Source organism: Arachis stenosperma, chromosome 3 (assembly GCF_014773155.1).
Source record: "Arachis stenosperma cultivar V10309 chromosome 3, arast.V10309.gnm1.PFL2, whole genome shotgun sequence".
NCBI classification, from domain to species: Eukaryota; Viridiplantae; Streptophyta; class Magnoliopsida; order Fabales; family Fabaceae; genus Arachis; species Arachis stenosperma.
Window position 1 is genome coordinate 5,488,596 of NC_080379.1, and position 65,215 is coordinate 5,553,810.

The 65,215-nt window shown below is 32.7% G+C and overlaps 6 protein-coding genes and 1 non-coding gene across 9 annotated transcripts; 4 read left to right on the plus strand and 3 right to left on the minus strand.

Annotated features, from left to right (window-relative positions):
• Positions 1–10,921: 10,921 nt before the first annotated feature.
• On the minus strand, positions 10,922–12,981 carry LOC130969144 (V-type proton ATPase 16 kDa proteolipid subunit). Its single transcript, XM_057894748.1, has 3 exons — positions 12,736–12,981; positions 11,963–12,248; positions 10,922–11,367 (listed from the first exon to the last, which is right to left on the minus strand). The coding sequence occupies exons 1-3, from the start codon at positions 12,809–12,811 to the stop codon at positions 11,235–11,237; spliced, it is 495 nt and encodes a 164-aa protein (XP_057750731.1). The 5' UTR covers positions 12,812–12,981; the 3' UTR covers positions 10,922–11,234.
• A 219-nt stretch (positions 12,982–13,200) lies between these two features.
• Positions 13,201–18,189, plus strand: LOC130965370 (NADP-dependent D-sorbitol-6-phosphate dehydrogenase-like). The gene is made up of 6 exons (XM_057890138.1): positions 13,201–13,333; positions 16,325–16,419; positions 16,513–16,630; positions 17,190–17,322; positions 17,417–17,636; positions 17,959–18,189. The coding sequence occupies exons 1-6, from the start codon at positions 13,201–13,203 to the stop codon at positions 18,187–18,189; spliced, it is 930 nt and encodes a 309-aa protein (XP_057746121.1).
• A 752-nt stretch (positions 18,190–18,941) lies between these two features.
• Positions 18,942–21,821, plus strand: LOC130970437 (NADP-dependent D-sorbitol-6-phosphate dehydrogenase-like). The gene is made up of 6 exons (XM_057896521.1): positions 18,942–19,138; positions 19,428–19,522; positions 19,635–19,752; positions 20,326–20,458; positions 20,575–20,794; positions 21,028–21,821. The coding sequence occupies exons 1-6, from the start codon at positions 19,006–19,008 to the stop codon at positions 21,256–21,258; spliced, it is 930 nt and encodes a 309-aa protein (XP_057752504.1). The 5' UTR covers positions 18,942–19,005; the 3' UTR covers positions 21,259–21,821.
• On the minus strand, positions 21,613–24,043 carry LOC130970436 (polyprenol reductase 2-like). 2 transcript variants are annotated; one of them, XM_057896520.1, is made up of 6 exons: positions 23,798–24,043; positions 23,287–23,624; positions 22,288–22,522; positions 22,098–22,193; positions 21,924–21,995; positions 21,613–21,820 (listed from the first exon to the last, which is right to left on the minus strand). In XM_057896520.1, exons 1-6 carry the CDS (start codon positions 23,963–23,965, stop codon positions 21,716–21,718), a joined length of 1,014 nt encoding a protein of 337 aa, XP_057752503.1. In that variant the 5' UTR covers positions 23,966–24,043; the 3' UTR covers positions 21,613–21,715. The 2 variants fall into 2 exon arrangements, with proteins under 2 accessions (XP_057752503.1, XP_057752502.1); XM_057896519.1 differs by having other exon boundaries at positions 21,639–21,798.
• Positions 24,044–48,584: 24,541 nt separating this feature from the next.
• Positions 48,585–52,638, plus strand: LOC130968643 (bZIP transcription factor 29-like). Of its 2 annotated transcripts, XM_057894031.1 has the most exons (5): positions 48,585–48,849; positions 48,934–50,258; positions 50,563–50,695; positions 50,795–50,879; positions 52,011–52,638. In XM_057894031.1, the coding sequence occupies exons 2-5, from the start codon at positions 48,967–48,969 to the stop codon at positions 52,235–52,237; spliced, it is 1,737 nt and encodes a 578-aa protein (XP_057750014.1). In that variant the 5' UTR covers positions 48,585–48,849; positions 48,934–48,966; the 3' UTR covers positions 52,238–52,638. The 2 variants fall into 2 exon arrangements, with proteins under 2 accessions (XP_057750014.1, XP_057750013.1); XM_057894030.1 differs by having other exon boundaries at positions 48,585–50,258.
• Positions 52,639–55,961: 3,323 nt separating this feature from the next.
• TRNAL-CAA (transfer RNA leucine (anticodon CAA)) lies at positions 55,962–56,045 on the plus strand. The gene has a single exon. It is a non-coding gene; the product is annotated as a tRNA-Leu (tRNA).
• Positions 56,046–56,793: 748 nt separating this feature from the next.
• Positions 56,794–59,101, minus strand: LOC130968691 (amidophosphoribosyltransferase, chloroplastic-like). Its single transcript, XM_057894090.1, has one exon. The coding sequence runs from the start codon at positions 59,044–59,046 to the stop codon at positions 57,292–57,294; it is 1,755 nt and encodes a 584-aa protein (XP_057750073.1). The 5' UTR covers positions 59,047–59,101; the 3' UTR covers positions 56,794–57,291.
• Positions 59,102–65,215: the final 6,114 nt, after the last annotated feature.

The following is a 65,215-nucleotide window of genomic DNA, read 5'->3' on the forward strand; positions in this document are numbered from 1 at the left end:
TTTTTCATTGTGCAAAACCAGTCGATGAAATCATCAGGTTGCAGTCTCCCTTCAAACTCAGGAATATCAATTTTGATTCCTAAGTCTTTAGCTTTGTGAGTCGTGTTGTGTCGTGCTCTTCATGTGGACAAATCTTCAGACAAAGAAGAATAATGAAATGAATTTGTATTATCCTCTTCACTAGAAGAAGAGTTATCACTCTTCTACTTGCCATGATTATTTTGAGCAGTTTCATATTTTGCAAGTTGCTTTTGTAACTCCTTATCTTGAATCTTCTTTTACTATTATGCAATGAGGTTGATGTTTGAGTATCGATGTTATGATGACGATGATGCACCAATGATGATAATGATAGAAATGCGCTAAGATAATCACCAACAGAAAAGATACCAAAAGAAGAGAAAAACGATATTATTACTTGAAGTTCCGCAGTTGAGAATTTGCACTGACGATGACTCGTATCAACAGCGAGAGCAACCGCACTAAAAACTCGTACTCATGAACGAAATAAGAATTTTATTGGAATAAGGCGAGGACCGACCTTGCTTTGATACTAAACTGATACTAGAACGTCATTTAGGTCACCAATTTTGACAAGGTTAACAACCCCATTATGGTAAAAATATCCAAAAGCCTACCTTAGTTGGCTAAGTCAAGGATGCATCTCTTACTCTTAAAGAGTCTAGAAAAAAATAAGCACACAACTTATTTAATATATAACTCAATCAATTTAATTCTATAAGCAAAAGGGATACATCCGTACATATGCATATTTATACTAGTAGGGAAGGAAGAACATTCATGACTTAGGCAATATAGGACTAACTCATAATATGATATAATAATATATAAGGAATGTTAGGAGGCCAGCAATTTTGGTGTTTTGTAACCATCAATTGGCCATCAATAGTATTTTTAATGGTATGAGATTACGGTGGGAGATCACTCACTTTATTTTGATGGTTAAGTGCTAGCCAAAAAATAGAAAAATTGGCCCCCTAAACTTTTCCATAATATATGTTAAACTAGACTACTTTAATTAACGATACAAACGTAAAAATATATGCTCCCGCATCATTAGAATAGTGAATTAATATATTATATATCTTTTTTAATAAGAAGGATATAGATATACTTAACAAAAATATAATTTATTTTTTTATTTTTAATTATTATTGTCAAAATTTTATAATTATATTTTTTATTATTTTATTTTTTATTTTAAATTTTGGGTGAAAAAATACAGATAACTTAAATTTTTATTTTTTGTTCTATCTTAAATTTAGTTTATTATTAAATCCTAAAATCGCTAAATTTTTTATTTTTATCATTTTGTGTTATATTTTTAATATTTTATCTTATCCTAATCTCAAAATAAAACGCTGTCTTAAAATTTATAAAACGCAACTTACAATTTAAAGGAGCTAAGTCTTTCATGAACACGTTATATCAATAATGCACACAGAAAAGGTGAAAAATTAAATAGGAAAGACAAATAAAGAGACAAAGAGAGATTCGAAAAATAAGAAAAACTTATCAGTTATCACTATAAAAATAAATGGAAGATATTCTGATTTGTAACAAGCGAAATGACCAAATTCATAAATGTATACTATCATATCGTTTGCTTTAAAATAATGTTGCATTTTGGTAGCCATTTTTCCTTTCTATGTTCTATATCATATTTGGCTTGACTTTGAACAATTCAATTTATTTCATATAACTATGTCTAAATTTTAAATTAAAATGAAGTCCTACGCAAACCACACACATCACAGTTTCATTGTTTGAGAAGCTTGCAGCCACCACACAAATTGAGTCGTTTAATTTACACCTCCAGTATTTTATAAGTTGGACCACAATAACGAGTTGTATAATTAATTTATATAGAAGGCAAAAGAATGTTTCAAGCAAATATATAAAACAGTGGTATTTGGATAACTGTATATAAAATAGTTTGAGGCATACTAGTCATCTTCAACTAACGCAACTAGCTAGGGCTTCCGATAAGGGTTGGTAGTTGGTCCTTGTGTGGGGAGGCTGGTTGAAGTATCACTCGTCTCGATCAATGTGGAAATAGTTTCTTCTTCAATAAATAAGATCACAAATATTACGTAATTAGTAAATATTATTAAATATTTTGGACTAATATTAGTCAATAATAATTTATATTTATATTTATATTTATTAATTTATACATATAAATTAATAAAAATTATTTATTAAAAATAATTTAATATTTTATTAGCCAAATAATGACAAAAATGACTAAAAATTACTTACCTACTAAAATTTTTGAAATAAGATATACTACGTTGGATCATCAATAATACAAAATGTGACTACAAATAAAAATTATTTCAATACTTAAATTAGTTTTCGAGTTTTTTTTTTTTTAAATAATATTTAAGTGGTTGAGTCTTTATTTTTTATTTCTAGTCGAATATTTCATCACCTATTGATCGCAAAAAAAATATTTACGTGAAATTCAAGGTATACCTCTCTTTTGAATTCTGAAGTTGAAGTTATAGGTGTATAAAGATTAAGTTATCCTTGTATTACAAAGAGTAAAACTCCACTCCGATTCTTAATCATTTTGTGAATTTTTATTCTGCCCCTCATCAATTGAAAAATGATATTATGGTCTTTAATAACTGTTTTCGTCTGACTTTTTACTCCTTCTGTTAATATTTCCGTCTATAGTTAACGAATATTGTTTACGTGTACCGTTAACTCAACACGTGTCAAACAACCTTTTAAAAGACAAATCTCTCCCTGATCATTCAACAAAAACGTTGCATTTCGTCATTCTCTTTAATAATTTTTCCGAAGTTAATTTCGCTAACGGTTTAGATAATTTCACTCTCAACAGAGGAAGTAGGGGCGGAGACGAATCACCACAGTGATTGAACGCGAAACCTCTGGTATAGTTCTAGCGGATTGGAATGGTAAGAAATTGTAGTGATGAGCTCGCTATGATTGTGCTTGATTTGTCGGAGTTGTTAGAGTTTAGTAATGATAGGACTGAAAATTGTGATAATAATATTAATGCTATGGTTGAGGGTATTAAGAAGTGTGGGGTTGGTGATGGTGATGCGAAACCGGAAAGTGAAATGGATCAATTAGATGTTGTGGAGACAACAGAGTTTGGATTTGGGGGAAGAAGATTCAATACGCATGATAAGTAATAGTGATGTAAAATTGGAGGGTAGATTGTGTGGTGAGGGTGAGGGATTGGATCAATTTGATAATTTTGATGTGCAATTAAAGTTGGAAGACAAGGAAAAATGAGCGAATGAGAGAGTTAAGGAGGGAGCGTTGTCCGATTTTGAGCATTCAGAGGGTGAGGATTTAATAATGTATAACTATGAAAGTAACATCAGTGATGACAATAAGAATCAATTTTTTTTATGGTAAAAAGTGCAATATCACAAGGAATTGGAAGCACGGAACAAGAATATATTGCTTATAAACTCCTACGTGGCCTTTAACTCAAGATTTGGATGATTTTCTGTTAGATAATAATGGGTTTGTTTGAAGTTTTGAGATGTCTGATTTTTTCTGCGAGAAGCAAAAATTAGAACAATGAAGTTAAACAACGAAATGAAAAAAAAAAGTAAAACATTTTTGACATTTTCAAAACGCAACATTTTGCTAAGTCATCCGAAGATGATTTGTCTTTTTAAATGATTACTTGACACGTATTAAGTTAATGTTATACGTAAGTAATATCCGTTAACTATAAACGAAGATATTATTAAAAAAGGCAAAAGGTCTAACAAAAACAGTAATTAAAGACTGCAATATTATTTTTCAATTGGTGAAAAGCAGAATAAAAATTTACAAAAGAGTCCCGTTAGGGAGACAATGGACTATTTGTACAATGTGTACAATGGGTTATTAAGTTACAAAATGAACATGTCCTATACTATCTGGAATAACCATTCGAGTACTAGGGATAATAAACATCTTCCCAAAAGTTTAAATTGATTTTAGAGTTCACCAAACATCGAACTCTTGACCTTTCGGATCTAGCACTCTAATACCATGTCATGATACTATTCATCCCATGGAAAAAGGTAACACTAATGGTTATATCTCTAATACTCCATAAACCTCCATTGTATACATTGTACAGATATTCCATTGACTCCTCATACTTTTCCTTTGCAAAATAGTTAATGATCGAGAGGGAGTTTTACTCTATTATAAATGGTGGATTATCAAAATATATGTAAATAATCATTTATGATAAAAGATAATTCTTATTAATATAACGGAGTTATAACGATAATATATACTGTATTAATATCCGTTTTATACATCTATTCTACTTGACTTATAAATATGACTGAATAAAAGGTTCGTTTAGTTTTAAATTTTGATTTGATTAGGCTATTTAAGTATATGTTTACCCAAAAAAAATTATATAGTACAAAAGGCTGGCACTAAGTACACACCTAGACTTATTAAAAGCACTTTTTTCATTCTAAATTGATAAAATAAAAGAAAAGAAAAGAAGTATGTCTTTGCTAAAACCTTTTGGCATAAGCAATTTTGTTTTGCAACGAGTTAAAGGTTATACGAATGCGATCTCGGGTAAGCTTATCTCTACTTGGCATCACTTTTTTCTTTCTTTAAAGAAAAGAAAGTGAACTACACTATCTTTTCTCGCACATATTTTAACTTATGTTATATTTTCTTTTTATTTTTTTTTCTAAAACAAAATTTTCAAACAATATATAATTTACTAAGAAAATACGTGATACTTATTATTACATCATATCTATTTTTAACAAAAATGTTACTATATATTAAATAAGTTTCTATAAAAGTCATAAATTTTATGATATTTTAATTTGATTTTTATTTAAAAGAAAATTACTAAACAATAAGTATATTTTTTTGTCATAAATATAATACTACCATTTAATATATTCATTAACCCTAGACGTATAATAATTGAAATAAATGTAAAAAATTATTAGAACTAAAGTTAAAATAAATTACATTGAAAATAATTTTAATTTCTCTCGAAAACATGAGAAATAAAACACTTTTTTTAATGTGAAACACTTACATCATGTAACTGGATTTAATTTGTTTCATCATATGGTCCAACAAATCAAATAAAAGCAATGATGACAAAGGAGATACGCTGAGCTAACTAGCTATAGTGATCCACAATATCAAAAGAGCAATGACCTACTTCATTGGTGTGGACCAGCTAAAAAAAAAAAGATAATATTAAAAAAACAAAAAAAACTCAAAGTTGCTTTATTTAATATTTATTAATTATAATAATAATTAATAAATATTAAATAAAATAAATTTAAACTGTTTTTATTTATATTTTTTAAAACATTATTAAAAAAAAATACAACATGTATTGTGGGGGACATAAATAGACATCATAAGCTTATCTTGTATTGGAATAATATAAGCCGCATGACCTAATTCTTAACCAAAAAACAATGAAATCATATGACCTAATTTTTTCTGGTCATCTTCACATACGGACAACAAACACCAGAGCCGGTGAAATATAAATTAAGATGGCATAAATTTCTGTGAATTTGGAACATGATGAAGGTACGGCGCTATTGCATTATAAATAATAATATTGCTATTGGCATGGCTAAACTCGTGAGAATTTTATAATGTTAATTATTGAATCTGACGAAGAAATGAAAACTATGGAAACAAGCATAGTTGGTTGCATTGTCGAACGTAGATTATTTAACATGAGAAAACTTGTAAAAAATAAAAGAAAAAAAAGTGAGAAATTTATTAGAATTACCTTAAAGTAAAAATTTATATATAATTATCTTGATCTAAAATTGATAATTAAAAATTATTAAATAATTTAATATATTTAATTAAATTATTATTTAATAGTTCTCAACTATTAACTTTACATGAAAATAACTGTATGTAAAAATATTTACTTTATATTGATCTTTTATGAAAGTTTTTTTAGCACTGATTTTTTTTTTAATTCAAATACGAAATCAACTTATTAGAATAAATAAATATGTATCCGTCCATCCATTACAGTCGTGAGTTATAGTGAATTTGTAATTTCTTTTAAAGAATTATTATAATTTTATTATATTTTATGAAAATAAAATCTCTAATTTTTTATAAATATGAGATATTTTTTACTTTTTAAACTGAATTAATTTATTTAATTTTAAAATACTATTAGAATTTTCTGATCTAATATTATTGAGACATTCATTTGTAAATGTTTAGACAATAAATAATTATTTTTGACATAAAGAGGTGTTATAATTCCACATAGGTGGGAATCCAATGATTTAATATATGTTTCTTTTGAAACGAGCAAATTGTCCAATAAATTATTAGCCACAAGAAAAACAGCAATATTTGCTTACATCAAAGAAGTTAACTAGTTGGATAGGAGTAAATAATTATTTTTTACCATAAATAATTTAGATGCTGATAAAATTAATCATAAAAAATTAAAATTAAAATTATATTTATAAAAGATCAATTTTATTTTTATTTGAAGAGGACGAAAACGTGGCTCGAATCACCGCCATCGTTGATGACATTGAACCATAGTAACGACACACACACGAACCACCGCTGACATTGAACTATAGCAGTGACAGCTCGAATCACTACTGTACACACACAAGACTACTGCCGCGGACATTGAATTAATTTGGCCAATGCGTAAGAAAAACGATATCGTCAATTTGATGAAGTGTGCTGCTCGTAATGTTAAAGATGCTCCAGCTCAATTTGAAGACCTAACAAAACCAAAGCACCAATTTCTATTTTCTTATGAGCAATTTCAACCTCTATTTTTTTTTTTTTTTTTTGCTCTAGTGTTTTAAAATTTAACATAAAGATGATGAAGAAGGAGAAATAGAGAGAAGATGGAGGAAAAAGAAAAGAAAAAGAGGGAGGAGAGATGGTACCAGCGAGGCTAAGAACTGTCGTCGGCCACTGGCGCGGCAAAGAAGACAAAGAAAGAGACAAGGGGATGACAGAGGAGGAAGAATGGAAAAAAGAAGAAAAAGGGAAAGAGGAGAAAAAAGAAAAATAATTGAAATCTTGAAGATAATAAGATAGGGGTAATTTGGATATTTTAATTTATTTTTTTATTAAAGTTAATAAAAAATTAACTGATTGAATATTTCTTGTCAAATAAATTTTATCTTTCATGAATACAACTTTAATTTTAATCTTTTATGATCTGTTTTGTCAGTTCTTAAATCATTCACGATAAAAAATGGCTATTTACTCAGTTAAATAATTTGGATTGATGGAATGAATAGCTTACTCGTTTATTTAAATAAATACCGAGAGTTTAGTACAATTTCGATTTATGTATGCAGCAATCTATTAATTAATGACAAACTTTTAAATAAAATTTAATTTAAAATAAATTATTTTTAATATGTGAAATGACGAGATACTATAGAATTTAAAGAATAAATGACCATTTGTACCCATGAGAGATGAAAACGCTGACATTTGTACCCATGAAAGCTCGAAACTAATCTTGTACCCATGATAGATGCTGTCCGTGTGACAAAAGTGCCCTGACTTGGATCTGAGCTTGGTTCGTGGGTTTCCGAACCTACGTAGCACTCCCAACCTTCCCCCCCCCCAAATCTGAGCCAACCATTCATCTTCATCTTCATCTTCTTCACCATCACCATCACCATCACCATAACCTCCATCACCATCACCTCAGCACCGCCAAAGCCACCTCCCTTCACCACAACCTCCGGCGACAAAAACACATGACATACACACTAACAGAGGAAATAAGAGAGCAAGGAGGAAGAGAGCAGAGAAACGAGAGATTCAGAGAGTGAGGAGAGAGCACGAGAAGAGATCCGAGAGAGGGGGTATCGCGCCATCACCAGCCACCGTCGCGCACCACCACCGTCACGAGCCAGAGACGCCGCAAGGGGGAAGAGGAGCCGTCGTGCTCCGCCACTGTCCAGCCACCATCGAGCTAGGGCCGCCATCGCGCCTCACTATGCGTCACTGTCGAGCTTCGAAAAGGGAGAGAAAGTGCGCGAAGATGAGAGAGAGAGGGAAAGCCGATCTGTCACCACCGCCACACCTAGTCGCCGTCATCATCACGGGAGCTCGTTGCCGTCACTAGCGGGAGTCGCCGCCGTTGTCGCCGAAACCACTGTCTCCGTTTGTTGCTCAGCCTTGTCTCTGTTTCTGATTCCTCTCTTGTGTGCTGAAATCGCTGCTGCTGTGGTCGTGGCCTTGGGGTTGTTTGTGTTTAAACGAAACTAATACTGCTGCCGCTCCATTCCTCTGTTCTTTTCAAGTTTTAGTAAGTTATCCTTGTTCCAAAACCCTCATTGTTACCGTTCTATTTTCATGGTTGATTGAGAATTTTGAGACATTATTGCATTAGGGTTATGTCAATACCTTTGCAAGTTGTTCGATGGCATTGTTGTTGCGGGAAGCTGTTGGTGTGGCTAATGCCGCTACTGCTGCTGATTCGATTTAAAGTCGTTGTCGCCGGAGGTTGTGGTGAAGGGAGGTGGCTGTGGCAGTGCTGAGGTGATGGTGATGGAGGTTATGGAGGTTATGGTGATGGTGATGGTGAAGAAGATGAAGATGAAGATGAAGATGATAATGGTGAATGGTTGGCTCAAATTGGGGGGGGGGGGGAGGTTGGGAGTGCCACGTAAGTTCGGAAACCCACGAACCAAGCTCAGATCCAAGCCAGGGCACTTTTGTCACACGGACAGCATCTATCATGGGTACAAGATTAGTTTCGAGCTTTCATGGGTACAAATGTCAGTGTTTTCATCTCTCATGGGTATAAATGGTCATTTATTCGAATTTAAAAAAAAAAGATAAAATTTCACATGCTACTACCTTAATGAAGTTAATAATTAAGAATTATTAAATAATAATTTAGTCAAACTTATTAAATTATCTAACTATTTTCAAATATCAATTTAATATCAAGACATTGTGAATTTTCACCCAAAAAACCCTAGTTATTTAGGGTTGAGAAATTTGGAATGAATTCAATGTGTATCAGTAAGTGTACGAATATCGATTTCACATGTGGGTTCAGAAAATAACATTAATTAAGAAGAAAACTAAAAAAAATAACAAATTGAACTTGAAAGAGGCAATGAATATAATAGCCGTTGGTATAATGCGCGCGCCATAAATACTTAAATAGTTACCATTTCCCAAACATGAAAAAAAGGGGGGAAAAGTTACAGTTTTCTATTATAAATTCCAACGTGGTTGTACTTGTAAATACATTTTCTAATCGCCACAGCTTTTGTATAATTGTCTTACACATTTACACTTGTGAGATCCTCTTTAATATCGTATATTATATTGTATTATATTATATATTAAAATTAATCAGAGTTTCAAAGTTTACATACAGTGGACGGGTTCTAATTACTCATTTTCGATCTTCAGACCAGAAACAGACAGAAGTTCTTCATTATCATTTAAAAAAAAAGGATTAAAGTATCAAATTGTTTTCACGTGTTAATTAATCTGCCACCATATTTTTTTATCCAGTTTGGTACATTGGTTTATAGAAGGTATATACTTCTGTATTCTGGTTGCTAGAAGGTATATACTTCTATATTTTTTTTAAATTCAGTTTCTGTTCAAGTTTATTTTTATTTGTGTCTCATAAGTCACCTATATGCTTCTTTTTTATTTTTGCCATGAGTTTGTTTAAAATTATACAACTTAACTAAAGTAGGTTTGATTCTAAAATGGTGCAAAAGACCAAAACTAAAAGAAATTACATCTCAGACCCCCTCTACAATAATCAGAAGAATTGGGGTGGTCACTGTTCTGGCCCTTTCCAAAGCCCAGATAGTTGATTTAAAATCTCAAAAGTAAGTTTGATAAAATGTCTCTTTCTATGGATCGGCCCATTTAATAAGATTGACAAATACAAGTCAAGGAGTGTAAACTAGTCCCAACCTGCACTTCGAACATTCTTTCTTTAATAGTTTAATGTGCTTACAGATGTCCTGCTCAACGTTAAGGATTACATGTCCAAAAAAAAAACGTTAAGGATTGAGATTGTTGACCAAAAAGGAAAAACGATTTTTCAACTCATATTTTCCGGTCTGGAAACTCAGTTCTATAAGTGGGCTAGGACAAAAAGGAACGTTTAACATGATGGCATCAAACTTCTCTAAATTGAGTCAAACTAAAAAATATATATAATTATCACCAAATATATATATATATATGATCACCTTTAAATCAAAGTAATAAATTTACATAAGGTAAAAATTACAAATTCAACATTAACTCCTTACTTTCTTATTTTACCAATATCCTTATTTTAGATGTTTTTTCTACATCGTTACATGGCTAATGGCTTACATCCTTTGCTTGGAGAAGAAAGAGGAAAGCGGGGGCGGCTGAAGTGTATGAGAACCGTTTGAAGTATAGACAGGACTTAATCATGAACATCAGCTTATGTGGTGTGTGGCGCATCACTGCATCATGTTTTGCAAGGTGCCACAGACAGTAACTTGATGTGCTGCCAAAGTTTCTTAGACATAGCATCTCAGTTTTTCTTTGTTTATGGTTTCTTAGTTTTTCTTAGGCAGGTGGGATTAGACTGGAAACTAAAAGAAAGTACACCATCTTGGAGAGAGAGAGAGAGAGAGAGAAGAGTGGGACTATGTTACTGCAACTAAATGTTCTATCGATGAGAGACAACGGCAGCACAATCCTATCACACCAATCTCAGAATGTTCGTCTCTTGGTGAAAAGGTTGATTATACACCTATATAATAAAAGAAGTGAAAGTAGCGCTTCATAAGAAACGATCCGTTAATGTTGTAAGTTACCTTCGCAACCAAATCACTCATATGCACCGGTTTCAGCAGCCAAAAGAGAAGCAAAAGGATTGAAAAATTTAGAACTCAAGATTATATGGCACAATACAATGTCACAAGGAGGGGGAAAAAAAAAAGAAAAAAGAAAAAACATGAAGCTTGAGAAGCTTTATTGAGCGAAGCTACTTATACAAACAAACACCAACAAACGGCAGGTGGAGCAATTGCTTTCACCAAAGTCTTTGTTTTCCTTTTTAGCCTACAAATGCTGTCCGAGCATCACTAACCTCCGACTAAAAAAATTTGCCCCCTCTCTCCCTCTTAATAAGAGGGTTAAAACATGATGTGGGGTGGCAACGAATATTCTATGGCATAGCTCCTTTCTTACTCAGCTCTAGATTGGCCGGCACGAGATGACAGGATAATACCAACAATGAGACCGTATAGAGCAAGAGCTTCAGCAAAGATGAGGATGAGAATCATTCCAACGAAAAGTTTTGGCTGCTGTGCATTGGCTCTGCAGACGGAGATTAATTAGTCAAATAAGAAATTTAATTGGAATTGCTGGGAAACATATCAACCACCACATCAAATTGAAAGCATAACTGAGGTTAGTGCCGGCAAAGCACATGTTCAATCAAGGGCCATACTCTGTTCGATGGTTAAGATGGCCAGGGACATAGCATCACTGACTTCATAAGAGAACAGTCTAAAGTGTAAATATACATACCTAGGGTCAGATATCTTAAGGTGCATTGATAGTGTTTGATTAGGTGCTTACCAATAAGCCAAAAACTAAACTATAGTTTTTAGTAAGGGTCCAACTCCATTTCTTTATAGTTTCTCATAACCACATCTAGCATAAGGGTTTGTGCCCATTACAGACGCCATATACTCGGATGTTAGGCTTATGGAATCCTATGACTGACGAATTGACGATGGTAAAATAAAACCAACAATTGGAACAAATTACTAATATATTGAGCGTGAATGCAAGACTCTACGGAATCAGGAAGCAGAGCTAAACTAAAATACACACAAGGCATTCTAAAATGATGTTTGAAATGAACAGGTAATCATAGATGAGATAGTAAGTTAGAAAAAGAATATACCTGACACCAGCATCACCAACAATGCCAATAGCCATGCCGGCAGAAAGCCCGGCGAGGCCACAGGCAAGACCAGAGGAGAGATGTGCATAACCATCAAAGAGATAATAGGATTTGGCCTTAGGGTTAATTCCTGTACTGATAATAACAGCAATAATAAGGCCATAAATACCCAAAACTCCAGCCATAACAACAGGTACAATAGACTTCATCACCAGCTCAGGTCTCATCACGCCCATCGAGGCCACGCCGACGCCACTCTTTGCCGTGCCATAGGCAGCTCCCATACCTTCCATCAGTTCAAATCAAACTCTTAATTATTAATAACCAAACCCTCCAGATCAAGAACGACTAACAACAAAATCTCAAAATCTTGTCTATTTATTTATTTTTCCAAAATAAAACCAATTCAGCAATTCAATAAAATTTTAAAGCTTATATTTATATTACAAGGGAAAAAGTATAACAAAAAAAAATCTAAGATTCACAAAAGCTCATTAAATCCAAGAAAATCTACTCCATAAGCAATTGGAAGCACAAATGAATCAACAAACATCGTACATATAAGCTGAAAAAAAGAATCCAGCGACAGTTTAATTGATTTTCCAAAGAGATCGAAAATCAAGCTCAAACAACTAGCTTATTAGCACTAGATTGAAAATTAAATTTGCAGAGAAAGAGAAACAGAACACGATGCAACTATGTAAAGATCAGGAAAAGAGAAATCTAGATCGAATTGCGATGAATGATTGTTATGGAATGAAGAAAAAACGTACAGGAGAAAACAAGTGCAGCTGCGGCTCCAAGGAAGCCAAAAAACGGTGCCGTCTCATCGCCGCTGAACGGAGCCATTGATTACACTTTCTCTTTGTCTTTCGATTTCGGATCTGATGTTCTTGTGATCTGAACGAAGGTGTGATCACACAGAGAAACTCACGGCTTCCAGGCTCCGATCTGAAGAGGAACGTGGGATCATTTCATCCATTGCTTTATAATTAGTTTCATTATTACACGTCAATTATTCACAACATTGGGCCTGTAATGGGCCTGTAATGGGCTTGTTTGTTTGCTTAATAGGCTTAGCAATTTTAACACGTGCAAAATTAAATAAAAGGGAATGATTGCGAGACTCGTGACACTGTGTCACTGTCACTCACAGTTAGAGGCATATAGACTAGAGCTGAACCGAGCTTAGAGGTGTTGTGATTCACTGATTTGTGAAGCTTGAAGCAAAGAAGAAAATGGCGACAACACTCAACAGTGGCTTCACAATGCCTATCATTGGACTTGGTGTTTGGCGCATGGAATCTCAACAAGTCAAGGATCTCATCCTTAATGCCATCAAAATTGGTTATCGCCACTTTGATTGTGCTGGTATTTTTTTTTTAATTATTATAATAAAAAATAATTTAGAATCTTAATTCATTTTTTTTAAGTCATAATTTTTAAATAAAAAATATTTTTTTATTTTTTATGTTTTTAAAATAATAATATATATTTACATTTTTTTATCTTTTTAAATTTATTATAATTTTTTCTTTTTTTTTTATTAATGATTCAGTATTATAGATAGCAAAAGATATCTATATATAGATCTACAATAGCTAGTTCTATAGTCACCAAAAAAAACAATAGCTAGTTCTATTAATTAATATTCGTCGATGAGATTGACTATTTTTGTCAACTTCTAAAAAAAATATACTAACAAACAATGATTAACTTAATGTGAATCTGACATTTATTTGAGAGTTTATCACAATGATATTTGTTATTAAGATTATCAGTTTTCTTTTACAAAAAGTATACGACAAACAATTGTTAATTAGTTGTAGATCTGAACTTTATTTAAAAATTTGTTGATACATATATAAATCAAAATTCGAATTCCTAATATTTAATGAGTTAACCACTAGACTAATTTAAATTATTTAATTTTTATCTTTCTATTCAATATGATTACCGCCATAATTAGTCTTTTAATGACACCTATTTTTGTTCAGCAGGACCAGAGAAAAAAAAAATCTAGATTTGGACTATTTTGAGCAACTTTTTTCATAAGATTATTATTTTGTCATTATAATTATTTAAATCTATAGGTGTTATATTAAAAAATAATTATGGGTGTTACATAAAATTAACTTGAGATAAAAAAAAATTAAAAATATTTTTTTATTAAGATGATTTGATTAAAAAAACATAAATAATAAATAATTAAATTATTTCATATATAAACTAAAAACACCTTAAACAAACTATTTTTACTAAAGATATTATTCGATAATATAATTTTATATAATTTCTTTTCAAAATTTAATTTTTATTTTAAAAAGTTACATATATAATTAGTTTAATTAAATTATTTTATGTATTTATGAAACTAAAGAACTTTTATTATACACATATAATATTACAATTTTTCGTAGAGCCAAGTACATTATTTGTAAAAATAAATAAGAATTTATTTAAATTTTGTTTTTTATGTAATTATATTAATATAAGTTTATAGTGAATATATATTGGTAAAAGCATACATAAAAAAAATAAAGTGGTGTACAAATTAAAATAAATTTCATTGAGTTCATTCTGAATTTAAACCAGGTGTAAGAAAAAAAAATTGACAGTCTAAATGAAAACTCACGAGATATTCCTCCATCCCCATTCCAAGTTCCAAATACAATGACAAGTGTCAGTAAATAACTACTGCTCGTCTTAACATTTCCTGAAAAAGCTGATAAATACTTCCAAATACAATGAGAAGTGTCCATGAATAAAATTAGAGGTTAATAATTAAATTAGTTTTTGAAAAATAATTTATTTTTGAAAGATTTTTTTTAATTAAATTAAATTTTTAAAAATTACGAATTAATTATATTTGTCTTTTAGTCATTTTATTAATAATTTTTTTAAAAAATTGATACTGTAAAATATTAATTAATAATATATATAATACCTAATACGTTTAATTAGATATTGACTAAATATATTTATGAAAATTTATTAATTTAGCTATTTTTTTCAATTACAAAAATCTGATTTCTAATATGACCCACTAACTGAATTGATAAATTTTCTTAAACATATTTTGTTAACGTCCAATTGAACATATTATGTGTCATGTATGCTATCAGTTAACATTTTACATAATCAATCATTGACAAAAATTATGAGTAGAATAACATGTATGCTTAATTCGTAATGTTTGAAGGACCAATTTGATTGAAAAAATATTTTAAAGACAAATTTAAAGAATATCTTATATTTGAAGAACTAATTTGACTATTAACCCATAAAATTAGCTACAATAAATTCACATATATAGATACTTTTTGTCATCTATACGGTAGCATTTGCTTTATTTTATTAATTTATTGAATCTTGTCATCATTAATCTTTTAGTGTTTTTCTTCTCTGATAAATATTTTAAATCGAAGAAATAGTTAAATTTGTCTATGAAAAAGTATCTTTTTTAAATTAGTTTTGAAAGATATTTTTAATTAAATTTGTCGTTAAAAAATTTTAAGTTAATCAAATTAGTTCTTTCGTCACTTTCTTTGTTGATAACGTTAAAATTTATTGATATTACACATTAAGTATGTAATATTACAACACACACCTAAAAATCTCGATTAACTGTTAATATAATAAATTTTTAAAATAATATCAAATCAAAATCTAATTGCTGGGGACTTTGAAGTATTAGAATCCCTTAATTTAGAATTAATTTGATCTAATTTCATAAACTTATCATATTAGTCACCAATTAGGACTACTAAATGTGTGTTGTTGTGTATTAACAAATTTTGATATCGTTAGCAATGAAAGACAATGAAACTAACATGATTAACTTAAAATCTTTGAAGGATGAATTATATTTTAAAAAAATTTCGGAGACCAATTTAAAAACGAATAATATTTTAGTAACTAATTTGACTATTTACTCATTTTAAATTAGAATAAAATATACTTTTTATATCTAATATTTTTAATTTATTTAACTTTATTTTTAATATTTTTTATTAGTGCCAAAATTACTTAGTACATGTTTAATTTTGTCCCTAATACTTTAAATATAATTAACGTCTACAAAAAAAATTGATATAAATAAAAAATGTTAAAAATAAAATTAAATATTGTTTAAAAATCATTAATTTTAAAATTAAAAAGTATATTTTATTCTTAAAATGATGAATAAGGAAGTTTAGTTTTGGCGTTTTGGGCTAAATGAAAAATTAAAGCTCACTATCTTCGCTAATTTGGAGTAGTGTTTGTGTAATTTTTGTCGATGATGAGTTTGCTTCTTCTTTTTTTTTTAACTCTCTAATGTGATGTGATTGTTTACTACATTTGAATGCAATGGATTTGCAGCTAAATATAAGAACGAAGAAGAGGTTGGAGAGGCGCTTAAAGAGGCCTTCAGTAGTGGTCTTGTTAAAAGGGAGGACCTTTTCATTACCACCAAGGTCACTTTCACAGTTTCACCTTCTCAACAAATCAATATTTTTTGTTTATTGTATAGTGACCGTACTGCCCTTGGGAATTCAATTTGATTTCAGCTTTGGAATTCTGATCATGGACACGTTGTTGAGGCTTGCAAGGACAGTCTCAGAAAACTTCAATTGGATTATCTGGATTTATATCTAGTTCACTTCCCTGTTCCTACAAGGCACACTGGTAGAAAGTTTTTTGATATTTATTCTTTTTTTTTTCTTTCTATATATAATTAAAGTGATAATGCTAAAAAGATAAAAAATAAAATAAGTCAAATTTGTCTTATTAAATATTTATTAATTTTAATAATAATTAATAAATATCAAATAAGACTAATTTTAATTATTTTTTATGAATTTTTATTGTTACTAAATGTTTTTGTAGTTAGAATTGACTCTCAATTTTGCCTTGATAAACAACACAGAGGACAAAGTCATCTGCCCATTAATTTGAAATTACTAATTTACCCCACACCATTATGATCAAAACGTAATAAAATCCATGCATGTATGGGCTGACTGTGTGTCCATTTTTTTTCTATTAATGTATCCATGAAGATAATAATGTTGTTTGACATTGTAAAAAGCCAATGCAGTCCTTGAAATTATTAATTAAGAATCGTTAAATAATTTAATATATTTAACTACATTGTTATTTAATAATTTTAATTAACAATTTTACGTAAAAATAATTATACAGTGAGTTTTCATCGTTACTAACGTGATATTGAACATGCATGCAGCTATTGGTAAAACTGCAAGTGTTTTGGGTGAGGATGGAGTATTGGACATAGATACCACTATATCCCTGGAAACTACGTGGCGCGCCATGGAAGATCTTGTTTCAATGGGCTTGGTTCGTAGCATTGGAATCAGGTACAATTATTACAATCTTCACTGTTGTTGGTTGCTGATTAATTCTTGGACAAATTCTAGCAAAATAGAATGTGATAGAGAGTTTTTCTTACAGCAACTATGGTGTGATTATGGTAAGAGATTGTTTAGCATATTCCAAGATAAAGCCTGCTGTGAATCAAATTGAAACCCACCCATACTTCCAGCGAGATTCGCTCGTCAAGTTTTGCCAGAAGCATGGGGTTTGTGTCACAGCTCATACTCCTCTTGGAGGTGCTGCGGCCAATACTGAATTGTTTGGTACAGTTTCATGTTTAGATGACCAACTTCTAAAGGTAACTTAATCAATTTTCTAGTTTCCAAACACTAAAAGCTACGCATTAAATCTTTGTTTAATCTAAATAAAAATCAACCACTACAATCAAGTATTAATATAAAATATATATTATAAAATACATATTAAAAATAAATTAAACAATATATATTTATACATAAATATAAAATCATTAATTTTAATAACTAATTTTAATTTACACTAGCATTTTTGTTAGTCTATACAGTAAAACTTGCCTAATGAAACCAAACTTAGTTGTTGTTGTTGTTATAGTTGAAAGCATTTTAGACACTGAACTAATGACTTAACTTTGGAACTTTCAGGGCCTGGCTGGAAAATATAAAAGAACTGCTGCACAAATTGCTCTTCGTTGGGGGATTCAAAGGAAAACTGTGGTCATTCCTAAATCATCAAAATGGGAAAGATTGAAAGAGAATTTTCAGGTGTTCGATTTTGAGCTATCTAAAGAAGACATGGAGCTCATTGGAAATTTGGACAAGAAATATAGAACTAACCAACCAGCCAAGTTTTGGGGCATCGATATTTACGGTTGAGACTGCGATTCCTCCTGTATTATGTATACATCATGGTTCTTGAACCTTGAGATTTGAATTATCATTCAGCTCTAGCGAGAGCTAATCTTTGTCTCATTAGATTTGCCTATCTGAACTATGCTTGGTGATGATTGAAAAATAATATGGGACAATAGATGCCCTAAATAAGAATCCGGAATATTTTAGTTGCTTAACTTGTTTATTCATAAGTTTATTTTTACCCTTTCCTTTTCTCCTTCTTTATGAGAATGTTATTTCTGAAAAACTTTTATAAATGAATTTTGTGATTAGAAATCCTAGTAGTATTAAATACTAGCCTTTTCCTATAAACAAAATAAGTTAGGGTTGATGATGAATATCAGTATTGTTGTTAATGAAGTGATTCGTATCGGCCAAAAATGTATATTAGATTTTGAACTTCGTTAGATTCGTATTGGCCAGAATTTATTTTGCCTCACCAAACACTTGTACATTTATTGAGAACTGAGAACTAGCATTTTCAAGCATAACCCTCCAATACCCGACCTTTGATCATAATTAAAAATAAATAAAATAAAATTAATAATAATAATTTAAGAGCATATAAAGTGTAACAACGTTATAATTAGTTCATTATTACACGTCAATTATTCACAACATTGGGCCTTTAATGGTCCTGTAATGGGCCTGTTTGCTTGCTTAATGGGCTTGGCATGTTTCGAACGTGGTGGCCCAAAATCAAATAAAAGGGAATGATAGCGAAGTTGGTGGCACTCTGTCACTCAGGGAAGCTGAACTGAGCATAGAGGTGTTGTGAAGCTTGAAGCAAAGAAGAAAATGGCGGTAACACTCAACAGCGGCTTCAAGATGCCTATCATTGGACTTGGTGTGTGGCGCATGGAATCTCAACAAGTCAAGGATCTCATCCATAATTCCATTAAAATTGGTTATCGCCACTTTGATTGTGCTGGTATTTTCTTTTTTCAATTACTATTCTTTTCCCAATTTATTGAATCTTATCATCATCATCATCATCATCAATATTTTAGGGTTTTTATTCTCTTATGGATATTTTAAGTTGCGAATCAGGAAGTTTAGCTTTGGGTTGATTGAAGAGTCAAAACTTACTATCTTTGCTAATTTGGAGTGTTTGGGTAATTTTTGTTGATGAGTTTGCTATTTTTTTTTTAACCTTTTGATGTGATGATGATAAGTAGGTATATGATTGTTGACTAGATTTGAATGCAATGGATTTGCAGCTGATTACAAGAACGAAGCAGAGGTTGGAGTGGCGCTTAAAGAGGCCTTTACTAGTGGTCTTGTTAAGAGGGAGGACCTTTTCATTACCACCAAGGTCACTTTCACCTTCTTAACAAATCAATATGCCTTTTTTTTTAACTAGTAATGGTGGTTTCTGAGAATTGCATAGTGACTGTATTTCCCTTGGGAATTCAATTTGACTTCAGCTTTGGAATTCTGATCATGGGCATGTTATTGAGGCCTGCAAGGACAGTCTCAAGAAGCTTCAATTGGATTATCTGGATTTGTATCTGGTTCACTTCCCTGTTGCTACAAGGCACACTGGTATACCAGTTTTTTGTATTTATCCCTCTTTTTTTGGCCTATAAATAGTTAGAGTGGACTCCCTAAACTCATCCCTATTAATTTGAAATTACAAATTTTTCCCGCACCATTCAGGAAAAGGTAATAAAATCCATTGCTTGTATGGGAGGGTTGTATGTCCCTTTTTTTTCCTTTATTTATTTTAATGGCGACAGGCAAATTTATCTGATAAGGAAGTGGCTTATCTGGTATGTCTCTATAAATGTATATTAGAAGTGTGAAATGAAGAATGGAATCAGTGTTATTCAGCTGCAGAGTGCAGTATATACACATGTACATGAACTCATGAAGCAACACCCTCAGTAACCGAATGGTGCTAAGTCAGTAGAAACAGAAAAATGAAAACTAATTTCCTAATTAACTTGACACTACTAACTAACTGAACATCACTCTACACGTGATTAATTAACTTAATAGCTATTTACAACTCTAATAATATATTCATTCAGATTATGTTGTTTGAGATTGTAAGAAGCAAATGCAAGCATATTTGTGCCATCTCATTCATGTGTGTGATATTTAACATGCATGCAGGTGTTGGTACAACTGATAGTGCTTTGGGTGAGGATGGGGTGTTGGACATAGATACCACTATATCCCTGGAAACTACCTGGCGTGCTATGGAAGATCTTGTTTCGATGGGCTTGGTTCGTAGCATTGGAATCAGGTTTCACTGTTGTTGGTTGCCTGGTTAATTTTTTGATATTTCTACTAGCAATTTACTTGAGAAATTGATCATTCTATTCATGCAAAATAGAACATGATGAAGAGTTTTTCTTGCAGCAATTATGATATCTTCTTAACTAGAGATTGTTTAGCATATTCCAAGATAAAGCCTGCTGTGAATCAGATTGAAACCCACCCATACTTCCAGCGTGATTCGCTCGTCAAGTTTTGCCAGAAGCACGGGGTTTGTGTCACAGCCCATACTCCTCTTGGAGGTGCTGCGGCTAATACAGAATGGTTTGGTACAGTTTCATGTTTAGATGACCAAGTTCTAAAGGTAAGTTATCAATTCTAGTTTCCAAACACCAAAAGCCTGGCATCATTTATTCAAAACCACTCGTTGGATCTCTACGAAGCAAACTTGACCGATTTATTTACAATAGGACATGAAAGCATTGTTTAATCTATTTAGCAAAACTCACCTTATGAGACAAGAATTAGTTGTTTTGTTATTATAGTTGAAAGGATTTTTGGATACTGAATTAACGAATTAACCTGTGTGACTTTCAGGGTCTGGCTGAAAAATACAAAAAGTCTACTGCACAAATTGCTCTTCGTTGGGGCATTCAAAGAAACACTGTTGTCATTCCTAAATCATCGAAATTGGAAAGATTGAAAGAGAATTTCCAGGTGTTTGATTTTGAGCTATCTAAAGAGGACATGGAGCTCATCGGAAGTATGGACAAGAAATATAGAACTAACCAACCAGCCAGGTTTTGGGGAATCGATCTTTTTGCTTGAGTCTATGGTTCCCTTTTTCAGGATCTTTCTTTCTTTTTTGTTGGCATGTATGATCTTTAAAATACCCAAATACATCACGGTTCTTGAATCTCTAGATTTGAATTATCATTAAACTTTGTGAAAGCCAATCTTTTTAAGCCCCATTAGATTTGCTTATCTGAACTATGCTTGGTGATGACTAAAAAATCATCTGAGGCAATAGGTGCCCTAAATAAGAATCCAGAAAATTTTAGTTGCTCAACTTGTTTATCCATTTGTTTACTTTACACCTTTCTGGAAATGTTATATTTGAAAAAAATTTATAAACGAATTTCGATTGTAGAAATCCCAATAATATTAAATACAAGCCTTCGTCTATAAACAAAATAAGTTCATACGCACAGGCACATCTATGAGAAGTAACGAGTTGCTTTACATCAATCTAACATGAAAAGCATTGTCTATTTGTCTCATAATCTCAGAGAATATATGGTATAACAGCAAACCGACTACTTGGATAATCTTCAAATTTCTGATGATACCACCTATGTGTTTCCACTGCTGCAAATGACAGATTTGCCAGCTGAACCAAGTGAAAGAAACATGGCAAAGAAAAAAAATCAACTAAACATTTTTTCCCCTTTCAAGAATTAGAAAATCTTGCTAATCTACAATTTATATATTACCACAAAAACAAATAGTAGCCATATGGTTAGATCGGATCCTCCAGTGGCAACCACAAAACTGCCGTATATAACCTTCATTATTGTCAAACATTAGCCATATTCAACATGGGTCACATAATAGCATAAGGAAAACAGATATGGGAGAGAAAGGAGGGTGGGAGGGGGGAGTGTTACCATTTCAGAGAGATAATGTGGAGAGGAAACAATTTCAAACCAATCACCGTGAGGAATTGCATATTCCTCTGCTTGTCTTGAATCTCGAAGCGAACCCTAACAAAATTATTAAATTCAGACAAAGACATGACAAAAAATTGAAAGGCTGTTAAGATTTCAATGTCAAAAGTTTCAAGTGGATGCTACATACAAGAATCTTATGGCATCTTTGTTGATGAATCCAACCCCAGAAAAAAGCAGCGGCGCCAATCCAATGCCTCCATCCAAGTCTGACGAGAGGATTTACAACTTGCCAAAGTTCTACCTCCACTGGTGGCATATGATCCTTGCCTACGACGATGAACTTGGTGACTAGATTTACCAGGAAGTAAAACACATCTAAGGCGCAATCAGCACATAGCGACAGTGGTGCTGCTAGGTAGAAGCTAGCTTCGTAAAACAAACAAACCAATCATTCCATTTTAGTGTTTGCTTGTGTCCAACCAGTGAGTGATAAATAACAAGCATAGTAAAAAGAAATGCAGAATTCATTATTCATCTAAGAAACAGATTATAAGGCTCTTCATCCTTGAAACTAGATTAAGATTTCAAATCAACGTGCAGCACTTCAAATCTACCTAGGAGTAGTTACATATATATGGAATTAGCCATTCACAACTGCAGGGTTCTTCTTGCTTTTCCCATACTTCTCTTAGACTTTCTCTTCTGTTTTGGTTTTTCTTTTAGTTCAGTGCACAAGGTTTCCAGTCCAAACCTTCCAAAAAAATGTCTCTATGGAGCATAAATCTGAATTCCATGTTGTCTCATTCATAAACTAGTAAACTACAAAGCTTTTTGTCAACTAGAACATTGCCAGACCCATCCCCAAAAAGTTTAAGGCAATTTATACACTATGATATAGCAAACGCATAGCAGCAGAACAACAATTGAATCTTATGTATTAAAATGACAATATCTGTCATAAATAAATGAATTTCATAGCCTGTAGAAAAGAAATCAAATCAAAGTAATTCAATAAGAACAAAGATTATCAGAGTAATGCACTATGATTTCAGATTAATAACAAGCAAATAGGCCTTTCACACACACATCACCACATTAGGAATATATAATAGTCAAAATTATTCTAATAAAAAAGAGAAAGGGAGTTCAAGGGAGGTAAATTAGAAAGATTATGAAATAAACTTACAACATTCCAGTGAGATAACCAAGGATGTGCATGCGGGCAGAGGGGCTATATTTAAATACATATATGGTTTCAAATAGGCGTCTCAACACTTGAGCTTCCATTAACAAAAGAAGAAAAACAGCTTGCCAAACAGCATGCCTCTGAAACATTGTAGTTGAATCAGTTCTCAGAGCTGAGCCTCCGATCAAGTAGCTTGTAATGGTAGAGTATGCAGATGATTCCCTAACCGGTGGCACCACTGTGTATGCATAACACCAAGTTGCAACAAGCAAGAACGTTGTCCATATTGATGCAACAATATAGAAGTGCAAGAAGAATCTCTGAGGGAGTGTGAATTTCTGCAAAGTCAAATCAAATATATTGCAAAGTTTCAAACTTTCAAGCACCCCATTATTCGATGGATCATATATTCACATCCATTTCAGTAAAAGGCAAGAAATTTATACAATGGCAATGATAAAAGTTACAAAAATGAAAAGGGTATATAGGGGAAGGAAAGTGATATATTTACCTGGGAAGATGAGTGCATGATTTTTCCCCTTCTAGCAAAACCCAACAATATTGTATGGAAGAAGTTGAGTTTGGGAATTGGGATTGAAGCGATGAGAATGGGAAGTGTACCAGCGATCCATGCTAGTCTCAGCAATTGAGCAAGGACCGTATGCATCTCCAACTCCATTACTATAAGATGATGATGATGATGGAACCTTCAACAGAGAAACATAGTTATTTTTGTGAGTACTAGGTAGGTGACGGTTTGAAATGTTTGGAGGATTACATAAAGTGAAAGCGTAAAGTACAGGTTAAAGAAGATACGAGGAGTAAGCGGTGGGAACTACCGAACTAACAACTTCTTTTTTTTTTTTTTTTTGTCAGGGACCCGGACAAATAACCTAGTCCAGACCCAAAAACCGAAACTCCAAGCCCCAACCCGACCCGGATTTCAAAGTGGCGTGCCAAAAGGCAAAAACCAAGTTTAATAGGTTTAAAATGATAAAATTGGTTATTAATTGTAATTGATTATAAAATTATTAAATCGGTTTTAAAAATAAAATCGATTTTTGTATGTAAATTTTGGTTTTTATATAAAAACTGATTATTTATACAAAAATTTGTTATTTTTTTAAAATTGATTTATTTTAAAACTCATTTTTTTTTAAAAAATTGGATAAAAAAAACTAATTTTATACAAAGTCAATTTTAATTTAAAAACTAAATTTTAACACTTTCAAAAATTAATTTTAATTTATATAATATTATTTTATTGATTAATTAAAAGTCTAATTATATTATGGGTATTATAGAATTAATAGGTGTGATTTTAATATTTTTATACGATATTATTTTATAGATTTACATATTTAGCTTTTGTTTTAGGTAACTGATTTTAGAATTTGGTTTTGTTAACTAAAATTTAAATAAATATGGTTATGGTTTTTAAAATTATTTTAAAAAAGTTAAGTATTTAGAATAGAATTTAATTTTAATATATTGATAATGTAAAATATTTTATACAATCGTATAATTATAATTTTTTTTGTAATTATTTACGTAATTAATATAAAAAATATATTTTTGTTAATATAACATTATGTAATTAAATTCACGTAGAAAATAATTTTACACACACAATACATTAAAATTAACTTACACAACTCCGCACCCAGTTTTTCTGGGATTTCCAACTGAGGCTCCATCTGAGTTTATCTTAATCCATCCCGAAGGAGGCGGCGTCCAACTAATGTGTTCTTTCCTTCTTCTGTTGTTTGTAGAATTCATCACCTTTTTTTAAAAAAACTTCATCTATATCCTTTCTTTTTTTTTTTGACCGAAATAAATTAAACAAAAAAAACAAAACAAATAAAATAAAGAATTGTTTAAATAGAGAGACAGTTTCATTTAAGATTACTCTTAAACTCTTTCCAAAGTAAAAGAAGTTTCATATGTAAAAATTGTAACTTCATTGTCATTTTTATAATAGTATCTATAACGAAAATCATCACGTCAATTTCAATGCATGATGGTCTTTTTCTATTGGAGAAAAAAAAACTTTGTTTGATTGCGTCATTTTCAAATCCACCAACACACCGTGATAATAGTTATAAATTTTTACACGGTTAACTATATTTTAGATTTAAAATGTCCAACCCTAGAGTAAGGACCTTTATATACAAGTCTTGGGTACATATGGTAGGAAGCCAACTGGATGTTATATTCGTAATTAGATAGATTTGTTGTTTTTTTTTTTTTTTTTGGGGTCATGGAGTCATAAGTCACTTGTGTTCTTGATTGGCTATTAGATGCAGGCTGTGTGTTCTATATTTTTGTTTATATGTTTTTGGTCTTTGGGCTTATTGCACTCCAAGACCCAAAAAAATAGGTTCAATTTATGCCGCTTAAAAGAAAATATAGAATTACAATATCCAAAAACAAGAATTGACATTACCTAATTCTAACTTTGTTTTCGTATAATATTTTTTATATATACATATATATATATATATGTTCCTACCCTGACCCAACGGTATGGCCCAGGTCCAAATACACCAAAAGGCCCAATCCAAAGATTGGCCTTCGTTATTCACCGACCTCTTTAGAAGAGGTCGGACTCAACACAGACTTCTTTCCAAAGAAGTCGGGCTCAAGAGATAGCTGGCAGATAACACTTATTCAAATAAGTAACTGCCCCTAAAATCTCTCTAACCACTTCGTAAAGCCATATCTTAACCTCCCCAAGATAATAGGGACGGTTACCACCCTAAAGATACGGCATTACTCCAACGGTGGTTATTGGCTCACCACTATAAATACACTGACACCCCTCAGGTATCTCTAAGTCCAATACTCTCTAAGACCTGCTTACACCCTTGCTAACTTAGGCATCGGAGTGTCCTTGCAGGTACCACCCCCCATTCACACGCGAGCACAAGTCGGACGGAGCCTCCCGAGTTGCGGACATACCCGGAGTTCTCCTCCACCATACACTTGGGCCGCCAAACGCCATCCATTGGACTAATCTCCGGTTACCTACCGTAACATTGGCGCCGTTGCCGGGGACCCGGAGCTCAATCCTTGATAATGGCGGATGATCAACAAGATGGTCGGACAACCTCTCGACATGAATAAGATGCAAGAATGTTAAAAAGAAGCTGGAATACAGTTTCTATGGATACCAGAAATCTCATAAAAACTTCTCCCAATGGAGAGAGGATATCAAATAGGGATGATGATTCTACTTTTACAGTTAAATTGGATTAAATCAAACAAAAGAGAAGAAAGCACCGTCCCAAGGCCATTGTAGAAAGCAAACCAAAACGAACTCGAAAGCCAATTGAATAAAAGAATTTTCAATTCAGAAAATTCAATTGGCAAAAGAAGTTACGTGAAAAAAAAAAGGACGAACTCAAAAGCCAATTGAATAAAAGAATTTTCAATTCAGAAAATTCAATTGGCAAAAGAAGTTACGTGAAAAAAAAGGACGAACTCAAAAGCCAATTGAATAAAAGAATTTTCAATTCAGAAAATTCAATTGGCAAAAGAAGTTACGTGAAAAAAAAAGGACGAACTCAAAAGCCAATTGAATAAAAGAATTTTCAATTCAGAAAATTCAATTGGCAAAAAAAGTTACGTGAAAAAAAAAAAACGAACTCGAAAGTCAATTGAATAAAAGAATTTTCAATTCAGAAAATTCAATTGGTAAAAGAAGTTACGTATAAAAAAAAAATAGGGGGAGAAAAGGGAACGTGACTAATCCCAACCTCTTCGTGAAATTGGATGGACAATGACATCTGTGCCGACTTACAATCTCGAAAAAATCCATGATACCCACTCATGGAATGGAGCAGTTGCATGTTCCAAATACATCAGTAATTGAAGAAAGAAGAGAAGGGAAAGCATTGTTGATAAAAACAATGAAACCTTTCTTTTCAACTTATGCCAAAAAGTGCAGCATCAGTCCATTTGAATGCAACCCAATCCGACAATAAAGTGATGAATCCAGTTTTTTCTTCATTGGATTCACATATCAATTACAACAGAGTAGTGAATAACACGAAAAATTCACATGGCACATCTTTCATTGGTTGCTCACAAATTACATCATTGCCAATGAATATGAAAGGAAATAATCCTATGGTAGAATTTGATGTCGTTTGCACACCAATAAAGATGAATGTCTTCCAGGAAGAAAACTGGAATCCGATCCAAAGAAAAAAGAAAGTCGGGGTGACAAAGGCCCAGTCCTCATTGGAGGGAATGATGGTCAGACTTTTCTTCAAAGGTCGGATGAGCCGGGAGCTCACCAAAGAAAATCCGACCTCTTTTAGAGAGCTCATGAAGAAAAATCCGACCTCTTTTAAAGGTTAGACTTTATAATAAGGTCGGATGAGTTGGGAGCTCACCAAAGAAAATCCGACCTCTTTTAGAGAGCTCATGAAGAAAAATCCGACCTCTTTTTAAAGGTCAGACTTTACAATAAGGTCGGATGAGTTGGGAGCTCACCAAAGAAAATCCGACCTCTTTTAGAGAGCTCATGAAGAAAAGTCCGACCTCTTTTAAAGGTCAGACTTTACAATAAGGTCGGATGAGTTGGGAGCTCACCAAAGAAAATCCGACCTCTTTTAGAGAGCTCATGAAGAAAAATTCGACCTCTTTTTAAAGGTCAGACTTTACAATAAGGTCGGATGAGTTGGGAGCTCACCAAAGAAAATCCGACCTCTTTTAGAGAGCTCATGAAGAAAAGTCCGACCTCTTTTAAAGGTCAGACTTTACAATAAGGTCGGATGAGTTGGGAGCTCACCAAAGAAAATCCGACCTCTTTTAGAGAGCTCATGAAGAAAAATCCGACCTCTTTTTAAAGGTTAGACTTTACAACAAGGTCGGATGAGTTGGGAGCTCACAAAGAAAATCTGACCTCTTTTAGATCCCATGAAGAAAGTCCGACCTCTTTTAAAGGTCAGACTTTACAATAAGGTCTAAAACCTCATTGCTCAGAAGAATCCGACCTCTTTAGATCCGACAAAGAAAAAATCCGACCTCGTTTCGGAGTCTGTAAAAAATCCGACCTCTTTCACGATCAACTCTACAATGAGGTCAAAAACCTCGAAGAATATCAGAAAGAAATTCCGACTTCTTTTAAAGATCAGAATCTACAATGAGGTCGAAAACCTCCAAGCTTAGAAAGAAAGTCCGACTTCTTTCCAAGCTTAGAAAGAAAAATCCGACCTCTTTTAAAGATCCAAGCTTATGAAGATAATTTGACCTCCTCTGAGGATTCAAGTCTACAAATAAAAATCCGACTTCCTTTAAGAGCTTACAAAGAAAAGTCCGACTTCTTTTCTGAGGTACAACTTCGAGAGCCAGATCCCAAGCATAAATGGCCATGAGAAGGTCATACGAAGAAATTTCTCAACTGACAACCTCGTCTTGATCCAAAATGACATCGGACCAAAAGCGGACGAAGAAAAGCCAACACCAAAATGAAAAGATCCAACAAAGTCACTTAAGACTTGAAAAAGAACTACTACAACATACTCAACTTACTCGAAAACAATCTACTTAGATTGTGCCATGTTTACAACAAAAGGGATACTACAGCTAGAAAGTGCACCTTACTCCTTAATGCACACTTTTTCTGACTTGAAGTGATGAGATCCAAAGTGGCGTAAGAAGTTATAAATGCAAATCGTGGTCCGACCCCATTAAGCCACTTGTACTAAATCAAACTGGCAAGGGGCAAAGCCTAAAACGAATTGCACAAATAACTTAAGGGCAACGTGATCATAATCAAACATCAACACGAAGAGGATGTAAACCCGACGTCACAACAATTTGTTTAAAACAAATTGAGAAAGGATGACGATTTATAAGGATGCCTCCTCAAGCCAAGAGATAAGTATCCAACCTTGCTAAGTTGACACAACAAGTATAAAACAAGTTATCCGACCTCCCAAAAAGAGAGTCCAAAATAACTTGTAAAAGTCACATAGCAACAAATAGTAAGATTCAAGAATGGCATGACTGAATACTCGAGTCCGACTTTATGAAGCTCGACCTCGAGTAGGGGCACTGGCTTATCATGAAAGCTAAGTCCAAAATTATTAAAAACTAAAGACAACATTCTACAATGATGCTAGAGCACGAAAGAAGAACGTGACCCCCTTCCAGAAACCTGAGAGCAAACTCAGATAAGGAAAGAGCTCTTGAGACAAAGGATGGCTACGAGATTCGCCGCAAAAGACCTCATCTTGATAAGAAAAAATATCAGGCTACTGAGTTCGAGCGAATGAAAGCTGACAACAAAAAGGATAGGACCCTACAAGATTACTGAGACCTTAGGAAAAGGTTATTACAAGGTGACCGACTTAAACAGCACCGAGCTACCAAGGTCGTGGCATGCTTGTAACATGAAAAGGTACTAAAAACGAACTCTACTTCCTGATGTACTCTTTTTCCAACTTCATAATAGTAGAGACTAAGGGATCATAGATAGTGAAAAACCCTTAGTAGCAGAGAAAGTACCTTCGCAAATAAATAAAGATCTTTTATCTCTTATAAATTCCTTCTCGTTTTTCTTTCTTTCTACGAAACGCGCCGACTTAAGCTCGACAAAACGTGAAAATCCCATGACCGACCTAGATGGTCGTCAGGATAAAACGACGAGGTACAAGTCGGTGTAAAAAGGTTATAAAAGTCGATCGTAATAAACTCGGAAATTATCTGACTTACAAGTCGAAAAAACCGAGAAAAAAGGAAACGCATCGCAAAAATAATCTAAATCATAAGAGCTCAATAAATCAAAAAATTGAGTATAAGGAATATCAAAAAGAGATCAGGAAACCTATTGAAAGCACTAAGGCAAAAGGTTGTCCCGAGTTGTTAAGGAAAACTTAACTTGAAAGGGACAGTCAGCCAAGAAAAAGGTTTTTCAAAACAAATATCAAAAAGGTTTTTTCTAAGATTACTGAAATATTAGAAAAGGGCTACTACAAAGTGTCTAACTTCGAGGGTGAAAAACTACCCAGGTCGCAACACACCTCCAACATAAGGAGATAAAACAATTCCTTATGAAAATTGATTTTCTACAATTAACACACACCAATTGAAGCTCGATAAACCGCGAAAATCACGGGCAGATCATATAGAAATCGCCTGGATGAAGCGGCGAAGAACCAATTGGTGGAAAGAAGTTACATATGCGAATTGGAAAGAAAACACCTTGAAACAGCTCGGGCCAAACGGGTTGAAAAAGTTGTGTTTAGAACAAGTCGCAAAAGTAACTTAACTAAATATGCCCCTTGAGGCATAAATACGATCTAACAACTCGATCCACACGGATAACAAATGGATCGTACAAAATCTCAAGCCCATAATCTCATCTCTACAAGTTCTAAAAATAAACGACCTAGTCGTATAAAATGGAACACTTTCACAAAAACAAGTTGTTCCAAGAAAAACCGTTCTAGCATTCACAACAACATAAGGATAACTTGGATTAAACGAGTTATGCCAGTCAACCATATTTTCAACGAAATTGTGTTAAGCACAAGTCGTGTCTATCTAAAAGCAAAGCTTTAAAAGTGATTTGTATCAAAATGAATCACTTCAACCAAACGACTCGTATAGAAACGAGTTAAAAAGGAAGGATTGTAAACGTTTCTAAACAAAATCGAAACGTAAAAACTATCCTCCAAAACAACTTGGATAAAACAAGTTGTATCATACACAAGGACGACAACCTTGTAAAAACTAGAAAGGGGAGGGAATAAGCATATAATCCCTTCACCTAAGGCGCCAATTTATGCTCGACAAAGCGCAAAAATCACGAGCTGGCCTTTTCAATGGTCGTTCGGATAAAGCGACGAGGTATAAATTGGTGTCCAATGGTTATAATACGGCTTGATGATTTAAAACAACTCAAGCCCATGAGTCGAAAAAAATCGAGTAAAAAATAACCATATGATCTAAGTAATTTAAATTGCGCAAAACAACTTGATATATAACGAGTTGTGCTTCAAAAAAGTGACTTGTATAAAAAACAAGTCATCTAGAAAACTCAGAATGAATGAGTTCAACAAAAAAAGGCTTCATTCGAAAATCCTTTCTGCTTGATTGCTCGAGTCCGACTTCATAAAGCTCGACCTCGAGCAGGGGCATAATGGATAAAGCAACGAAGTCCGATGGTTATAAAGATGATCTGATAGTTTAAAAGGACTCAAGATAAACAATTTGTACTTGAAACAAGTTGTGAAGTCCTAAAAAACAGCTCGAATTTAAATGAGTTGTATGAAATTAGATCAAGAAATAGCCATGTTTTAATTAAACGATTTGAAATGAAACAAATCGTAAGACCTTAAAACTACTCGCATAGAACGAGCTAGATGAGGTTATACTAAAAAATAATTACGAGTTTTGAAATAAACGATTTGTATCAAAACAAGTCGTAAGAAATCAGAATAAGTTTCAGAAAGGTGATTTGTATTAAAACAAGTCATGCATCCTCAAAACAGCTCAAACTGAACGAGTTGTACAAAATTAGGATAAGAAATGTTTTCTGGTTAAGCACGATGTGCTAAAACCAGTCATACAAAGCCTACAAGCCTTAAATAACTCAGAAAGAACGAGTTGTACCAATCAGTCTTAGAAAAAAGACTTGGCCAAAAACAAGTCGTTTAAAGAGGGAAAAGTATTTATAGCACGCCAGGGGCATAAAGGTAAATTGACGCGATCATTAAAGAAACGCGCTGTTACCAATGTAACTGCTCCCGCGTGTAAATGCGAAAACCCCAACAGACGCGACGTTTGATTAGACTTGGCGGTTAAGAAATTTAAAATCACGTCAGTTTTAAAAGTCACGTCAGCTACAGACCAAGTTCAATACTCGAATCCAACTCATAAGCAAAAGAGATTGGACTCGAGTAGGGGCACTGTTCCTACCCTGACCCAACGGTATGGCCCAGGTCCAAATACACCAAAAGGCCCAATCCAAAGATTGGCCTTCGTTATTCACCGACCTCTTTAGAAGAGGTCGGACTCAACACAGACTTCTTTCCAAAGAAGTCGGGCTCAAGAGATAGCTGGCAGATAACACTTATTCAAATAAGTAACTGCCCCTAAAATCTCTCTAACCACTTCGTAAAGCCATATCTTAACCTCCCCAAGATAATAGGGACGGTTACCACCCTAAAGATACGGCACTACTCCAACGGTGGTTATTGGCTCACCACTATAAATACACTGACACCCCTCAGGTATCTCTAAGTCCAATACTCTCTAAGACCTGCTTACACCCTTGCTAACTTAGGCATCGGAGTGTCCTTGCAGGTACCACCCCCCATTCACACGCGAGCACAAGTCGGACGGAGCCTCCCGAGTTGCGGACATACCCGGAGTTCTCCTCCACCATACACTTGGGCCGCCAAACGCCATCCATTGGACTAATCTCCGGTTACCTACCGTAACAATATATATATAACTAATATTTATCATTTTTACTAATTTTATATTTATTATTATTATAGATATTATATAAATCTCATCTATTATTAAAAAATAATATACACTCTCATCCCATCAATAAATTTGGTAAGAAGATAGATAAAATGAATGATGATAGATAAATGAAGAAAGATTGTAAATAACACAAGACGATTTATACACAATATAATTAAACAAAATTTATGTATAAACGATATTATGATTCATAAAAGATGAGTTAAATTTTAAAGTAGTTTCTGAAACTTATAAATTGCACTAGTTTAGTCCATAACTTATCGATTGTACTATTTGTGTCTTTGACATTATAAAAAAGTGTACTTTGTTGGTCCTTCACCTTATTTTTGACCATTTAACCTTAACGGACATGCCATGCTGGAGTATGTAATAAATAGCTAAGCTGGCAATTAAAAATATTTGACTCAATGTGGTCCCTCTACCTATTTTTAACCCTAATTGTAGCCACATTTCTCTATCGTTTTTCTTCTTCTTCTCTTTGTTCACCAAAATTCTTATTCCTCGTCTTCTTTGTTGTTTTTGTTTAAAACTAAAAGTAGAATCATGATTAAAAGTGTGAGTCAAGGTCAAAAAAGCTCTATACGATCAACATTGAGAACTCCAAGTCGGAGTAGAGGTTCGCGAGTGCTAGAGCATTGTGAGTGTAGCTGCCGCCCTGTGCTTTGGTAGTCTGAAATAGATACAAATCTAAATAAGTCATATTTTGGTTGTTTCAATTACAGTGTGAATTTTTGCTTAAAAATGGCTGTTAAGTGCTTATATGTTCATAACTCCTAACCCTACTTCATGCAGACTAGGGGCAAAATATGGTATGAATTTTTTTTCTGGACTGATGATGTAGAATGAAAAGCATAAAAAAAATTTTATCTACTACATCCTTACCTTATACAACTCGATTTTGCGAAGAATTCTTTCTCCTTCCTTCAGAGTACACGAAGCTCAGAGTGAAAGCGAACTCCATCTCGCCAAATAATTTCACCATTCAAACGCTAGACAACATTTATAGAGGATTTCATATCACTGAGTATTTAAATTTAACTTCAGAAGAAGAAGAAGATCACAAACTTTGGGGTTTCAAATTCTTAACTCACTAAATTTGTCAAACAACATCGTTCCAGGGACGTTTTAGCGCCAAAATCTGTGCGGCATTGTTTTGTGGTGTACATTGTGACACTCATTTGCCATGTTACTGCCGGCAGTAAGGTTAAATGGCCGGAAATAAGATGAGGGAGCAACTAAGTACATTTTCTTACAATGTTGAGGACGTAAAAAGTGTAATTGGTAAATTGAGGACCAAATCAGTGTAATTTGTAAATCTCATATACCATTTTAAAATTTAACTCCATAATAGATACAATAATTTTTTTTATTGTTATAAGCAACCCCCAATTTTACACAGCTCCGCACGCTCACACGAGTTGAGACTCACAAGGAGAGGGAACACCTTCAACAAGAATAAGATCTCACCAAATATGAAAAAATTCGATCACCATAAATGGTGTTACATTTTTTCAATACACCACATCTCGTACTACATAATCGAGACTTCACGGTTGTCTCAAATATAATACACTTAATCTTAATTTTTATATCTCTCTAATTCTTTTGACTTAAGTGTTGGAGTATTTTTATAAGTATCATCTCCACTTTTTTTTATTGAGAATTTCACCGTTGATTACACCTGTTATATTATTTGTCTCATTCTCATCTCATCCATTCATTTAAATACTTATTGCATGTTTATTTATGTAGCTGTTTCTATCTAGTTGAATAAAATTTTATTATCGATGTTGTATTATTATTACAAATGAGTAAAGTATCGTTTTTGTCTCCAACGTTTGGGGTAAGTCCTATTTGTGTCCCTAATATTTAAATTGTCCTATTGTATCTCTAACGTTTATAAAAGTGATTCAAGTTATACTGCTGTCAATTATACTAACAAATCAGATTATATTTTTTAGTTATTCTCACTTGGACATATTCATTCTCAATTAGGTCTTATTTGGGTGTGTTCGATTTCAATATTGTACCCACTATTTGTGTTCAGGTTCAATTATGTCTCTAAAAAAGTGAATTATGTAAATGTTGCAGAGATTAGTTTCAAATTTTAATGAGCTATTATCCGAAATAGATCGTCGATTCTGTCCCAAACATTTGTATTCTAACTTCAAAAAAAGATTTTCAGAACTCTAACTAAAGCTCATAATGTGTAATTGACAGCAGAATAATATTGAATCACTTTTACAAATGTTAGGAATACAAATAAGATGATTTAAATAAAACTTACCTCAAATATTTAGGATAAAAATAATACTTTATTCTATTACAAATATTTAATAAATAAATAAAAGTAAATTTTACCTATTAATCCATTGATTATTCAAAATATGAAAACCTTTCACTCTATGTTGCACTACTTGAGATTCTAACAATGGAGAGATCAGAGCAGGATCTCGTTTTCAGAAGAACATGGATGGTGAAGGCTATAATTGCATGGGCCAAGCTTGGCTCTTCTTTTGATTTGATAAAGTGGATAAGAATCCATTTTATAATTTTTAATTCTTTTTTCATTTCTCGAGCCATCAGTCCATCACGATCGTTTTAGTAGTTGATGCACGGTTATTATTGTTAGAATTATTCAGAAACCATGCCCCATATATAGTGCTAGGGAAAGTAATACAAGTCAAAACTGTGGAGCCTATGTGTCACGTCCCAAAGCAAAATTATAATTATAATTTACATCACGCAAAGAAAAAATATTCTCCCTTTTCGTAATAATAATTAGGTGAATTTTATCGCATCTTTTCTAAAATAAAGGATAATATATATATTTAAAGTGATTTATTAGATGAATTTTATGATGTGAAAAAAATTTTTTACGGATATAATTGATGCATTTAAAGGTAAAGGAGAACTTATAATCCATGATAATAGAAGTTATAAAGATATTTAAAAAGATTATTTAGATCCTTAAATCATAAACACAATTAAAGATATTGTTGTTGATGATGTCAAATATAAATTTTAAAAGATAGTAAATTCGGATCCTTATAAAATTAAAGACATTGTTATCAAGATGAGGTGACAATTATGCACAAGAATTTATTTACTTTCATAGGACAAAATTTTACGGATAATGAATTCCAAAAATGTTATCACCATACAGAAGAGGGTGGAGGAGGCAAGTGAGTGTACGCTGAAGTTGGGAAGAAATTGAGTCTATGTGGCAGAGATTCTTCGTATCTCGGTAGCACAAATATTGCCATATGTAACGAACTGAATACGTACTTGCATCTTGTTGATGGGTTTGTGAGTTCATCGCAAAGAAATTTTTTCAGCAGTGATCGCTGTCACCACCACTATAAACTGGTGATGCTAAACTAAATTTAAATAATCACAAAAAGAAGAAAAAAAAAAGTAGACAATATATACCTAATTATTATAATTAACATTCAACTTAATTATAATTATAGACACTATATATATCACAAAGAATAATTTATCCTTTATTTTAGAAAAGACATAGTAACATTTACCTAATAATTATTATGTGATGCCAATACGTTTTTAATAATAAGTTTTGTATTTCACTTTATTGAAAATAAAATTCTTCCTTTTTCTTTTTTATGTATACAAGAATTTTTCTGTGGACCATACAGTATAAGTTAAGCTGATAATTTCAAAGATTGAATGAATTGAAGGACCATGCAACAAATCGCGCAAAGATATAATATTATCGTCAAGGGTTGCAAATCAGCACCCTTCAATATGCCACGATTTATGGTAACCCTAGGGTCCACTATATATCCCTAACTTATATTAATATATGTTTTTTTTTTTTCCAATAAAAAGTTTGTCTAATCGATATCAGATCATACATAGCCGATTCTTGTGTTCCTATAATGTTGTAATGTAACTATATAGTGTATATCAACCTCTCATATAATATTAGCCATTTTAAGTTTATAATCGAACATTCTTTTATAAAATTCTTTTTATATTGATTATGCACATTAAATTATTTTCTTTATGTTGATTGTCTGTCATTCTGATAGAATAATTTGTTGATATTTTATTATTTGTTCTATCTTAAGTCTATTATTTTGTTGATACTTGATTTGTCACCAACAATACTAAATTCATCACATTTTTCTAGTTCTATATATCTATATTTCAATCTCGAATTTCAGCAGTTTTATTTGTTCTTTCTAAGTCTGTTTACATCCTGAGTTTTTGACATTTTATAGTTTTAATTATTTGTACTTTTTGTAATTTTATCTGCATTTTAAGTTCTTATAATTTTCTTATTTTATTTTTTAATAAGTTATATATTTAAGTTGCTGTTAGGATTCAAAGAAAAATATTAGAATATATATATATATATATATATATATATATATATTTTTTGAATATTGTACATTAATATAGTATTTAGATCTATCTCATTGAAGTTTTGTTTACAATTTATATTGATATTAATAAGTTGATTTTATAATTATAATTAGATTCTATCTTTGATTTATAAATAAACACTCTTTAGTATATATTCTTATATAATAGCATTTGAATATCAAATTTATTATTAATTTTTTATGAAATTTAATAATAAATACTTTAACTTTTAAACTTACATCACCAATTGTAGAATTAATTTTCCACAAAACTTGTTTCACATTTCACTCTCTTGAACGTGGCTTTTAATTTGTGAATCGTGTGATATACTATAAATGTTATGAATGAATGAAGTCAACATGAGAATGATATATATCCTTGTTGTTTTCTGCATTTTCCGAAAGAACATTATCATATAGCAATTCTTTGTAATAAAATATTATAAAAACGCACCCTAAGGTTAGAGTTTCGTGATTGAAGGTTTGGTGCCGACAAATATTGGTTTGACCTTCTATGGCTAAGCTTGTACATTTATCCACGAAAGGATTGAGGAAGGAGTGCTTATTATTATATCATCATCTTTTCTCTTTAATTTATATTTAGTTCAATTAGGGGTGATAGTGAGGTGGGTAGGAGCAGATTTTTGTTCTATCTAATCTCATTTCATTTTTTTATTTTATTATTATTCGTTTTATTTTTACTTACGAATAGTAAACTGCTCTATCTTAATTCGTTTTTGCAAGTATTCGTTCTGTTCCTATCCTTCTTATAAAAATTAAACAACATTTTAACAGTAATGAGAATGACGAAAACGGCAACGATAGAGCTAGAGAGAGAGAGAGAGCGACGAAAACGGCAACAATAGAGCTACCAACGCAACGCAGGGAGTCCATGCAGTCTTTGAATAATGTTGGTGGTGGCCGACGCTAATGGAAAGGCTGCCGGAGGGAGGGAGGGAGGGAGAGAGAGAGAGAGTGAGAGAGAGAGAGAGGGGTTCGCGATTCAAATTTAAGACAAAATTACCGTTAAATTTACTAGTAGATAAATTTGATGGTAACGCTTTGTAAATAACCAAAACGCAACATTGTACTAATTCATATTATCTGCGGAAAAATCCGCTGTTAATAATCATATCGCGCCATTTTTTTCTCTAATTATTACCGCCAAATTTTAACAGTATCTTTTTTACCTGACAAATTTATTATCAAATTCACCGGTAAATCCGCTGCTAATATCCAACACTAAATTTGACGTATTTAACGTTTTTTTATGGTGATAGTCCTCTTTTATGAGTGTTTCTAGAGTTTGTAGTACCGATTCTCTAGATATGAGAAAAAAATCTCTTGAGGGAAACTTGCTATTTGCACATATTTCTTGTTATTTGCACATCAAAATCAGTTATTAAAATCAGCCACCAATGTATTTATATATAAATACATGTGTGGTTTAAATTATTTTCAATGTGTATTTATATTTCAGTATATATTTTATACTGGTGACTGATTTTAGTGGCCGATTTTAATGTACACGTAGCATAAGTCAATTTAAATTTATCCTTATTTCTAAATTTTAAAACTATGCGTAATTAAATATGGTACTTCGTCTTTTCAATTTATAATTCAACACAAAGAATATTTATTTGTCTTTTTAAATATAAATCTTATATTTTTTTTTGTGATATGCAAGTGACGTTCGGCGCTTTTTGTGAAAAAAAGTTTTGCATCTGTCAAAAAAAATTTTAGCTAGACCTAGCAACATTGTGAAACAATAATGGAGAGGGGGAAAACACTGCTAAACAGTAAACACACTCGTTAGTTGGAGGATGCCTTTAATTTATTTATCTTGATTTTTTCTTTTGTTTGTGTCTAGCTAGATTAAACATACTAATAATCGTTCAGGGTTTTCTATATGGATTAGATAAAACAAAATTGAGTTAAATCTTAAAGTAGTCTCTGAACTTGTATTCAAATTTTAAAGTGATTCCTGAAATTAATAATTACTAAAATTTGTCTCCAAAATTATTTTTCGAAACTCATAGTAGTCCCTAAAATAATTTCTATTCATCCTTACCATTGAAGAGAATTAAAACGATGTCAGTTTGTATTATAAAAAAAAAACACCGAGTCTCCCCTCCCCCTCCCCTTTCCCTTCTCCTTCCGCTTTCCCTTCCTCTTTTTCTTCTTTCTCTCTTATTCTCTGTTCCTTGGCTTCTCATCATCACCCCCCCATTGCCAACGAACCACCGCCAGAAGACACCCCTTCTCTGTCGGCAATGTTGCGGACCACCGGCACAATTCACAGGACCACCGAAGCCAACTCCTTTTCCTCACAAGCTCGCTGTCGACTGCCACCACCCTAGCGTCGTCGTCAAACCCAGACCGCCGGGACATCTCCTTCTGTCGTTCCTTTCCAAGCTGCTAGCCGCTTGCAACCCTAGAGACTACCCCACGACCCCTTCTTCTTCCCTCCTCTTCCTATTTTTCTTCTCCTTGTTTTTCTCCTCCTCTTCGCGCAAGACCAGCCACCGCTGCCACCACCCTGCGCCGCTGGCCTGCTCCTTCCCTTCGGCCTCATCATCACTCACAGAGCACGACCCCTAACCTCTCCTTCCAGCTCGTAAATCTCTTACTGATGCAGAGAAACAGTAAAATAGATGGTATCCCTTGTTCGTCCTCCTTCCAGCAAGAACATGGTACAAGTACAAAAGGCTTATCATTTTTTTTTATCTTTCTTTTTGCGTGTTCGATGAAGAAAGCAAGAATCCCAATAAACGGAAAATGGTTGTAAGAGGTGAAAGATGCATACTTTGGTGAAAAGGGAGGGAAAGTTGAGATAGGCATTGGTGGCTGGCCGGAGAGGGATGTCGGAGATGAGAGGGAAACGGATAGTGAGCGTTGGAGAAGGGGAAGGGGAGGGGGAGGCTATGTTTTTTTTTTTTTCAATACAAAACGATGTCGTTTTATTCCTGTTTAATGGCAAGGATGGACGAAAGTTATTTTAGGTTCTACTATGAGTTTCAAAGGGCAATTTCGGGAATAAATTTGAGTAATGATAAACGATGTCGTTTACTCATCATTCAGCGTGGCAGGGAGGGTGTTATTTCAGCACTCCGTTTGCCTAGTCATCGCCAAAAAGAGTTGAGAGATCATATTGATGTCCGAAATTGAATATAAAGGATTTATATAGATAACGAGCAAAGGAATAGACGGGTTTTTCAGCAAACGAGCAAAGGAGTTGAAGAAATTATCAACATGTCTTCAAATAGTGCTAACGAGTGGAGCGATGGTGATCCCTTTAGTTGTTGATGGCTATGCCGGAGATGACATGGGGACGGTTTAGTTTGGTTATTGTTTTTCTTTTTAGGTTTGTTCTTTTTTGAGATTTGGATGACTTTTGGTGCTCCACTACTATTGTGTTGAGCAATTTGCTTTCAAAAAAAAAATTTTAAATTTCGAAAACTAAATTAAATAATTGCGTGAATATCAGAGACCAAAATGAAAATTTAGTATAATCTAACTTAATATATTTATTCAATTGGTTTGGAGAATAAATAGGGTTTAGATGTTGCACAAACCGGGGAAAGAAGCCGACATCAATGTCATTCTTTAATAAATCGTTGTTGTGGACAAGAATTTATGAACAACACTAATAGCTTGACCTTTCTAACGATTAACTTGTTAACATGCTTAAAACATTATAAATCCTTTGCAGATGAGTGAATTTACAAAAAAAAAAAATTAAAAATTGTAGTTCTACCGAGTTCTACAAGGATTTACTTGTTAATTAATATGTTAAAAAAATGTTAATAAATTATTGCAGGTGTTTGACTATTATATTATAGTATTATATATATAAATTTTGACTTACACACGTAAATTGAAAAAAGACAAATACATAATAAAAGTTGAATTAAAATAATCTAGTAATTTAATTTCTCTTTTTATTTTATTTGTGTAAACCACTCAATAATTCATGTGTGTACCACTTAAATATGTATATATGTAAAAACTTGAGAAATATTAATGTAATCATATAAAATACAATATTGACAAAATAACAAAATGACCTCGTAAATTTTGTATGATTTTGTCTTCTCAGCAAGTATGAGACAGAGACTTACAAAAGACGTGGCTACAACTTTAACACCTAAATCAGTATAATGCATTATATATATATTGATATAATAGCGAGCCAAACTGATTAATTATGTACGAATAAATCAATACATAAGACCTACTATTAGTTTTGGAACATCATTTATATTTATTTATTCATTTAATATCTCCATTTGATGATGTTCGTCCTTAATTAGTTATCAACCATTTTTGGAGTAGCTAGGTTCATATAGCATTATATTGGGTAAATGTTATGACAGGACAAGCACTCAAAATTAATGACTCAAAATAATAATGCACACCAACCTAACCATAACTACCAGGAAAAATAATAATAATTGAGTGCCGGTTGACCTTTAAGTTTTAAAAAATAGTAAGTTATAAGGAAGCTTTAATTTTGGGTAAATTACATTACTGAGTTTTTTTTCCCTTTTAAGATAATACTGTAGAGCTAATATACCCTAATTTCTTGTAAAATTTAGATGATAGACTGATAGTATAATTCCTATGCATTATTATGATTTTTATATTTATGGAATGCAACACTAGTTTTGCATGTAAATATGATTAATCATATGATAAGCTGATATAACAAGTAGTCACTGCGTATATAAAAATTAAGGTTAGGATGTCATTGCATATAAAATTTAGGGTTAGGATGTCATATGCCGGGAAACAATAAAGTTTTCCATTAGATAGTATTTTTACAGTAAATCAGAAAAAGATATCTTTTATAACGATCGGATCTTTTCGTCTTTGAGGAGATCTTGTCTTTAGCAAGTGACATTCATATCAGGTTAAGATTGAGTCGAGTTACGAACTTGAGCGATAATTTAGTATTGAATTAGAGAAGAATTCAGTGTAAATGCTTAGATTGTTCCGTAATACAAATATAATAAAAAAATATATCAATATTAATAGGGTTTAACAACCCACATAAAATGCTAAAACTGAAATTACTAATAGGGTGTTTATAGTGATAGAGCTTGAAAAATTATGATAGGAAATTAATAAAAAATATTAATATAAAAATTATTATATAATGAGATTTATATTAAAATAAAATTTATAAATTTGTTAAAAATATGACATGAAATAAATTTTATTTACAAATAAAGATAATTTTAAAATAATATCCTTTGAATTTTGAGTGACTTAAAATTTTTAATAATTGAATCAAAATTAAAAAATTTAGTAATTTTTAAATATAAATAACTAAATTATTGTTAAAAAAATAATTATTTCATTGAGCGTGTAAAAGATTTAATTTATTGGTCCTCAATTAATTAGTTATCGTTATTTATTTGATATAAAATAATATATTGGGTAAATCATAAAGATGAGACCTGAACACAAAGTATCTTACTTTAGAAGAGAAACTCTAGCTAATTAACTAATTGTTTTAATTGAGGAGTGTTAGAGAGTCAACAATTTTTGTATTTTGTAATAATAAATTGGTCATCAATAATATTTTTAACGGTGTGAGATTAAATCCAATAATATAAAATCATTCTATTTTTTTTATAATTAAATATTGGTTAACTTTTTAAAAAATTGTTGACCACAAAACTTTCTCCTTTTTAATTAATCAATAACTACTAATAGTTTTATAAAAAATTTAGCGCTCATTGTCCATATAAAGATCCGCCACTGTATACTTGGATTGTCATTTGAAAAGTTTTAAACCTAAAGATTTTGTTTCTTTTAACTGTTGGCTCCGGACATACTAAAATTATATCATTATACTTATTTGAGCAGGTTCCATGTAAAAAAAAATGTAGGTTAAAAAAAAGTTAGGTTAAGGATACAAATTAAAAGATAGTAAACTCAATTTTTATTAACTCTCAGTTAACAAAACATACAAATAAGAATAGATTTCAAACAAAACGCATCACTCTTAAGTCTTAACCAAAACCGTTATAAACTTAAACAAAATTGCACATTTGCAATACAAAATTTTTTCAATGACGATGTATCAAAGGAGGAAAAATTTGGACTCAAGGCCTTCATATATATCAATTAATGAATGTTTGTACTACAAACTTCTTCCAAGTCAAAATTTCTAGTTTTTTTTTATTGTATAAGGTATTTTTCAATTGGATAGGCTAAAGATTAATCTGTTGCGAACCTGAACTCCATTTAAAAATTTGTTATTAGTTAATGAGTTGTTGTATGCACAAGACGGATATTATGGTCTTTGAATTTCTTTTTTTCTTTTTTTTTGCCTAAATGTGGGATTGAATTTTGTTTATTTTTTCATTTATTTAAAATTTTTGGCCATGCATATTGACCATGATGTACAATCAACATGAAGAGTATAAAAAGGTTTAATTTTGATGTAACGAAACCTAAAGAGTTTTACACAATAATTTAATGTTTTACACAATAATTTAATCAAATTGATGTGTTTAAATAATTTTTTTAAATATTAAAATTAGTTTTTTTATTAATGTGATAATTTAATTTTTTATGCTGTTAATATATTAATAGAATAAAAACAACTTATTCTCTTAAATAATGCCCTTAGAAAATTTAACTAAATCCACGATATATATAATTTTGTGTGGCCACTTGTGTTATGTAAAGCACAAGAAGCTAGCTCTTTCTCGTAAAGATCAGAAAGAATAATAAGATAGTGAGAATATGAAGTTCCGAACAAATCTTTATCCCCAACCCCACCGATGCAAAATTGGAAATTGATGTGGTTTATTTTGACAAATAAAAGAGATAGATAAACGGGAATATTTTATTTATTCTTTTTTATAAAAGAAGAAATGCGATTACAGAATTAAGAAGCAAAAGCAATTAGTAAAAAACTAAAAATATGATTCATACCAAATATAGATTTGGATGGAAATTTGTCCGTAAAAAATTAAAAACACATACTGCCGGTAAAGGAATCGGTTTGTAATACAATGGGCTCTTCCCTTAATTAACATGTGCTTTAGTATTAATTTGATGCACAAGGCACAACGTTTGTGTTATATATAAAATTAAAATAGTCTTTAATTTTTTTATATATTTTAAAACCACTCCTACAATCGCTGGTTTTTCCATTCTAAATAGTCAGTTATACCAATACTTCTATAAATGTCCTCATATATATTATGCTGATTTTGGTATTAAAGTCTCTTGTATACATTTTCAATTACATCTAATTAACGACACACAAAAGAGCATTTTAGAAGTTTTGAAGCACCATCACCTCATGTTCAATCTCTTTTATTAGTTCAGAAAAGCACCTCATAACAATATTATCAAAATATTTTAAAAGTATTATAGATAATTTTGAACAATTGAATTTTAGAGTCGTTTCCAAATTTATAATGATTTTAATATTGTTTTTGAATTTAACAAAAATGATTTATGATCGTCCAGTGACAGAAAGATAATGTAATTGAATGGAGGCCACACTGAACTGTCAAAACGACGCCGTTTTATTTTAGACACCCAAATAGCATAGACACGATGTCGTTTAGTGTATATGAAGGGATTTAATATGCTGAGTTACTATTCCTCTTTCAAACCAACAAAGTCTCTTCTTTTTCTCACTATTTTTTTCAATGGTGCCACTTTGAGAGGAATTTTCTCTAGCATTCTCTAAAAGAAAGCAACTACGCTGTAATTGTCTCATCTCTATCGCATGCATAGTGATCTGACAAGAAGCATCTTAGTTGTTAGAGATAACCAAAATAGAAAGAAGAAACTAAATAGCTACTTCTACTCCTCTGTTTTTCTCGATCATGGCTTTTTTCTTCCCTTTTTTCTACATTGTTAATCGATTTTCATTCGTTCATCTCTTTTGTGATGTTGTGTTTTTTTCTGAAAAATTTTGTTAAGATTTTTTTATCTATGTTGTTGTTTCGTTTTTATTATTTGTTTTTGTCTGTGATGATGATGGTAGTTATGGTTGGAATGTGCTGAAAATAGAAATATGTATGTAGTTTATGTGTTTTCATGGTGGTTTAGGGTTTGGGTTTATGTGCGTTCCTGGTTGATGACAATTTTGATGATAATTTTTTATTTGCAAATGGTTCCCATTAATATTGTGTGTCATCATGGGGGATTCTTTGTGACTAGTGAAAACGGTGTCATCTCATACACCAGGGATTATATTTCAGAGATTTCAAAATTTGGCCTAGATTGACTAGATGTATTTTTCACCAGAGAGTACTGCAAGTCTGCAAAGAGCTTGGGTATAATAAGATGGAACACTGTTGGTGGCTGGTTCCAAACAGGTCATTAGAGATTGGTCTAAGGAAACTAAATTCGATGCTAACTCTTGGAGATATGCTTCTATGCTGAAAGAAATAAATGAGAGGTGCATGTGTACTGTGAGCATGGAATATCTGTTCCAACGTATTTGGAAGAACCACCATACAAAATGAAGTCCCTACCTAACCAGTTTTACTGAGAACAGGACCAAACTCTAGGGCCATTCTTCCTAACCCAGTTGTAAACCTATGTATCAACCAACCTAAAACTATTGAAATTTCAAAATCCACTCAGCAGCCAACCCCTACCATTCCAAACCCATGTATCATTGAATGTTTAAAATTTTATTATTGTTCTTTCGCTTCATATTCCTTCATTTCTAAATTACAATTAGCAATAACAATGACAAAGTAGAACATTGTGTTATCATTCCATGCATCTGTTCATAGGGTACAACAAGCACAACCATCGTATTTAGGCTTTTCTATTATAAAATATCCCAATGGCCTTCACCACTTCCATGCTACACAGACAATAATCACAATTAGTAATATAATAACCAACAACAAACAAAATGCCATTTGTAGAGCCCTAACTTTAGACTCCAAACTTTCAATCTTTCAGGCAAATTTCATTATCCACTCTTCTATTTCAAATTCATGATTATCTCTACCATTTACTTCTTCTTCATCCTGAACTTTATGATCCCACATAAACAAATCACACCACCTCTTGCCAACGCTCGACAACTACATTTCATGGCCATGGAGAAGAAATGTTACAAATTGAAAGAGCAATGACACTAGCTATAGACATTAACAAAAATCACTTATATTATAGTTAGGACAACCATAAAATGGTCTCCTTGGATTCGCATATGTTCTTGACTATTTGAGGACGGGTCGGATACCACACCCACACCTCTCTGGAAGTCATTCGTGACTACTTCTGGAGGTTTTCCTCCCACAGCTTCCCTTGGAACGTTAGTTATTAGAGCTACCAACAAGATTGCTACCTCCACCCATCATGAGACATTTAAACCGCGCTTAACAACGGCAGAGAAGAAGAAGGAGCATGGCTTCTAATGGTGGACGCAACTATCTGAAACTCAAATTGGGGATTAGAATTATAAACTATTACAGGGACTAAATTGAGTCAAATAGGAATAATAGCCACGTCATATAGCTGTTACTTATCCAACGTAACTTTTTTTCCGTATGCATCATCACGTCGTTAAGAAATTTTTCTTGAAAAGTACTTCAGAGACGACCGTGAGTTACTTTTGTTAAATTCAAGGACAGCATTGAGACCATTGTAATTTCAAGAATGACTCTGAAATTCGATTGCAAGTTTAAAAATTACTTTAAAATTTAACTCATATCTATCATTAGTACAGATAAACACCTCATAATAACATTATTAAAATATTTTTTAAATATTATGAATAATTTTAAATAATAAAATGTTAAGAGCTATTTTAATTTTTAACTTAAATCTAAGAAATCAATATAATAGTTTATGTGAAATATAACATGCACTATATTAACAGAATAAAATTATTATTAATGATTGAGTATATACAATTATTAATTACTAATATTTAGAGTGAACTATTAACTAGGTCTATATCTATTTTTTCAAATGACAATACGACCTCTTAAAGATAAAAAAAAGTCTCCTTCAAACTTTTGTCCTTTATTTATGTAACACAATGTGGTTCTTGTAGGCGTTTTTCTAGTCAAATTCGAACAAAAAATGTTGATCAGTCACATTAATTTTTTGACCTTGCACGTTTGTTTGCAGTTGTGATTGTTATATGATCGTCTCTGGATAATCAAAAATGGGCATGGATCTATTGTCCAATTCCATGTCAACAAAAACGACACGTTTTTGGAGTAATAAACCTCTTCATCATTGACTCATTCTCTTTCATTCATGCAAATGGATATCGACTCACACTTTCTACTGCTGCACATGGCGTGCTAGGGCTCAACAAATTAGACATATTGGGAGAGACGAACAACAACAATATATGAAAGATTTCACGCAATGACATCATTTTTTATGACGTGAAATTGGACAATTAGTTTTTTGTTTATTTTTTTATTGTCTATGTTAATACATGACGACCATCTCAGTTAACATAGAAGTAGAGAATAAAAATAAAAGTGAATCCTTTTTAGCTTAAAAGGTCTTATTGTTATTTGAAAAAAGTTTAGGGATCAACAATTTTATTAAATTCTAGCTAGCATGTGTTAGGTCAACTGTGGAGAGCTCTCGACCACCGAGAAATTTCGGGAAGGAATCAAGTGAGAGAACATAAGATGAGAAGACACCACATCCAACTCAAAACCTTAAGGTGTCAAGTAAATACAAAACCCGGTTAATTAACGGCTAATTAAAACCACCAGACCGATTAACCATCGGCTCTAATACCACTTTGTTAGGCCAACCGTTGAGAGCTTTCGACTATCGGGGAGATTTCGGAGAGGAATCAAGTGAGAAAACATAAGATGAGAAGACACCACATTCAACTCAAAACCTTAAGATGTCAAAAAAATGGATCTCTCATCTTATAAACTCCTCACTCTTTCTTGCTTTCTTTGATGTGAGACTAACTTCAACACTCCTCACACTTGCAACACTAACAGCATGTAACCAACAAAAAAAATGAATAATCTTACACCATTAAATATAATCTTACACCATTAAAAATATCATTAATAACTATTTAATTACTACAAATTATAAAATTATTGACCCTAATACTACTCTTTAAAAGAATAGACCTGAGCTCTAAGTTGGTAGTTCACCCTTAATATTTGAGGCAGAGTTGTAAAAAACGGTGGCTGCGGAAACATAAGGAGTGGGAGATAAAATAAAAACAAAGCAAAACACGGGAAGGGGGAGATTAAACAAGAGTAAGACAAATGAGGTCGGAATGAAATTGAAATGAGGCCGGAATGAAACTCAAATGGTGAGGAAATGCAAATTAGGGCGAAATGCAAATTCTTATTAAATTCACGCGTAGTAGTCATGAAATCCGTGTAGTAGTCATCGTCGTCGTTGTAGAAAGAGAAATTAATAATAATAGAGAGAGAAAAGAAAAAAAAAAGGGATAGAGAGAGAAAGGAAAACACAGAGCGTGTGTCTGTGTGTGTGTGTGGGCATTCTCTTTTCTTTTTATAATTAATTTGGTCTGAGAGAGTGAATCTTGGAGAGATAAGCGCCTGCTCCTTCGGCATTTCCGCCAGAGACAAAGTTAACACCCCTTCTTCTATTAATCAATGCTTCTTCTTCTTCATCCTCTCTCTCACCCGTTCTCAACAACGTAAAATGCTCACCCTCTTACTCATGTTCCTGTCTTTTCTTTTTTACTTCCAGAAGCTCTGATTAACGGGTTTTGCGGTTTCAGATTACGCGGACTTGATTTTTCCCTTTGTCGAAAATGGGTGACAATGAAGACTCCAACAACAATAGTGACATGATGCAAAGGCTTCAATCCTCATTCGGAACGACGTCGTCTTCGTCTTCTTCGTTTCTCAAACAGACTCTTACCATGGAGCAGCTCACAATACCCCAATTCCAACAAATGCGTGCTAATAACAATAATCAGCAACAACATTTCTACGCTGGAGATGGAATGAAGCGTGCGGGTATACCACCGTCTCACCCGCACCAGATCCCGCCCATTTCCCCATACTCTCAGATCCCGCGCTCCACACTCACTCACCACCAAATGGGTTCACCTACACCCACCCACACCCGATCCCTATCCCAACCATCGTTCTTCTCACTCGACTCTCTCCCACCGCTAAGCCCCTCTCCCTTCCGCGGCACTGACTCCTCAACTTCAATCTCCGACCAAGCCTCCGCTGACGTCTCCATGGAAGATCGTGACGTCAGCAGCCACCAACAGCAACAGCAACAACACTCTCTCCTCCCTCCGTCTTCGCCTTTCTCATCTGCCCGGGGCACCGGCAACCCTCTGCCCCCTCCTCGGAAAACGCACCGTCGCTCCAACAGCGATATACCGTTTGGATTCTCCACCATTTTGCAGTCGTCGCCGCCGCTGATTCCGTTGAAGAAGCCTGCGCAGCTTGTTAAGAAGGAATCTGGTTCTTGGAGTAGCGCTGATCCCAATGCGGAGGGATCAGGGGAGAAGAAGCTCTCCCCTGAAGGTGAAGTAGTTGATGATCTTTTCTCTGCTTACATGAACTTGGATAGCATCAATGACGCGTTTAACAATAATTCATCTGATGAGAAGAACGGTAACGAGATTATTATTAATAATAACAATAGTAATCGTGATGATTTGGATAGTAGAGCTAGTGGAACCAAGACTAGTAACAACAATGGTGGTGGTGATAGTAGTGATAATGAAGCTGAAAGTAGCGGCAACTCAATGATGAGTCAGAGTTGTGGGGAGAAGAGGGATGGTGTTAAGAAGAGGAGTGCTGCTGGTGAGGTTGTTGGCGGCGTCGCTCCCACGAGCCGCCACTATAGGAGTGTGTCTATGGATAGTTTCATTGGCAAGTTGAATTTCAATGATGAGTCGCCAAGGTTGCCGCCATCGCCTGGGTCTGCTCGGCCGCCCTCCTCGAATGGAATCTATGGGAACACTGGTGCTTTCAGCTTGGAGTTTGGGAATGGTGAGTTTAGTGGCCCTGAGTTGAAGAAGATCATGGCCAATGAGAAGCTTGCTGAGATTGCTATGATGGATCCTAAGCGTGCAAAGAGGTGTTGTATACCATTGGATATCCCAGTTGTGTTTGTTTTCAGCATTAGACTAGTTCAAAGTTCAACTGTCTTTTTGAAGATACAATTATAAACTGATTTCAACTCATTTGAACATGTTTGACCTACTCTCAAATTTGTTACATTCCAACATCCATGGTTTGTGAATTGAGCATTAATTGCACCAAACCATAGTTTCCTAAGTATAGATTAAAACTATACAAATAGCGTGTGTTTTTAGTATTACACTTCTAGTAAGTTCTAATGCTTCAATGATTGACTCTATTTGGGACTGGATTCTAATCAGGATTCTGGCAAATCGGCAGTCAGCTGCACGATCCAAAGAAAGGAAGATGCGATACATTTCTGAGCTGGAACATAAGGTCCAGACCCTACAAACTGAGGCCACCACACTCTCTGCACAGCTTACTCTGTTGCAGGTGGGAGCATATTAATGTTTTCTATTGTCTGTTTTTGTTTAGTGCGGCGATCATGGTAATTGTTTTCTCACGCCGCTCCTTTCCTTTGTGTGAACACAGAGGGATTCTGTTGGACTCACTAACCAAAATAGTGAGCTCAAATTTCGCCTTCAATCCATGGAACAACAGGCAAAACTCCGAGATGGTATTTTTCTTCTTTACCTTAGGCAGTCTTTTGAATTTCTGTCAACTTTTGTTTTCTTTACTTTTTTGGTAAATGATCGAAACATGTACCCTTTCTTGTTTCTTCACATATGACCTTGTGCAGATGAGTAGTTGCTTAGATTATATTGTTTGTTAATATACATTTTCAATACTTCCTATGATGAGTTTATTTCAGGTAACTGAATATAGGCTACAAAAGTTGGTTGTGCAGTTTGGTCGTCGGTCCATAGAATAAAAACATGTATTTAAGGTTGAAAAAAGGAAATATCTTAGCTCACTTCTACAATACTTGAGTGTGGATAAGCTCTGTAGTAGAATTTTCATGTCATGATAAACTTATTAGAAGCGTGGAAAATGAAAGGTAAATAGCATGTCAAAAAATTGTTGATAGAGCTCCTATATGGTGTTCGGTTTTTAGCTCCTATAGTTGCATTCCGAGATCTATAGTGTGGCTAGAGTCACGGTACTTTTGTAAGAATTTCAGTTTTATGGTGGTTTGTGTGCAAGGCTTTGGCTACTGTTGCCAGGGCCTAATGGGATGGTAATTTCCATTAGAACTTCCTAGTAGCAGAGGAGATTGATGATTGAAGAGTAGCAGATATGCATGCTGACATTGACAGACAGCAAACCCAAAATACCAAATATTAATGGAATTAATAACACCTATACCATTTGGAACAACCGTTATCCTTCTGTGCCAACTAAATCTAAAATGCTTAATCCAAAGGACTTATGTACTGAAGTTTTTCTTGTGTAACATACGTGATTGAAGACCTCTCAAATAATGGCACATGCATGCTTGAGTAATAAGAAATATCTACTTGTTATGTCTTTATCTGCATTTGCTAAATTTGACTATGCATGAGGGTTCCTTTGAATAGAGCGATTGAGTTATCTCTTATGTTGCAATTTTTCAATTATGAATTATGATTATGACGGCTTGACCTTCATTATTTGAGGTATTGTTAAGAGTCATAATTGCTTGTCTGCTACATTTTATCCAATTAGTGGTAGTTGTCATTTGTAGCAGCTCTATTGGAGACTAAAATTAATTCACTGATTGCTTTATTTATGCTTATTACTCGTGTGCTCTGTGTATCTCTACCAACAGCTCTAAACGAGGCTCTCACTGCCGAGGTTCAACGACTAAAGCTCGCTACGGCCGAGCTGAACGGGGAGTCACACTCATCCGGTTGCTTGATTCCGCAACATTCTGTCAACCCTCTGATGTTTCAGCAGCAGCAGCAGGCTTCTGCTGCATCTCAACAAAACATTCATCTTCAACAACAACAGCGGCAGAATGGTAATACCAACTCACAAACCGATCTAAAACAATAATAACCTTCCGAAGGATGATGCTGTTACATTGCACTTGGTTCCGAATCTCCAGAAAAGTTTTTCTTAGTTGCAACTTGCAAATTGCAATCGTCTTAAGTTTTATTCCCATTGTCTGTCCAACTCGGACAGTAGTTTTTAGTTCATATATATACAGGTCCTAATTCCTGTTTTATATTTAATATTTAATTTCAGTATATATATAATATAATATAATATTGAATTGTAGCATTATTTGGTCATGATTTGTTTTAATGATGAAGTCTAGGGGGAAAAAAATACTGTTCAAACTTCCTTTTGTAAATAATGACCATTGTATCATGGTTCCGTGCATTGATTCTTTGCCCAATTGCTTGTGTGTTTAGGGTGTTTTGGTTGACCAAATGCAAGTGTTCAATACTTTATTTTCTATTCTTATATAGATTGATAGGTGGTGGATTCCGCTTTATCTAAGCTAAAGTTAACTTTTTTACATTCTAAAAAGGGGATGATATTTCAAATGGTGGAAATCATTATACTTGTAATTACTCTTTTTTTAGTCTTTCCGAAAAGTTGTTTTATATCCTAGAGATAATATTTAAATAATTGTCAATTATAGTTTGATTTTGATGACAATTAATCTCCGTGAATTTTTATACTAGATTGATCACCTTTACTTGTGATTGCATCTTCCAAAATTCTCCATTTGTGTCTACTTTTTTAACAGAAGTTACTTAAGAGCAAAGAAAAAAAATTTTCATAAGCCCCTATTCATCGGCGTTAAGCTGGGACATATATATCTATTTTAATTTTCAAGGCCATCCTTTCTAACCCATGTCTGACCTAATTGTTTATTAGGTTTGTGCCTAACAGAATCAATCATCAACCATGGAAGTCTAAGAGAATGTTCAATCAAAATCAAATAATTTAAGCGTGAGAACCTTAGCCAACATCTTATACTAGATCTAGGATAAGTCATCTTCGTTGGTCCCAATAGTCTGATCAAATAGGTATTGACGTGCTCTAATTATTAGTTATGTTTATTAATAAGGGTTATAATTATATGTGCAGTGATTAATAAGATTTACCTTCAAAATTAAAACTTTAATCATTTATGTCGTTTTCTAGATTTTTATTTAAAAAAAAAAAACTTTCAATATTACTTTATGTTTGTAATTAGCAATTTAGCATTTCTAAGGAGGTACCTAATAAAGACATCTTGGAGTCAATACCAAAAAAAAAAAAAATCTTGAAGTGACTTTATGCTTGTCCCAAAAAAAAAAAGGTTAACATTGCACAATTTAGTTTATAATTGTGCTAAATATATTTATTGAAAAAACTAGCCACTTCACAAACACTACTAGACACTATCATCTATGTTCAGCTATTTTTCTATTATTTTTAAGATGAAATAATTTTAAAAAGTTATGTTTTAGTAAAATTGCACTCTGCATCATGTCAACTTGAGTATTATAAAAAAATGTGTGTTACATTTTTTTTAAAGACTTACTTTTACTACTACTACTATTATTATTATTATTATTATTATTATTATTATTATTATTATTATTATTATTATTATTATTATTATTATGAGAGAAAAGTGGGTAGTTTTTCAAGGAATTTTTTTCGAATTTTTTTCTGAAATAAATTAAAAAAATATTTATTTTCAAAAACATATTATTTGAACTTTAATTTTTTAGATACATCTTTTGTTTTCTAATTTTAGTCAAGTTTGCCGCACCCGGCGAACTTCTATAATTTTATGGGGCCGCAACCTCCTGCGAACTTCACCTAAATTTTTTCTAAAACCCAGTTCAGAATAAAACTCAAATTTCTAAACTATTATCATCATATCCAAGAATATATAAGAGTACATAAAAATACACAGATACACAGAAATAAGCCATATTTAATAAGATTTTTTTTATTATAAATAAAAAACATTATTTTTTCAAAAAAATACGACTTATTCCTCCTATGTACTCCTAGGCTGGGTTTGGTTTTGAGAAGAGGACAAAACAAGACACTGAGAACAAGACACAAATGACAGAGACACAAAATTTTGTGTTCTTATATTCTGTTTGGTGATAAACTAAAACAAATTATGAAAATCCAATTTATTCTCATTTTTTATATTCAACAAATTTGAAAAAAATATAATTATAAAAAATTAACAAGAATAATGAAAGAAAAAATAAAAAATAAATATCCCTTATTAGTGTCTTTTTGTCCTTCCTGTCAAGATGGACACAAAATACATTAATTCAGTGTTTATGAACACAATGTCTCTATCAATGTCTCATCTGTCAAACATAATTTTATGTCTCCGTGTTCCTGTCTTATTGTCCCATTCCTTAAAAACAAACGCAGCTCTATGTACTCTGAGACGATGATAATAGTTGCCATTACCCATTATGAAGCTTAAGAATTTATGTCCATAAGTTATTAATGAGAATTTGAAGTGAAGTTCGTGGGGAATATAGCGAACTTCATAATTTATATATGAAGTGAAGTTCGACGACGGTGAGGCGAACTCTATTAATATGATGGAGTTCGTCGGGGTACGGTGAACTTGCCTAAAATTTTAAAGAAAACGTATCTGGAGAATTAAAGTTTAAATAACCTATTTTTGAAAATAAATATTTTTTAATTTATTTAAAGAAAAAACCGTTTTTCAAGTGGTTAATATTAGGTTGGCAATGGGTAGAGTAGAGTAAGGTTTGGACCTTACCCTAACCCTACCCCGGGAATTGAAAACTTTCTTAAAATTATACCCTATCCTACCTGTGGGTTGAGAATCTCTAAACCCTAACCCTATCTGTACCCTGAATTTATAAACCTTACCCTATTCGATCCTATTCGCAGAAAAAAAAATTTAAGCAAATATAAAATTCAACCATAGCAATTATACATATAACATATTAATAAAATAGAACATAAAAAGCTAAATTCAAATTAAAATTAAAAACAATAAAATGTTAAAGAAATTCAACATAAAATTACAAATAATATGATCATCAACTAGCTTAGTGTTTATTTCAAATTTTTATAAGAGGAAGATTATGGATTTAACACTCACTTTTTTCATTACATACATAACTTTTACATATATATCATATAATATATTAGAGGTGTAGGTTAGGATATACCCTGAACCCGTACCCTACTCTACCCGCAGGCAAACTCGCACTGGATCCTATCCTACCCGCAGCGAATCGGATAGACAACCCTATCTGAATGGGTTGATCCTGATTGGATACCTTCGAGTAGGATATATATTGCTAGCCCTAATTAAGATGATTACTTTAGTATTATAATAGTTTACAATTTTAACCTCTTTAAAATTATTTAATAAATTATTTGTAAGAGTAATTGATAAGCAAAAAACTTGGACATCAACTCTGGGCATTCCCACTTATGTAGTACATGGATATAGTGTATAGATAATTTTCAGTTTTTCAGTTCTGTGAATGTTTTAGAAACCTTAAAAAAAAGGACGTTTCTCGTACCAATGACTCTTTAAGAATCGAAATGAAAAACAATGGGCTCAACTATTTGTTGCGGCTCATTTATAGGTCCAAAATCTATATGTTTTCGTTACAAGATCCAAATCTTGGCTCATTATGATTAGACGGATGATGAGGGCATAAGGCCTAGCCTAAACCACCAACACCCCCCTCTCAACAAAAAAAATTAAATAAAGTTTGCTTTTAATAAACTTAAATGATCAACTTCAACCACATGTGTCAGGATGGCCGAGTGGTCTAAGGCGCCAGACTCAAGTTCTGGTCTTCGAAAGAGGGCGTGGGTTCAAATCCCACTTCTGACACTTCTAACCTAATTTAACTTATGTCTCATTCTGGTTTATGCTTTGCCTTTTCGCTTATCTATACGGGTTCCATATGGCTTTAGATTTGCACCAAAGCAATGGATCATCTGAAAGGGTTGTACTGTATACTTGATTTGATTCGCACAGTAGCATTTCTCTAATTATTATTGTTATGTTGACTTGAATGCGGGGTCAACTTATATTTTCTGACTGCACCACTTATTTATGGCACCGTGTTCTTCAGCGAATGATGGTTAGATGTTAGAACCTCATTTATGAGAAATCTGAAAGTGGAGACCAATGTCCAATTGTGTGCAATTCCGTTTAGAACAGCATCGCATCTTCACACCATGAACGAAATTCACTATAAATTGACAACTGTTTTGTTCCATCAAGGCAAATTTAGCATTAGATTCTTTGCACCAATTTTCTGAAGTGTAAAAGATTCTTATCTCGAGACGAATTTTGCTTAAAGGTTCCTATAAACTTTGATTAGACGATACTAATTTGATAATTTCTAAGTATGCTCCAATTAGTTTGGGATTTGTGAGAAGAAAAACATTGCAAACACCCTTATCTTTGCTTGGGTGGTATTTTCATTCTACCAGTTATCTATGAATATGATCTAGTGTTTATTCTAAAACTCGTTTCTAATTTTTACCTAGTTTAAGAAATATACACATACACCGAAAAAAAGTTCATGGATGAGTAACGAATTTAAAAGAAAATCTATATTAAAAATAGCAAAAGGAAAAACATCCAAGTTCTTGATTCTGATAATCTTATACCACTGTTCTAAGTTCTCTAATAAATAGCAAAAGCTCCAAATATCAGTTCTGAACAGAGACCAAAAATAAGTACTAAATATTGGCCTTATGAACAAACCGAATCATTCGGAGCTCACCACCGTGTAGTTAGATGGCTTGACATTATCTCACCTAAACACGAAAAACTTAGGTACCATATAACATCATGGAACCAATAAAAATGTTTGAGTTACTCATTTTGCATCGTATATTAGGCTACCTAATCATTATTACTATTATTATTATTGACTACTAATAGCCACCTGAAATGGGATGACATGATACCCAATTCAATAATAATAGAAATGTGAATTCACCTGTACACGATGCAAAACGAATACAACTATCACGATTAATGGAGAACCCAAACATTATGCAATTGTAAACCCCCCAAGCACTTCAAAAAGATCACAAAATTGTACTAGTACACAATTTCATTGTCAAAAAACAGTACCAGCAGCCTTAACCTCTTTAGGAGTTCTTGTTGGTTGTGGTGGTGTTGTTGCTTGAACCCAGCCACCATCAATGGTTTCCAAACTCCCATTCAACCCATCATCAACAAAGTCACCAACTCTCTTCACCTTAAGTTCTCTGGGCTCAACAGGGTACTTCCCAGAGAAACAAGCATAACAGAAATTTGGGGACTCATTGCCCAACAAATTCCTCAAGCTATCAAATGGAAGAAAAGCAAGTGAATCGGAACCAATAAAATCCCTAATCTCCTCAACACTCATCCTATTAGAAATCAACTCCTCAGAGCTTGGAGTATCCACACCATAGTAACAAGAACCAATGATTGGTGGGCTTGCAATCCTCATGTGAACCTCTTTGGCACCAGCCTCCTTCAACAACCTCACAATCTTTGATGATGTTGTTCCTCTCACAATTGAATCATCCACCACCACAACTCTCTTCCCTTCTAGAACAGCTCGAACCGGCGATAGCTTAAGCTTCACGCCAAAGTCCCTAATCTTCTGAGAAGGCTCAATGAAGGTCCTCCCAACATAGTGGGACCTAATTAGCCCCTGCTGGAAGGGGACACCGGCTTTCGCGGCGTATCCAAGCGCCGCGACAACACCGGAATCAGGCACAGCTATGACAACATCACAATCAACAGGGCTCTCAGTTGCAAGAATCTCACCAAATTGCCTTCTAGATTCATACACTGACCTACCAAAAACAACAGAATTGGGTAAAGCGAAGTAAATATGCTCAAATATACACTGTTTGGGTTGCGGATGAGACATGAGGCAGAGACTCTGAATTCCATTGTTGTCCACAACAATAACCTCGCCAGGGTACACTTCTCTTTCGTAAGTAGCTTCAATCAAATCAAGAGCGCAAGTTTCAGAAGCAAAAACCACAGAACCGTTGCTTCTTCTTCCCATAACCAAAGGCCTAAATCCAAACGGGTCCCTAACAGCAACAAGCTTGTCCTCTGTAACAAACACCATTGAATACGCACCTTCGAGCTTCTCACAGGCGTCAACGATTCTCAGAATGAAAGGTCGGTGCTTCGAAGTTGCGATGAGGTGAAGAACCACCTCAGTATCAGACGTTGTGTTGAAGATGGAACCGTTGTCTTCCATTTTTGCCCTTAAGGTTCGGTAATTTACCAGATTACCATTGTGAGCGACGCCGACGGAGCCAAAGCGGTATCCGGCGACGAAAGGCTGGACGTTCTTGAGCATGGACTGTCCGGCGGTGGAGTAACGGACATGGCCGATGGCGAGAGAGCCGGAGAGCTGGTCGAGCTTGGACTCGTTGAAGACGTCGGAGACGAGGCCGACGCCGGTGATGGATTGCAGGACGTTGTTGTTGACGGTTACGATTCCGGCGCCTTCTTGGCCGCGGTGCTGGAGAGCGTGGAGTGCGAGGTAGCAGAGGCGGGAGGCTTCGGGGTCGCCGTAGATTCCAACGACGCCGCACTCTTCGCGTGGCTTTTCGTCGTCATCGGAGAAGGAGAAGGGAGACGAGTGTTGGTGCTGTTGCGGTTTGGGGATTGGGGAGTTGTGGTTGTGGGATGTGGCGGCGCGTGTTGTCGTGGTGGCGGTGGGTTTAGGGAGGGTTTTGTTGTGGAAGAGAGGGAGAGAGGAAGGTTTGGAGAGCGCGGTGGTGGTGGTGGTGGTGGTGGTGGTGGCGGCGGCGGTTGATGAGAGAGAAGAAGAGAGGTTTGAAAGTGAAGTAGCGGCCATGAGCGAATGGTTCAAGAGATTGATGGTGTCTGGTGTGCGCTGATGCTACGGGGTAAACAAGACTCGGATGCTTTATATTTCTTCTAGGTTTGTGGATTCAACACAAATTTTCTTCTTTTTTTTTTTTAAATAAAAAATCAAAATATCATAAGAATCTAATTTATATATAATACAAAAGATTTTATGCGATTTTAATTCATAATAATTAAAAAATCTTTGTTATTTAATTGAGTTAGATTTTATTTTGAAATTAAATAAATGACAACTCGTTGAAGAAATTTCTAAAATAAAATAGCTTCTTCGATTTCAGATATTTTTCATACATTTCAAAATTCAAAAATTTTGTTTTGTTATTCATTAAATGTTGAAAAAGAATAATAATCTCCAAATTTCTCTCTCTCTAAATTATTTATATTTTCTTCCTATTCCGTCCGAAAAGCTTGTGTGAACTGTGAACTCGCCTAACGGCTTAGAAGAGGGGTAATTGGGCTTCCTAGTTTAGTTTGAAAAGTCAAAGTTATCATGTTGGATACTGTGAAGCGACGGAAAATCAGTCTAAGCAAGTTTTTTTCATCTAAAAAATAGTTTTACTCCAAAATCATTGTGTACATATGAGTTATCACCTCATAATCAATGGCACAACTGCACAAGCAGCTGCTTGCATCATTGAATGGCTTGCTAGTTACTCTGAATCACTTTGGCTGCCATAAAATAAATAAAATACAAGAGAGAAATAAAATTAATATTTTTATATTTTATTTAATAATAAATTAAATATAAAATAAAATAAATAATAAAAAATAAATTATTAAAAATAAATTTAAAATATTTTATTAGTAATAAAAATATGTTATGCTATAATTTTTGTTAACGGAGTCAATTTTAAATCACAGCTCAACATATTTGATAAATTTTTAAATAAATAAAGTTTTATATTTAAGTAAATTACTTAACTAAGTTGTTATAACCACTTTTTAAATTACGCGATTTCTCCTTCTTCTTCTCCGTTTCCTTCTTCTTTTTTTTTTTCTTCTTTCAAATTTGTGTCTTCTTTTTTTTCTTTTTCTTTTTCGTTATCTTTCTTTTTTGTTATCGTCATCACCAACAACACCAATATTTTGCTAACATCTTTATTCATTAAATAATTTTAGTTTATTTCTTAATTTATTTCGATTCATTTGTATCTTAATTGAGGTTCACTTGATACTGCTGATAAGTATTTACCAAATTTTTTATTTTTTAAATAATTTTGATTCATTTCTTAGTTTAATTGAGATTTATTTGGATCCAGAAATGAATTAGATGTGTTTTTATTGATAATTGAATCTTTTTTACTACTTGTTCAAAATTGAATTAATTTCGGTTCATTTGTGTGTTAATTGAGGTCCATTTGATGCTGCTGATATGTATTGACCAAATTTTTTAACAAAGAATAATGAAATTATTCATTATCACTTTATTCAATTGCACTAGATTCCACTCCAATCCATTCAATTAATTCAGTTTTGAACAAGCAGTCAAAAAGACTCAATCATCAACAAAAACATATCGAATTCATTTCTGAATCCAAATGAACATCAAATAAACTAAGAAATGAACGGAAATTACTTAAAAAATAAAAAATTTGGTCAATACTTATAGCAGCATCAAATGAATCTCGATTAACACACAAGTAAACCGAAATTAGTTCAGTTTTGAACAAGTAGTAAAAAAGTCTCATCAACAAAAACACATCTAATTCATTTATGGATCCAAATGAACTTCAATTAAACTAAGAAATTAGTCGAAATTACTTAAGGAATAAAAATTTGGTCAATGCGTATCAGCAGTATCAGGTGAACCTCAATTAACACACAAATGAACCGAAATTAGTTCAGCTTTGAACAAGCAGTAAAAAAGACTCAATTATAAACAAAAAGCACGTTGAATTCATTTCTAAATCCAAATAAACCTCAATTAAAAGAAGAAAAAGAAAAAATATAGCAACAACAGCTGCAATAAAATAACAACAATTGAGAAAAAACACGCGACGAATAAGAAGGAGGAATGTGAAGAAGAAGAAAAAATGCGAAGATGAAGAAGGAGGAATGCGAAGAAAAAGAAAGAATAACATGAAGAATAAGAAGGAACATAAAGACGAATAAGGATATGTTGCATTAGTGAAGCGCGTGTTTGCTGATGTAATAAAAGTTATTTTTGTTGACCTTAGGTCAATTTGGTTGGACTTGATTACCAAAAACTTGAAAGTATTTTTTTCGACGCCAAGATAATTTGGTGTATTTTTTGTGATTTACCCAATAATAAAAAGTCCAAATTATATTTTTTTTCCTTAACGTAAAATTTAGAATAATAAAAATATAATTATAAAAATTTGATAGTAATAATAAAAAAATAAAAAAATAAACCATGTCTCTATCCAGCGTTTCTGGGAGTGGATCTTCTTCGGTTAAAAAAAAAAAAAAACTGGATGGTATCCAGTGCTTGATCTTACCTTTCATTATTCTCTCTCTCTTATTTATTTTTTGTCCCACTTATAGAATTAGATGTGAGAGATCACACTTTATTCTCTCAAGTGTTAAAAAAATGGAGAGGATCCATTTCCAGTGTTTCTTTGTCTTTCATGTTAAGAAGGACATAAAATACACTAATTTAGTGTGTCATGACATAATGTCTCTGACCACGTCTCACCTGCCAAATATAGTTTTGTATCTCAGCGTCCTATCCTTATTAATAAACATGCCTTACCGCCTTATTTTATTACTATTTGTTGGGTGAATATATGTAACACCTTACCACACAAAACTTTACGTTATAGTCGTAAATCAAATGTGGTGAGACATTATGACACCTAAAAAAAGAGATAACAGAACAAAAATCTCATCACACTCGAAAACGTCAACGATATACAAAAATGACATATATATATATATATATATATATATATATATATATATATATATATATATATATATAATACAATTCTAAAAGATACCAAATACAACTTGTTTTTCCAAAGTCAACCTTTAAGAGGAATATATATTTACAATATATAAAAGTGGAGAATAACATCTAAATACATAATGAAAATCCAAAAGACAAACTTCACTTCCAAGAAGAAACCAACAAGCTCAACGAGATGCGTTGCGTCCTATATCTGTAAGATTAAAAAGTTCCACAACGGTTGAGAACATCATCCTTTCGGGTTCTCAGTAAGGCAATAATTCGGAATAAAAATATTGTAAAAAGACATAAACCCGCTTGGCAATCCTAAATTCCAATCATTAAAGATTCAAGTCTAGAGTCTTTTATAATCCAAACAGGATAAACAGACTAAGTCTTAGTCCTTGTCAACTGTCTCTAATCTTAGTTCTTCCAACACTAAGTTATTAACTCTCTCAATATCACTATTATTCATTGAAGTATTAAGCCTACCGGTTTTATCTGTCTGACTGTCTCTAACAATTATTATTAACAACATTTAGTTTCAATGGTATCCATTTATTCTTAATATTTAGACTCCACATTCTTAATACGGATCATCAGTTATATTATTATTCTCAATTTCTCAATGTAGAGCAAGTAAAACAAATTACAATCCCTGCATCTACTCAGGAAGTTCGAAATATCAATTAATACTCTTTTTTGTCATCTAATCATTCAATTATTATCATCTCATCAAGAACATCCTTTAGCGTCACCATCGTCAGCATAAACGATCTCTCAGTTATTTAAACACATACAAAGCAATACAAAGAATACACAAGTAGAGAGAACATATAAAGCAATTAGATCAAATAGCATATAGATACAATTAATCAAATAAGGCAAGTCAAATACAATATGCACGCCCAATCAAGACACACAAATACAAATAATGCATACCTGTCCTACTGACTATGAGGTCAATTGTCAGTTATAATGCCAAACCCGAAACATATCTAGTAGCTAACTCGGATATAGAACACCCCAACACTGAGCAGATGTTACTCATCTACCCATGACAGTATTTTCACCACAAACTGGATAGAAATTACTCATCCACCCAGGCAGGTGTCACAAATCATAAATCAGATAAAAATTACTCATCTATCCTCAAACCATAACTCGGATAGGAATTACTCATCTACCCAAATAGGGCTTTTTCACAATCTAGAGTAGGTATTATTCGTCTACTCAGACATGTGCTTCTCCACCATAACTCGGAGTAGGCATTACTCAATCTTAACTCTCTTCTAGCTAGTACGTTGAAAGAGAAATATTATACATACACAATCTCACTGCTAGCTGAAAAAGGATTCCACCCGTCATGAGTTAGTATTGTTTATTAGAGGGGGCGTAAAGTGGTCAAAAAAATTTTATGTTTGAGTATCAGCAATAGAAAAGATATTTGAGAATGTTAGGACTTAAGAACCTTGGTTACCTCCTATCTACGCATTTCAGATAAATTCTAGCAACAACTTAATCACACGTATTTATGTGGTAAAAGATCGAAAAACATCACTAAAACCAAACACTCATCAGCGAACTTTTTTTTTTAAAAAATTCGAGCTTGCATCTTCTCATTGAAACTAAATGAAGATGACAGAAATAAACTTCAATGGACTTGAAACAAGAGAAAATAATATGATGCAGCCTCTAGTTATCATTGCATATAATTTTTTCCGTGTCCTAGTCAAGCTACTCCAATTAACAATGCAGAACCCAACAATCTAAAAAGTAATTTAGAATTTAAAAATCCTATCAAAAATTCAAATGTTTATATGGAGAGCTTGCCATAAAAAATTACCTATCTGAGATAATGCGGACCAGCAACAAAGACAAAAAACTTCTCCCATTTTATAGCGACTATAGTTCATAACGACTCTTCTGAGTTTGTTGAGTGTTGGCAAGTGGTGATGGATAGTATTCGCAATAAAAAAGTTTTCCTTTTCTCTTTTTGTAATTTTAATTTTACTATATAAAACAATATTTTTTCGTATTTTTCTATTTCTTTAAACAATATATCTATTTTATCATAAAGAAATACAAATAAATTTATCTTTGAAAAAAAAAATATATACATTAATGACAAAAAAATAATATAAATAATATTTTTTATTTAAAAAATTTATTATTTCTCTTAATTTATATTTTAAATATTTTTAAAATATTAATATTTTAATAATTTAAACAATTAATTTTAATTAATATATAATGTATTTTTTTATAATTAAAATAAACTATTAAAATAATTAGCACACCAATATTTCAAGGATATGTCAAATTCTTCCTTTACTTTATACTTATCCTTCGCTGCTTTTAAGTTTGCAACATCATAGGATTAGGATGATGGGTGAATGAGTCACCATCCAAACTTTTAGCTTAGATGATAGACTAAATAAATTTCAAAATAATTCTTACATGTATATTTTTACTCATAAGAATTAAGTCCAACAAACAAGTGAGTCGCAGTCAAACAAATAAAACAAAATTATATTGGGAACAAAACAGTGGTGATAATATCATAAACTTAAGTGGTAATCCTTAGCTACCTGAAGGCGTGGATAATCGTTGGTGTATTTGAAAAAAAAAAAAAAAAGGAAAAGGATTTTGAGTTCAACTTGAATCACTTTCGGCCATATCCATATCTCTTCTTTCTCTACCTTACGTGGTTGAAGAGATTTGAAACTTCATATAGTGGGAATTTCTTTTTCATATGTGCCTTATTTTCTGATTCTCTCATGTTAATTCAATTAATAGATAAGAGGATGCATGCAACCCTAAATTAATTATCCACATAAAATTTCTAGCTCTTTTTCTATATGGATTGAATTTTCCATGCTATTGTTATTCTTAATCCAATATTATAAATTTTATTTAAAAAGGTAGCAGAGTAGTGGCCTATGATAAGTTACACAACTGGACTTAAAATTTGGATTTTGATCTTTTAAAATTTGAATTTTACTTTAGAGAATAAAATATAATTTATTTTTAAATAATTTTTTTTTATATTTATTATTAGTCATATCTATAAAATTAATAGTAAGAGATTACACTTTACTCTCTAAAATAAAATTCAAATTTTAGAAGATACAAATTCCTAAAATTTGGACATACACATGCACTTGTACTTTGTTTTCATGGGAATTCCCTTTCATAGGTTGTAACTTGTAAGTTGTAAAGGAAAAAC

What these genes read in the sequence shown, in the direction of transcription:
- LOC130969144 (XM_057894748.1), bottom strand. Translation starts at nt 12,811, where the DNA reads ATGGCTCCGTTCAGCGGCGATGAGACGGCACCGTTTTTTGGCTTCCTT. An exon ending in AGCTGCACTTGTTTTCTCCT is followed by an intron (nt 12,249 to 12,735) that starts GTACGTTTTTTC and finishes AACTGATGGAAG; the next exon opens with GTATGGGAGCTGCCTATGGC. An exon ending in GTTGGTGATGCTGGTGTCAG is followed by an intron (nt 11,368 to 11,962) that starts GTATATTCTTTT and finishes CTCCGTCTGCAG; the next exon opens with AGCCAATGCACAGCAGCCAA.
- LOC130968643 (XM_057894030.1), top strand. Translation starts at nt 48,967, where the DNA reads ATGGGTGACAATGAAGACTCCAACAACAATAGTGACATGATGCAAAGG. An exon ending in GATCCTAAGCGTGCAAAGAG is followed by an intron (nt 50,259 to 50,562) that starts GTGTTGTATACC and finishes GATTCTAATCAG; the next exon opens with GATTCTGGCAAATCGGCAGT. An exon ending in CACAGCTTACTCTGTTGCAG is followed by an intron (nt 50,696 to 50,794) that starts GTGGGAGCATAT and finishes GTGTGAACACAG; the next exon opens with AGGGATTCTGTTGGACTCAC.
- LOC130970437 (XM_057896521.1), top strand. Translation starts at nt 19,006, where the DNA reads ATGGCGGTAACACTCAACAGCGGCTTCAAGATGCCTATCATTGGACTT. An exon ending in TGTTGCTACAAGGCACACTG is followed by an intron (nt 19,753 to 20,325) that starts GTATACCAGTTT and finishes ACATGCATGCAG; the next exon opens with GTGTTGGTACAACTGATAGT. An exon ending in TAGATGACCAAGTTCTAAAG is followed by an intron (nt 20,795 to 21,027) that starts GTAAGTTATCAA and finishes TGTGACTTTCAG; the next exon opens with GGTCTGGCTGAAAAATACAA.
- LOC130965370 (XM_057890138.1), top strand. Translation starts at nt 13,201, where the DNA reads ATGGCGACAACACTCAACAGTGGCTTCACAATGCCTATCATTGGACTT. An exon ending in ACCTTTTCATTACCACCAAG is followed by an intron (nt 16,420 to 16,512) that starts GTCACTTTCACA and finishes ATTTGATTTCAG; the next exon opens with CTTTGGAATTCTGATCATGG. An exon ending in TAGATGACCAACTTCTAAAG is followed by an intron (nt 17,637 to 17,958) that starts GTAACTTAATCA and finishes TGGAACTTTCAG; the next exon opens with GGCCTGGCTGGAAAATATAA.
- LOC130970436 (XM_057896519.1), bottom strand. Translation starts at nt 23,965, where the DNA reads ATGGAGTTGGAGATGCATACGGTCCTTGCTCAATTGCTGAGACTAGCA. An exon ending in TCATGCACTCATCTTCCCAG is followed by an intron (nt 23,625 to 23,797) that starts GTAAATATATCA and finishes TTGACTTTGCAG; the next exon opens with AAATTCACACTCCCTCAGAG. An exon ending in GGTTATCTCACTGGAATGTT is followed by an intron (nt 22,523 to 23,286) that starts GTAAGTTTATTT and finishes TTACGAAGCTAG; the next exon opens with CTTCTACCTAGCAGCACCAC.
- LOC130968691 (XM_057894090.1), bottom strand. Translation starts at nt 59,046, where the DNA reads ATGGCCGCTACTTCACTTTCAAACCTCTCTTCTTCTCTCTCATCAACC.